The 72089-nt window shown below is 36.9% G+C and overlaps 3 protein-coding genes and 1 long non-coding RNA gene across 4 annotated transcripts; 1 reads left to right on the top strand and 3 right to left on the bottom strand.

Moving 5' to 3' along the window:
* Nucleotides 1-19097: 19097 nt before the first annotated feature.
* On the bottom strand, nucleotides 19098-21183 carry LOC140816963 (uncharacterized). The gene is made up of 2 exons (XM_073176483.1): nucleotides 19721-21183; nucleotides 19098-19472 (listed from the first exon to the last, which is right to left on the bottom strand). Exon 1 carries the CDS (start codon nucleotides 20900-20902, stop codon nucleotides 19733-19735), a length of 1170 nt encoding a protein of 389 aa, XP_073032584.1. The 5' UTR covers nucleotides 20903-21183; the 3' UTR covers nucleotides 19098-19472; nucleotides 19721-19732.
* Nucleotides 21184-26037: 4854 nt separating this feature from the next.
* Nucleotides 26038-27446, bottom strand: LOC140817404 (putative GEM-like protein 8). Its single transcript, XM_073177072.1, has 4 exons — nucleotides 27028-27446; nucleotides 26849-26932; nucleotides 26473-26747; nucleotides 26038-26370 (listed from the first exon to the last, which is right to left on the bottom strand). The coding sequence occupies exons 1-4, from the start codon at nucleotides 27227-27229 to the stop codon at nucleotides 26194-26196; spliced, it is 738 nt and encodes a 245-aa protein (XP_073033173.1). The 5' UTR covers nucleotides 27230-27446; the 3' UTR covers nucleotides 26038-26193.
* Nucleotides 27447-28399: 953 nt separating this feature from the next.
* LOC140816246 (biotin carboxylase 1, chloroplastic) lies at nucleotides 28400-45387 on the bottom strand. Its single transcript, XM_073175370.1, has 17 exons — nucleotides 45140-45387; nucleotides 44911-45002; nucleotides 43580-43905; nucleotides 41953-42094; nucleotides 41599-41697; nucleotides 41431-41487; nucleotides 41122-41193; nucleotides 40646-40735; nucleotides 32137-32196; nucleotides 31616-31801; nucleotides 31425-31517; nucleotides 31263-31344; nucleotides 30858-30964; nucleotides 29787-29862; nucleotides 29338-29384; nucleotides 29173-29235; nucleotides 28400-28740 (listed from the first exon to the last, which is right to left on the bottom strand). Exons 2-17 carry the CDS (start codon nucleotides 44968-44970, stop codon nucleotides 28684-28686), a joined length of 1617 nt encoding a protein of 538 aa, XP_073031471.1. The 5' UTR covers nucleotides 44971-45002; nucleotides 45140-45387; the 3' UTR covers nucleotides 28400-28683.
* On the top strand, nucleotides 38962-39989 carry LOC140816247 (uncharacterized). The gene is made up of 3 exons (XR_012114505.1): nucleotides 38962-39260; nucleotides 39344-39434; nucleotides 39569-39989. It is a non-coding gene; the product is annotated as an uncharacterized lncRNA (long non-coding RNA).
* Nucleotides 45388-72089: the final 26702 nt, after the last annotated feature.

Below are 72089 nucleotides of genomic sequence, written 5' to 3'. Positions count from 1 at the left end.
TTTAAACAATGTGCTGTATGTACCGGACATTCGCAAGAACTTGGTGTCCGGGTCGCTTCTTAACAAGCATGGTTTCCGCATTGTCTTCGAGTCAGATAAGGTGGTTTTGTCAAAGAGTGGAATGTTTGTAGGCAAAAGTTATGTTTGTAATGGTTTGTTCAAACTAAATGTAATGGCTATTAAGCCCGTGATCAATAAAGTTAATACTTCTGCTTACTTGCTTGAGTCTTCTTGTTTATGGCATGGTAGACTTGGACACGTTAATTACGATACAATTCGTAGAATAATTAACATGAAAAGCATTCCTGCATTCCAAATTGATAAACAACACAAATGTGAAACGTGTGTTGAGGCAAAACTAACAAGATCATCTTTTCGAACTATTGAAAGAAATAGTGAACCGCTTGATTTAATTCACAGTGATGTATGTGATTTAAAAGGTGTACAAACTCGCGGTGGAAATAAATACTTCATTACTTTTGTTGACGATAGCACAAAATTTTGTTATGTGTATCTCTTTAAAAGTAAGGATGAAGCTATTGACAAATTTGTCCAATACAAGAGTGAAGTTGAAAATCAACTTAGCAAGAAAATTAAGGTGCTAAGAAGTGATCGTGGAGATGAATATGAATCACCATTTGCTGAGTTTTGTGCTCAACACGGTATCAAACACGAAAGAACTGCACCTTATTCTCCTCAGCAAAATGGCATTGCAGAGAGAAAGAATCTCACTTTGAAAGAAATGATGAATGCGTTGCTATTAAGTTCTGGTTTACCACAGAACTTGTGGGGAAAGCTGTTCTAACAGCAAATTACCTTTTAAATAAGGTGCCCCGAAAGAAGCGAGATAAAAGTCCATATGAGTTATGGAAAGGTAGAAGTCCTTCCTACCAATACTTGCGAGTGTGGGGGTGTCTTGCCAAGGTAGCAGTACCCACTCTAAAGAAAGTAAAGATAGGACCAAAAACTGTGGATTGCATTTTCATTGGATATGCTCAAAACAGTAGTGCGTATCGTTTTCTTGTACATGAATCTCAAATACCTGATATTCACAAGAATACGATAATGGAATCAAGAAATGCTTCGTTCTTTGAACACATGTTTCCATGCAAATCTAAGGAAGAATCAAGTTCATCCAAAAGATTGTATGAAACAATTGATGAAGAACAAGAGCTTGATCAAGACATTGAACCTAGACGTAGCAAGAGAGCTAGAACTGAGAAATCCTTTGGTCCGGATTTCATCACTTTCATGATGGAAAGTGAACCTCAAAGCTTCAAGGAAGCAATTAGTTCATCTGAGGGACCTCTATGGAAAGAGGCTATCAATTCCGAAATAGAATCCATTTTACAAAACCATACGTGGGAATTAGTAAATCTTCCTCCGGGTAGTAAACCACTAGGCTGTAAATGGGTTTTCAAAAGGAAAATGAAATCAGATGGAACCATAGATAAGTATAAAGTCAGATTGGTAATTAAAGGTTACCATCAACGTGAAGGGCTTGATTACTTTGACACATATTCTCCTGTATCGAGAATAACCTCTATTCGTGTGATACTTGCGATTGCCGCCTTGCGGAATCTTGAAGTACACCAAATAGACGTAAAGACTGCTTTTCTAAATGGAGATTTAGAAGAGGAAATTTACATGGAACAACCTGAGGGATTTTCTGCGATTGGGCAAGAAAATAAGGCTTGTAAACTGGTGAAGTCTCTGTATGGCTTAAAACAAGCACCAAAGCAATGGCACGAAAAATTTGATAAGGCCATGATGGAAAGTGGATTTAAATTCAGTGAATGTGACAAATGTGTATACATAAAGAACACTGAATTTGGATATGTCATTTTATGCCTTTACATAGATGACATACTTATCATTGGTAGTAATGATAAGATGATCAAATCCACCAAGAAGTTATTGAACTCAAGATTTGATATGAAAGATTTGGGCTTAGCCGATGTAATCCTTGGAATTAAAATTCATAGAACATCAGAAGGGCTAGTCCTTAGTCAGTCACATTATGTTGACAAAATACTTGAGAAATTCAATAACTATGACTCTGCATTGGCTAAAATCCCGATAGATACCAGTCAGCATCTATCAAAGAATCGAGGGGAGAGTATGTCTCAATTAGAATACTCTCGAGTCATTGGAAGTCTGATGTACTTAATGAGTTGTACAAGACCAGACATAGCCTATGCAGTAAGCAAATTGAGTAGATTCACGAGTAATCAAGGAGTTGAACACTGGAAAGCAATTATCAGATTGCTAAGATACTTAAGGTACACTCGTGATCATGGGCTGCACTATACCAGATATCCTGCTGTTATCGAAGGATACACTGATGCAAATTGGATATCTGATATGAAAGACTCAAAATCTACAAGTGGATTTGTGTTCACTTTAGGAGGTGCAGCAATTACGTGGAAATATTCTAAACAAACTGTATTAGCCAGATCCACGATGGAATCTGAGTTTATAGCTCTTGACAAGTGTGGTGAAGAGGCTAAATGGCTGCGTCACTTTTTAGAAGATGTTCCAGGATGGGAAAAACCAGTGCCGGCTATATGCATACATTGTGACAGCCAATCTGCGATTGGTAGGGCACAAAATAATATGTATAAAGGTAAGTCTAGACATATACGTCGTAGACATAACACCATTAGACAACTACTCTCAACTGGAGTTATCTCTGTTGACTATGTAAAGTCAAAGGATAATATAGCGGATCCGCTAACCAAAGGGTTAAACAGAGAGTTAGTTGCGAAATCGTCAAGGGGAATGGCGCTCAAGCCTATAAAATAAATTGGTGCGAAGGAAAACCCAACCTACGCTGACTGGAGATCCCAAGAACTAGGTTCAATGGGACAACCTAATCGCATTAATTTGAAGAATCACTGTGGGGGTTATCCCTAGTCCATTCCTATTATGAAACAGTGAATGTTGAGGATAAGCTTACGGCTTTTAATGATTTTGATGAGAAGCAATATAGAATCACCTATGTGAGAGAGAAGTGGGGCCGCTTCGAAGGAATTGCAAGGCTCAATTCTAGACCCTCTTGCAGAACCAGGAGTGTGTTCATGGCCAAAACGAACACAATCATGAGAACTGAATAATATTAGGAAGAGTCTTGTGTGAAGTATATCTTAACTCACACAAACGGCTGTACAGTTCAAAGACATCATGTCTACTGTCAACCAGTGAATTATTATGCTTTCACAAGGGAAGGTTCAAGGTAATACCTACCTATCCTATGCAAGATTCAACTGTTGAACTTTATCACAAAAATCGTTGAATATCTTTCAATTTCCATTTATGTGGGGGATTGTTGGACTTATATAGGCACTTATATAGGCCTATTGGGTTTGTTCTTTGAATGAGAAATTGGACAAGGCCTAGTAGATGGCAAGTGGGAAATGTCCCACATTGGAACATGAACATATCATTGGTGAGTTTATATTGTGTTACACTTTATGGAGGTGTAACAATGATTGGTCAAGAGGCTCTCTCTCGCGCGCGGGGGGGGGGGGTGTGGGTTGCAAATCATGGGCCCGATTTGCAGTGAAAAAAGGCTTGAATTGTGTGCAAGCGTACGAGCGCGACCTGGGTACGTCGAATGTCGGACCGATCAAGGCAAAATTTCCCACCACGGTTCACCTAGCTTTTGCTATTTTTATTTTCGAAAAATTACGTTATGGAATGTGACCTTTGGTGTTTCAGTTGGAACAGTTTCAGTAGACCTTTGGTGTTCCAACTGATGACCTTTGGTGCTCCAGCTGATGACTTTTGGTGCTCCAGGTGTTGACCTTTGGCCTTTCAGATGGCCAACCGTAACTGTCCATATTGCCTATATATAGGGGCAGCCTCAAGTCCTTCAAGACACTTAACACACCCTCCTACATTCTTATATTTTCGAAGCTTTGTTTGCTCTATTATCTCGGCTGCTGCTGTTCCGACCAGCTGCTGTTTCTCTGCCGTTTTTCTGCCCCGTGATAAAGTTCAGGTACTTCTTCAGTTCGCCGTCGTGGTGCCTTGTGCTACGGTACTACTGGTTTTCCGTTGTATCCTGAGAAACAGACGTCCACGTTCATCCTCGCAGCACACACCGGAGGGGACGAATCTGTTTTAAGGACACTGTATTTTCATACAGGCCTTGGTTTAATTTATTTTTTGCACTGTCCTGCTGTTTTGTTTATCGTACTGCTTCGCTTGTTTTGCACGTTGCTTTCTACTCTGTACCGTTCCATATATTTTGAGTAACATCAACATGATTGGAACCATCGAAGCGAGATCGGACCTTGTGAAGAGTTCAAAACATCCAAACTTGCAAGACCAACAAGACAACTTATGTGTCAAAGTGCACCGACAAGTAACATTTCAGACCTTCCGAACCCAGGTGGCCAGATAGGTGGCAAATCAAGCGTGACACGTAGCGCATGCATAGTTCGGACCATGGTTCGCCGGAACGGCGGTTATGCGGTCGGAACGGGAACGGTGACCGCCGTTCCAAAGTTCCAGGGCAAATCGGTGATTGTTTTGTAGCGCTGTTCTTCGACGTTTTATCGGCGATTTAACAGCGAAGCGGCGAAACGGTTTGGTGTTTAAAAAATATGGTTACGAGATATTCATGATTCATTACGGTAAGGTATGGTAATGGTTATTGTAGATGTTTATTATTTATGGTTATGTTTATTGGAATGATAATAGAATTGTTATGTTATTGGTATTATATTTCATAGTTGTTGATGATTATGAAAATGAATGTGTATAATAGAAACCTGATCTTGAGTCAAATAGGAAATGGAAGTACAGAAACAGTATGAAAAATGTGGCAGTAGTTGTGGTTTTTAGTATAATGTCTTGTACATTGATCCAATTGTTGTGAGGCCAATTCCATTAGAAAGATAAGATATAAGGCTATAACTTTCATGTTTTGATAAATCATTTCATTTTTCAACATCTGGTACACATGGAATTAGACATCGTGGATTTGATTATGGGTTGTCTCAATATATTGGTGATAGATACAATGAATCTTCATCATCTATATGGCGGGGTATTGGACGTCATGGTCCTGAGTATAGATCTTCAAGTACAGCTGATAGTTCTACTGTGTATCGTGGATTCAGATACTATAATCATCGTGACGAAACACTATTACAAAATCAGTCATCCCATTCTAATGATCTTTCGTCATCTCAATCTAATCAATATCTTTATGGACAATCACATCAATATCCAAATGTTTGAAATCAATTTAATCTACGAGATAGTGATCAAGAATATAACAATGATTTCGCCCATCCGCGTCACTCTTCATGGTATTAGCTTTGTTATGTTACAATTTTTAGTGTGTATTTCTTATTGTACTATTATTGTAAAATAGTTTTGTATTGATATATTAATTTGTAATAACTTCATATATTTTATTTTTTAGTATGATGTAATTTATATTTAAATTTTTTTACCAATTTTTTGAATTTAATAATTTTTTATACAACCGTTCTGCAACCGTTCCACAACATAACATTGGAACTGGAATGGTAGTTGTCGTTCCAAGCACCGAAACCGTTCCGGCGAACCATGGTTTGGACCATCAGAATTGGAGTTCAGACCGTCCGAACTCTGCCTATTAATAGGTTATCCGAAATTCAGAATTCTGCACGATTATGGTTGAGCATTCTCTCGTTTCAAACCATATTTTAGTGTTTCCTAGCCGTATTATCGAGGACCAGCGAGTAGTGAGGCGCTACTGAAGTCGCGACAAAGCTAGGCTGGAGTGGTGGGGATTTTAACATCAAAAGGCTAACAACATAAGCAAGTATAGCTCTATAGCCTTATATAGGGTTGGAGTATGATTAGATCAATATGTTGATTATGTTGTCTAGGACTGAAGCTTAGGATTCATAGACCATTTTTTTAGAGATACGTAAGTCTGTCCGAGATATCCTAACTGAGTATGCATTTCTATATGTTTCATTTTACTTGACATGTTATTCTGTTGCATATCTTAATGTCGCGATTATTATGTTGCATGCATATCACGTTGAGCACATCATATCATTTAGATAGCCATGTTGATGAGGGTCGCCCAGCCCTCTGTCTTCTTGGATGATTGTGCATCGTGAGCCTCATTCGTCGACTACGATGACCAATGACATTTTTGTATACGACGAGAGACGTAGACAGAAAATATTTTGATCATGGGCTAAATACGATAAAAAATATTAAACAACATAAATCAAATATTTAAAAATTAACTATTAATGTTACAGAGTGATACAAACTAGATATAAACTATTGAAGATGTAATGCCCGAGATTTAATTATTGTAATCAGACGTTGATTAATTGACATAATTGAGGTTATAAGAACTCAAATGACGAAGCCGGGCGTCGTTGCATTGTTAGCCAAGAATTTGGACAGAACCTTCGGCGCTCGAGCGGTAGAAAAAGACCGCCCGAGCGCCAATGCATCACAAATTGATCTTCGGACAGAACGTGTAGCGCCCGAGCGGTAGAAAATTACCGCTCGAGCGCCAATGGATAATGAGTTAAGCATCCGGACAGAAAGTGCCGCGCTCGAGCGGTACTTTCTTACCGCCCGAGCGCGAGACGTGGAATAGGTGAGATGAGCCACTCGTCCTTTTGCATGTAAGTGGATATATATATATATATATATATATATATATATATATATATATATATATATATATATATATATATTCACGAATCCTTCAGTTTTAAAGGAAGAGAAACGAGGATAAAGATCGAGAAAAGGGTTCGGGCAAAGGGTTGAAAAATCCTTACGCCTTTTGTGAGAAATCTGTCCGTCCGAATTAGAATATGACTTCAGTATTGTGTTCCTATCGACGCAGGCTTCATCTGGACGTAAGTTTTGTTACGTTTTGAGATGTTGTGAAAATATGATATTGCTAGGATTGAATATGATTCAGATATGATGTTGCTACTACCGTAGACATTGTAGAATTGAAAACAGATTAAAGAACATACCGTTTCTGTAATTGTTATGATTTTCGAAAGATATTGACTGAGATTTTGATATCAGAATTGTGTATTACTGATTTTGAATATATCGATATTTAGATTATGAGTTCCAGTATTATATTTGTGATGTTCAGAATTGACGAGGTTATTCAGACTGTATTGTTATGCCGTCGAAACATCAGTTGATTGAGATTAATCAGATTCAGATATGATTCAGATTGTATTGTGATATTGATGACATGAATTGAATTGTATCTTGTTGAGATATTGATAAGATTTTGTACTGAGTTGAGTATTGATCAGAACAGATTGTGTATTGAGTTATTCACTGATACATTGTATTCGATATTGTCATTTCAGATTGGATATGGGCAGATTTGAATACAGGTCATCGTCTTCGTCAGACATGGAAGACAAAGGTATAATTCATGTGATATTCGGGAAGGCACAACTCAAATAGATCCCATTTGAGTTTCCCAATAAAATCACATACTAGAATTATTGTTGTTTATTTTATGATATGATTATGCTTTGTTTACAGATTGTTATTCATTGCATTTGAGATAGGAAAGTTTGACAGAAACAGTTAACTTCTAGACGTTCGGTGTATCGTTACATAGGAGCAGACACTGTCCTATTGTAGACTATTCGATACAGCTCAGGCCGAAGTCTAGGAATAAGACGTACAGTCACCCCGAGTGGGAGGGTAGGTGACAGCCATTGACGTCTTATTCACACCGGGATCCCTAGAGTTATAGTTGAGTCGAGTCTAGACATGATTTGACTAGAACTGCATGCGTTATAGAGGTGGTTTCATAGACTATGAAACCCATTGTTATTGCTTTCAGTCATGATAGCATCTTTTTATGATTTGATTTGAATAGCATGTTTAGCTGATTTGAGTTGCATGCTTGTTTTGATTTAATTTCATAGATTATGAAATCTCCTGCTTTAATTTTAATTCATGATAGAATATTTCATGATTTGTTTATGTATATGCATGTCTACCATGTTTTATACTGAGATTTATTCTCATCGGAGTATCCGGCTGTTGTCTTGTTTTGTATGTGTGCATGACAACAGGTGGGGCAGGATCAGGGTCAAGAAGATGATGAGAGAAGACGAGTTTAGCGTGGTGATTCCGGACTTGGATAGATTTGGTTTTATTACTAGAACTTTAGTAGTTGAACCTTAGATTAATTGAAAAGACTGTTGTACATTATTGTACCTTTATACTGAAATGTAGTGTTATACAGATATGTATATTATTTAGATTCCATTACCTTCCGCATTTACATTTTAAAAAGAAAAATTTTTAGACCCTGTTTATCAGAACTGATAATTAAATCCCAACGATGATTAAGAAGATGATTAGCGTCCGGGTCCCCACAACAGGTGGTATCAGAGCGATAGATCCTTTAGATTGAGATAGTCAGAATTGATAGATTCTTTAGAATGAGATAGAAGAGAAAGAGCGGGGTAGATTGAATTTTTCTCCTTGCATGTGATTGCTAGCATGAGATTTATGTCAATGTTGACTTGCATGATGTATGCTAGCATGATTTATTGTTTTCCCTATTACATGTGTTTGTTATCTGAGTTGATTGCAGCATGTAATTGTTAAGCCTGAATCAGAACCGAGTCTGGATCAGAGGTATATGATCAGAGGAGGGCTGAGACAGATTGTATAGATTATGTACTAATCTGTTTGATTATCAGATATACCGCCTCGAAGAATTTCAGAAAAGGGCAGTACTTCGTCTGAACAGATAGATGCATCAGAAACTCAGCTAGAAGGAAAGATGAAAGAATTTCAGTTATTGCAGCCGCCGATTCTGAGTGGTATCGAGACATCTGAATATTGTCAGAACTGGTTCGATGACATAGAAATACTGTTCGATTGACTTGATTGTACGGATGAACAGAGAGTTAAAATGGTGTCTAACCAGTTACGAGAAGCCGCCAGAAGTTGGTGGATTACAAGTAAAAGAATGTTAGAACAGAGAGGTACAGTGATTTCATGGGAAATATTCAGAACTGAATTTTATCGAAGATTTTTCTCAGTTTCGTACCAAGAGGACAAGAAAGCAGAGTTTGAGAATTTGAGACAAGGTCAACTGAATATTGAAGGATATGTTGCTAAATTCTCTACTCTACTGCATTTTGCTCCTCATGTAATGGGGAATGATGAAGCTGTAGTGGATCAATTCATCAGAGGATTGAATTCGGAGATAGTTACATTGATGAATATACAGCGACCTCACAATTTTGCTGATGCCTTGAGTAGAGCGAAGAGAGCAGAGCCGAGTCTGATTAGACAACTGAAAAGGGTGTGTGCGATACAACCCCAGACACAGCAATCCCCTCTCCGATTTGATCGCGGCAGCACGAGTGGAAAGCTCGAAAGAAACAGTTTAAGAAGTTAGGGAGTGGACCTAGCGGTTCATCTAGCTCCAGTGGTTCTAGCCCGAGTTATACTGGAGTGTATTGCAGAAGTTGCAAAGGAAGACATTCCATGGAGCAATGCCAGGGAGTTACTGGTAGTTGTCGTATCTGCCGATAGCCGGGACATTTTGCTAGAGTCTGTCCACAGAGAGGTTCCCGTAGATTTCAGGGAGCTGGACCATCTGGTGGTAATGATCGAGGAACAGACCCAAGAGGCACTTGATGATATAGTAGCAGGTACTGTTCTTTTATGATTATTTTTGACTGAGTTGCATTGATATATATGGTACCTGTTGGGTCTGTATTGCTGTAGTATTAATCTTTGTACCTTTTGGGAAAGAAAGATTGATATAAGAGATTTCTGTGACATATTGTATACTACAATAAGATGAGAACGAGATCAAGTTAGATTATGATGTACTTGTGCTTTCTGATTTGATCGCATTATTGATATTAATATGCTGAACAAGTACAGAACTATTATAGATTCCTTTCAAGAGAGTATAAGATTCACACCAGATATGGCTGATGAGTAGAGATTTCACGGTAAGGATTCTAGATTTAGAATTCCTTTGATATTTGTATTGTCTATGACTCGATTGATACAGAAAGGAGCAGATGGTATCCTTATGTATACAGTAGACGTACTGAAATCGAGTCTAACAATGGCAGATTTGCCAGTAATGTACGAGTTGGCTGATGTTTGCCTAGATAAGATTTCAGATTTGCCTTATATCAGAAAGATAAATTTCAGAATTGAATCGATACCAGGTACTGTTTGTTGTTTTATAATTCAGTACAGAAGGATATTGAATGTACAGAATGATACATAATGAATCGAAAGAATTGAAAGATCAGTAGCAGAGTACCGACCAGGAGTTACATCTGAGTAGTGTTTCTCTATTGCATGTTTCAGTATGTTCAGAGATACTCTGTTGATTGCATGCTTGTTGTATCTATGAGATTTTGATATATTTGCAGCATCTGATTGAGTAAATCGAATATCTGAAGATTGTATTGAATACTTTGAGAACTGTGATTATTGTATACAGAATTATTCAGATAAGAATCCTGCTTGAAACAGATTATATTCAGAGTATGTGATATCTGAAGCTAGTATACCGATTGATTTTGACACAGTTGAGATCATAATCAGTGACTGAAAATGATACTGATATCAGAAAGATCAGAAATATCATAAATTTCAGAAATGTCAGAAATGCCAGAAATTTATTTTGCTCTGAGTTGACAGATTGTCTTATACGATTGTTGTTTTGTATCTGCTTGAATATTGTTATTGTTCTAAAACTGTATTTGAGACAGCTTATATTGTTTGGGGGCATATTATACTTGCATATGATATATAGGAGTTGATCTTAGCGACATAGAGATATGATTGATTAGTCAGAATTGACAGTATTGCCAGAAAATTGTAATTTTATGAGTTTACTTAACTCACTAGATCAGTATAGATTATTGATATTTCGAATCTGATTTGATAGTACTTTTATTTTGAGTCAGTATTTGATACAGATTATTGTGAACTGTTGAGATTATATACAGTTCAAACCGAATCAGAGTTGAATTCGAGAATTACAGCAGTCCAGAAATTTGGTCAAAATGTTCAGAACTCGATTTCGATAATCAGAGCAGAGCATCGATCAGAGTGACAGATATGTGATTTTTACTGGATGAGAATGATTATCGTGTGATGTCAAATGTTTCAGAATGGTATAACAGAATTTGATATTGATAATCAGAGCCGAATACCAGGTAGGTATTTCTTCTTTAATTTATGTTATTAACTGATTTGTATATGTCAGTAGTTCGGATCTGAAATCACAGATAGTGTCAGAAACACACAGAAATGGATTCAGTTTTCAGTCTGATGATTGAAGATGTATGATATTCGAACAGATAGTTGTGATATAGACAGATTAAATAAGTTATAGCAGAATTTATGCTGAAATGTTGGCAGAAATTGTACTGATATGTCTGAATTACTAACAGAAAAGACAGAAAGATAGAAATCAGAAGATTTATTACAGAATTTGTATATTTCTGATTAGACATGGGGAGTATATTTCGATAAATTTCGTAATAAGATCATTGCAATACTTTCCAGATGGTGATAGGATATGATTAAGATTGACAGAATGTTCAATCTATATCTATCAGTTTGTACCAGATAACGTACAAATATGACCAAATGACACAGATCGATGTCAGAGAAGTGATCAGAAGGATCAGAATGCCACAGCAGATTATGTCAGATTGTGATTTTGCTTGAGTTTATATTCGTGACAGAATAGATCATAAACTCTCTCGTAGATGGTTTTACAGAGTGACAGACCGTCAGAATGGGTTATCCAGATATTAGAAAACTTTTGTACAGCTTTAGTGCTGGATGTTAGCACTAATTGATATGACTTATTATCACTGCATGACAATACCTATCAGCCTACCAGATTGGTAATGAGATAGTTTCAGTCAGGACAGTATACAGTGAATACTACAGATTTCTAATTCTTTTGAAGAAATACGAAGGAAGATGAAGATAGTTCAGAAAGAACAGATGTCATAAACCAACATCGGATGATGATGATTGGTATTTGAGGTCGAAGATGAAATATGTCCTTGATGGGGATAAGCAGATTAGACAACACCTACTGGTATTGTTTTGCTATGAACGGTAATTGGTTTATACGGATGTTGTATAACCAACATGACAGGATTGATTTTGTCAGAATTAATTTGAGAAGTATTATGATAATATACTTCATGAAGTCTTATTCCAGATTTGAAATCAGAGGTGGATACAAGAAAGAGATTTCAGAATGGATTCAGTAAGATGAGAATTTGATTTAAACTCAGTTATACATTTCTTCTTATATAGTTAAATTGATTGTTTGTGAGTTCGAGGACGAACTCAGATCTAAGAGGGGGAGAAATGTAATGCCCGAGATTTAATTATTGTAATCAGACGTTGATTAATTGACATAATTGAGGTTATAAGAACTCAAATGACGAAGCCGGGCGTCGTTGCATTGTTAGCCAAGAATTTGGACAGAACCTTCGGCGCTCGAGCGGTAGAAAAGGACCGCCCGAGCGCCAATGCATCACAAATTGATCTATGGACAGAATGTGTGGCGCCCGAGCGGTAGAAAATTACAGCTCGAGCGCCAATGGATAATGAGTTAAGCATCCGGACAGAAAGTGCCGCGCTCGATGTATATATATATATATATATACACACGAATCCTTCAGTTTTAAAAGAAGAGAAACGAGGATAAAGATCGAGAAAAGGGTTCGGGCAAAGGGTTGAAAAATCCTTACGCCTTTTGTGAGAAATATGTCCGTCCGAATTAGAATCTGACTTCAGTACTGTGTTCCTATCGACGCAGACTTCATCTGGACGTAAGTTTTGTTACGTTTTGAGATGTTGTGAAAATATGATATTGCCAGGATTGAATATGATTCAGCTATGATGTTGCTACTACTGTAGACATTGTAGAAGTGAAAACAGATTAAAGAACAGACCGTTTCTGTAATTGTTATGATTTTCGAAAGATATTGACTGAGATTTTGATATCAGAATTGTGTATTACTGATTTTGAATATATCGATATTCAGATTATGAGTTCCAGTATTATATTTGTGATGTTCAGAATTGACGAGGTTATTCAGACTGTATTGTTATGCCGTCGAAACATCAGTTGATTGAGATTAATCAGATTCAGATATGATTCAGATTGTATTGTGATATTGATGACATGAATTGAATTGTATCTTGTTCAGATATTGATAAGATTTTGTACTGAGTTGAGTATTGATCAGAACAGATTGTGTATTGAGTTATTCACTGATACATTGTATTCGATATTGTCATTTCAGATTGGATATGGACAGATTTGAATACAGGTCATCGTCTTCGTCAGACAGGGAAGACAAATGTATAATTCATGTGATATTCGGGAAGGCACAACTCAAATAGATCCCATTTGAGTTTCCTAATAAAATCACATACTAGAATTATTGTTGTTTATTTTATGATATGATTATGCTTTGTTTACAGATTGTTATTCATTGCATTTGAGATAGGAAAGTTTGACAGAAACAGTCAGACTTCTAGACGTTCGGTGTATCGTTACATAGGAGCAGACACTGTCCTATTGTAGACTATTCGATACAGCTCAGGCCGAAGTCTAGGAATAAGACGTACAGTCACCCCGAGTGGGAGGGTAGGTGACAGCCATTGACGTCTTATTCACACCGGGATCCCTAGAGTTATAGTTGAGTCGAGTCTAGACATGATTTGACTAGAACTGCATGCGTTATAGAGGTGGTTTCATAGACTATGAAACCCATTGTTATTGCTTTCAGTCATGATAGCATCTTTTTATGATTTGATTTGAATAGCATGTTTAGCTGATTTGAGTTGCATGCTTGTTTTGATTTAATTTCATAGATTATGAAATCTCCTGCTTTAATTTTAATTCATGATAGAATATTTCATGATTTGTTTATGTATATGCATGTCTACCATGTTTTATACTGGGATTTATTCTCACCGGAGTATCCGGCTGTTGTCTTGTTTTGTATGTGTGCATGACAACAGGTGGGGCAGGATCAGGGTCAAGAAGATGATGAGAGAAGACGAGTTTAGCGTGGTGATTCCGGACTTGGATAGATTTGGTTTTATTACTAGAACTTTAGTAGTTGAACCTTAGATTAATTGAAAAGACTGTTGTACATTATTGTACCTTTATACTGAAATGTAGTGTTATACAGATATGTATATTATTTAGATTCTATTACCTTCCTCATTTACATTTTAAAAAGAAAAATTTTTAGACCCTGTTTATCAGAACTGATAATTAAATCCCAACGATGATTAAGAAGATGATTAGCGTCTGGGTCCCCACAGAAGATGTGCCCTGCAGTTTTTCATTGAGTAGAACTCATCAATTATAGTCAAAAAAAAGTACAAATATTCTGAAAGCTTTCATGATGAATTATAACAAACTTATAATGATCCAACTGACTTTTCAGATAATGTAGTTCTTGTTTATTGAAATCATTAGGATATAATTTCTATGTAAGATTGTGAATATCATGAGCATTAAACAACTTAAAGTTGTCTCGAGATTCCAAATAGAGCTAAGTCTAAGAAGTTCTACAGCCCCATCATTAAATATGCTATTGAGTTCTTCCACTTGAAAATCTATTGCATCATTAAATACATCAAAACGGTAATGATGTTCAAATGTAATAGGATCCTTTTGCTGGCAAGAACATCATGTAGCATATCTATACCAAGCATTCATATCTGGTATTTCAATACAATTATTTTCACATACTGATTGTACGATCATTAGGATAATATTATAAACTTCTGCTCTCAAAGTATGAAGAAAATCTTTGGTAGTTGAGAAAAAATCCATTGCATTTAAAATGTCCAAAGACTTCTCTTGCAAAGCTCGACAAAGCAAATATGTGATCCCATAATCTTATGCTTTAAATATAGGATGAATATGAAATCAAATGATCTCAATACAATCAAAAAACATGTAGCTTCCCCTCATATAGAATTTGAAGATGCTTCCTCCATCATGTGCTCAAGCACAATAATCACATAACTGTACATATCTATCATACTGCAACTCGACTCAAAATGAGAACTCCAATGCGTCTTTCCAGCTCGTTGAAAAGTACCAATCCGATGAAGACCAGTACCTGTGTCACAAACAAATGATTAATGAGAAATAAAATGAGAACTTAATTTTATTAATAAGAATTATATGATTAAGTTTAATTCCTATCTCGCGAATACCAGTAGCTACCATAGTTTCAATTTCAATAGCTTGAGCAGATTGCAACTCAGCATGATGTTTTGGAGATGCCTTAATAAGATTACAAATAGAATTCAATTTTGAAAAAAATAGCCAAATAGAACTCTCATTTTCAGCAGCAGCCACTAACGCTAATTGAAGTCTATGTGCAAAACAATGAACATAATATGCTTGAGAAGAATCCCTCAGAAAAAGAGCTTGAAGTCTGTTACATGAGCCACACATATAGCTAGCTACATCGTATCCTTGACCCCGAATATCTTTAATATGCAAATCATGTCGACCAAGCACATTACATATTTCTTTTTTAAGTGTTACCGCAGTGGTGTCAGAAACATGCACAATATCAAAGGATTAAAAGAAAAAATGATAGAGATTAATCCCTTGCTTCTTCTCATTCATGAATGGGTTAATGTACAATGTACAAACGTAAATTAAGGCTAGAGATATGTACAATAATCAAGCTAATTATAAACATAAACTAAGCCTAGAATATTGCTAGAATAATGTACAAGCATGATTTTAGGCTAGAAGAATTGTATTATCTAACACACCCCCGCAGGCTAAGCGGGAGGTAAGTGGACGCTTAGACTGTCCCGAAAATCATCAAACAAAATGCGCGGAAGACCTTTGGTGAAAATATCTGCAATCTGATATCGGGATGGAACATGTAGGACACGTACTTCGCCACGTGCAACTTTCTCACGAACGAAATGAATATCCAATTCAATATGTTTAGTGCGCTGATGTTGTACGGGATTACCAGATAAGTATATCGCACTAACATTATCACAGTAGACAAGTGTAGCTTTTTGGAGAGGACAATGAAGCCCAAGTAGTAAGTTCCTGATCCAGCAGGACTCTGAAACAACATTAGCTACACCTCTGTATTCGGCCTCGACACTAGATTTCAAAAGAGTCGGTTGACGTTTGGATGACCATGAAATGAGGTTGTCGCCGAGAAAAACACAATAAACCGAAGTGGATCGTCGAGTGTCGGGACAACCTCCCCAGTCCGCATCTGTATAAGCTATGTTGCATGGATACGGGTACGAGTATCGTATCGAATACGATACGGATACGGCGATACGTCAATTTTTGAAAATATAAGACACGATACGGCTAGGATATGACAATCATTAGAATATATATAAATATTATATATATTTATACTTTATATAAATTTAGTATTGAAAAGTAAAAATTATAGAGATAGATGTAATATGCGGCGACGGCAGCGGTGGCGGCGGCAGCGGCAGCGGCAGCGGTGGCGGCAGCAGTAGCAGTGGCAGAAATAGAGAAGAAGGGTGACGCGATATCACGTTGAGAGGCTTCAGCATAAAGAGAAAGAAAGAGACGACAAATGTATATTGGAATTTAAAAGCCCATCCCAATATATGTTAAAGTATTTTCCTTTTAGTCCTTAGCAATTTTAATTTTTTCAATTAACCCCTTAAACTTCTAAAAATTTACAATTTTGCCCAAACGTATCTGAAAAACGTATCCACGCCGTGTCCAAAACGTATCCGACTGGTCAACCCTAAACAAAGTCAACGACATGGATTTTGAGGTATCCGACACGCGTATCCGCGTATCGTATCCGTATCCGTGTCGTATCCGTATCTGATACTTCAAAAAAAAATTCAAGGTATCCGTGCTACATAGTGTATAAGAGACCAGTTTGCCAATAGGAGATGTATAAAGATGTAAGCCGAGCATAAGAGTGCCCTGAATTTAGCGCAAAACGCGCTTAAAAGCATGCATATGCGCATTCTGTGGATCATGCATGTGAAGACAAACCTGTTGCACTGCATAAGATATATCAGGACGAGTGAACGTGAGATATTTTAGTGCACCCTCAAGCTGTCTGTATTTTGTTGGATCATCAAAAGGAGCATATGTAATGGCACTAAGTTTGGACTTAGTGCCAACTGGAGTAGGGCACGTGCTGCAGTTGGTCATGCCAGCCCGTTCTAGTATCTCCTCGGCATATCGTTGCTGCGAAAGGAAGAGGCCATTCGTATGTTTGGTAACACTAATCCCCAAAAAATAACTCAATGGACCAAGGTCCTTCATGGCGAACTCCGATGCCAAAAGGGACATGATAGACTTGCGAAGATTATCGGAGGAAGCTGTGAGAATAATGTCATCAACATATAGTAGAATATATGCAACATCAGAACTCTTCCTATAAATGAACAGTGAATGATCAGATTTGCTGTGAGAAAACCCAATGGAGGAGATATAGTCTGCAAAACGCTGATACCAGGCCCGTGGAGCCTGTTTTAGGCCATAGAGAGATTTTTGTAACAAGCAAACATGATCAGGATATTTGGGATCTTTGAATCCCAATGGTTGATACATATACACTGTTTCATGGAGATGGCAATGTAAGAAAGCATTCTTGACGTCAAGCTGGTGAATTGGCCAAGAATGTGATAAGGAAATGGTCAGAACAACCCGAATGGTAGCAGGCTTAACCACATGACTAAAGGTTTCATCACAATCCATACCTTGCTTTTGAGAGCTGCCATCACCTACAATACGGGCTTTATACCGCACAAAATCACCGTTAGATTTCCGTTTATGACGAAAAATCCACATAGACCGAATAATATTCACATTAGGTGGACGAGGCACTAATTTCCATGTTTTATTTTTAATAAGAGCATTATATTCATATATCATTGCATCCTTCCAATTTGAGTCATGGAGAGCATCTACTGGATTTTTTGGTATGGGTGAAATGATTGTAGTGGTCGTGGAGCTCAAATTAGTGTCATATTTGTGGTTGGGTTTAAAAATTCCATGTTTACTTCTGGTCGTCATTCCATGAGACACGGGATGAGTAGTACTCGGCCTGGGTGAAGATGTGTTGGGCTGTGATTGTAACTTTGTCCTTGTAGCGGTGGTAGGTAGCAGAGAACTGCTGACTGGGTTCAGTCGTGCCATGGGTTGAGGGGAATTTATTTGGGTCACATGCTGACTTGTAGAAGTAGGGGGAATAGGTGGAGCTTGAGAGCCAAATGGGGCCGAAACAGATGTGGGGCTGGAGATGTGACAGTGCTAGGCTGATCCGTAGACTGAGAGTGAGAGGATGAATTTTGTGGGCTATGGTTGTGCATTTGGTGAAGTAGAAAATGAGGTATGCCATTGTCTAAGAAATCGTATTCATAAGATGAAACAGTATGAATCTTGGAGAATGGTAATTAATTTTCAATAAAATGCACGTGACGACTCACAAAAATTCTTCCGGTTGACATGTCATAGCACTTATAACCACGATGGTTATGAGGGTAACCTAAGTAAGCACAAGGGGTGGAGCGTTGTTGTAGCTTGTTAATTTTGGAGGAAGAAAAAAGGGGAAAACAAAGGAAACCAAAAACGCGGAGATGAGAAAAGGAAGGATCTTGTTTATAAAGAATATGAGTTAGAGATGAGTAACCTAGAACTTTGGCAGGGAGGACATTGAGAAGGTAGGTAGCCGTCTCAAGTGCATGGTGCCAAAAAGAACCCGGAATAGATGCATGTGCAAGGGAAGTGCGAATTATATTATTGATTGATTGAATATGTCTTTCGGCCTTTCCATTTTGAGGTGAAGTGTAAGGACAAGAGAGACGAATTCAAAGGCCATTATCAATGCATAATCTTTGAAATGAACCATTAACAAACTCTGTACCGTTATCACATTGAAAAGTTTTGATGGTTCAAATTGAGTTTTGATAAGAGCATGAAAAGCTTTGAAGTATGGAAAAACTTGTCATTTTTTAGCAAGAGGATAGGTCCACAAGAATTTACTAAAACCATCAAGAAAAATAATATAATAGCGATGCCCAATTGAACTTACAATAGGTGAAGTCCACAAGTCACTATGAATAATATCAAATGGTAAAGTAGTAACTGACATAGAGTCACTAAAAGGCAACTTTTTAAGTTTACCATGAGGACAAGAGAAGCATGATTGTTTAGAAGCTTTATTACAAGAAATTAAATTGCTTTGACAAAGAGAATGTAAAACATTGTCTCCCGGATGTCCAAGACGATTATGCCACAGGGTAGAGGACAAAGCCGTGAGAGCCGAGGGGGAGAATGATTTCGTGGGTTGATTATTTGAGAAGATAGGATATAGATCACTCATGCTGTCACATCTCATGATTTTGGTCCCTGTCTGTAAATCATTCACAGAAAATCCAAAAGGATCAAATTCAACAGAAACAGAGTTATCGGTGGTAAATTTACGAACCGAGATGAGGTTTTTGATGAGTTTAGGAGCATGTAACATATTGTTTAAGGATAAAAGTGGGTGAGGTTTAGGCAAAAAAGTACTTCCATGACCAATAATTGGAATCAAATGGCCATTGCCAACAACAATATGATGATGATTATTGCTCGAATTAAAATAAGAGGAAAATATACCTTGATCCGTCGTCATGTGAGATGTCGCTTCGGAGTCCATGTAGTAGTTTCCATCTGGCTGAGAGAGCGACATGGTGTGCATGGCTGTGTCGACATCCGTAGGAATGTATTCGGCATTAGACGAAGCATAAGAAGCTGTATAAACCTGCTGAGGCCTTGGGCCAAGAACACCAGATGCCCTATTAGGGTAATTTTTCCTAGGTTGTTGCTGCCATGGACTAGAAGGAAATGGGCACGGTGGAATGGCCCATGGAGCTCCCCATTGTTGATGTGCCCAGTTGCCCCAAGGATTCTGCCACTGCCAGGGACGTGGCTGCTGTGGGTTTGTGGCAAAAACAGAATTTCCAACGCCATTGGCGGCGCCACCGCCGTTATTCCTTCCACGGTTGGATTGGTAGTTACCTCGCCATAATTTTTCTTTTTGTTCTTGCTGTGATTATTATTAGTCCTGCCGGCAGTATTGGGTGAGTGAGCATCATCCAAGGGTTGAGTGCCATTTGCAGTGGCGAGTAAAGAGGTTGCGCCACCACCCTCCTTGGCTGCAGCACTTTTAATTGTTCTTTCCCGCAATTTAATGCGAGACCTGCAATTTTCAAAGGTAGGCAAAGGATCCTGATTCTGAATGTAATCAACAACCCCAGAATAAGCTTCCGGTAACCCTCCCGTGAGTTTAAGAACGAGACGGCTGTTGGTCACATTTGCATCGACGTCGGCTAATCTGTCCGCCAAAGATTTCACATGATTACAATAAGCATCAATGGATGAAAAATTGGCAAAGTCGACAGCGGCCAATTCTTCTTCGAGATGAGTAGCACGAGAGCCCTTATTGTCACGAAATATGCCCTCTAAACGCACCCATGCAGCCTCTGCAGAATCGTCTTTAAACAAGATGGCATGAAGTAAATCAGGAGAGATTGTACTATAAATCCATTGCAAGACAGCGGCATCGAGACGCCGCCAAAGTTCAGGGTCAGCAGCCTTTTTGGCTTCATATATCTCCTTTTCTTTAGCCTCCGTTGGGGGATGAATGTGTTCAAGGAGATTATGAACCCTAAGTTGAACTTTGAAAAGTGCAGCCCATGAATGGTATTGCCCTGTCTCATTATCCAATGTGATGGGAATGACTGATTTCACATTGGTTATGGAGAGGGCAGGGTCAAATTTTTCTTTGATTTCAGACATGATGAGGATGAATGGAAAGAAAGGAAGTTAGAAAAAAAGAGGTTCGAGGGCTGCGTGAGTAGGGAGAATCCTAGGAATAGAAAATCCTAGAGCTCTGATACCATGATAGAGTTAATCCCTTGCTTCTTCTCATTCATGAATGGGGTTAATATACAATGTACAAACGTAAATTAAGGATAGAGATATGTACAATAATCAAGCTAATTATAAACATAAACTAAGCCTAGAATATTGCTAGAATATTGTACAAGCATGATTTTAGGCTAGAAGAATTGTATTATCTAACATGCGGCGTGGGTTACTTCAGCGCCGTAGCTCCTGGCTCCATTAAGAACCCTTCACGATCAAAAAATCTCAAAACAATTATCATATGTTCTTTGTCTGATATGTCTTTAGCCTTATCAATCAAAATAAAAAATTTTGCACTCCCAACCTCTTCACATATTTTCTCTCACTCTCTCATCAAGAATATGCAAAAAAACTTTTGAATATCTGATGATGTATAATTTGCATTTTTTGGTGTTTTTTTTCTAAAACAACATTATTAATGTTAACATCCATTTTTCCTATAAGCTATATCATTTCTATAAGATTACCTTGATTTTTGGAATATAAAAATTCTTCATTTTCTCTCAATGCACATCCTTGCAAACAAAGCCAACGAATGCTTTCAATTGTGGTTGTAAGCCTCAAACGATTTTTCTTCACTTCTTATAATGTTTGTGGATTCATCACTTTATCAATGTAACCACTTACATTCATCAAAGGACTCATAGATTTCACGACATTGTTATGTGGTGAAGTGGGACTTCCTGTATGCATCAATAAAGCACATATTTTCCCATCATTAACTCTTTTCCAACCTCTAAAACCATCAATTATAAATGCAGCATAACGAGCCTCTTTTCCTTGGAAAAAGAAACATGAGCAGCAAAATGCTGCATCTTCATTAGGAGAGTACTCCAACCAAGGAAATTACTCAAACCAACCTTTTTGAAATCGTTGGTATTGTTCTCCTAATTTGGTTCACGGATACTCCATAATAGGTTGATATGCCCCCATTAAGATATAAGCTTGTCTGATTTCATCTCTTTCATTGACAGGACATTGCCAAATGGGAGTACTTTGGCCGGATCTAGTTGACAATAACCGCTAACATCACTATCAACTCTTTGATACTTGACCGGATGTTGTCCATCATGGTTTGAGATCTCATCATTAGTTGGAGAATGCTCATATCTAGTCAATGTACTAGCTTTATATAAAAGCTACAAATGAGAAAGGACCAATATAAAAGCTACAAATTGATAGCAAATGGATTAACAACTCAAAATTGATATAAAGTGAATACACGACACTGATAATGGGAACTTCAAATCCAGTTTCTTTCAAGGAAAAGAAAATGAAAGATCTAATAATCATCACATTAAATTAACCTAAAATAAATAGATCATGAAACCGCAGAGGTATAGATGAATAATCACTAAGTTAGGTTTATGTTATTAAACGTGGCTTCCACATCAAATATAAGGATCCAATCCAGTTGTCCCATTTAATTGTCTTATGGTTTTTGGCATTGCGGTCTTGCTTTTGTCATCCCAAAAAGAAGCGAAAAGTAAATAACAACGCTTTATCCATTTTATATGAACTCACAACCTCATAACCCAAATTATTGTCTGAACAACGAATCATGTACTTCAATTCTAAAACTGAACTATACCTAAAACCTACACCATCACCACCAAACCGAACAAGCCACTTACACTGCCAAGCCACCCCAGTAAAAAAATTAATTTCTCCAAATACTAAAAATATACATAAAAAGAGAAGAAATTGAAATTTGAAGCTTTTTGTGCAAAGAGAAGTGAAAAAAGACCGATGACAAAAACTCTTCCCTTGGCCGACAGCTATGAAAAACCCTCAAAGAAATGGGCTACAAAAACGGGCTCAAAAAATTTAGTAAGTTAAAAAGATAAGGCTAAAACTTAATAAAAGAAAACTCAATCCATACTACTACTTTGGCCCAAAAATATAGCCTGGGCTGGAGCCTACCCCATCCTTTGGAGTGGCTCTGTCCCGATCCACGAGTGATTTGGTGTAGGAGCCACCTCCTGAGACTGCGACACAAAGTGCCACAGGCCATGACGTCTTTAGACTGAGTATGTTGATCTTGTTTGATTTCTAGTATCCAGTACATGTTGCATACATACATCATATAGAACTGTATATTTATACTTTAGTTGCATGGTTGTTTTGAATGGTAAATAACCTGGTACGAGTCACTACATCACACCTAGCACCACTGCACAAAAATTCGCGACAAACACATACATTTTATTGGTGGCTTCCATATAAAAGTACTCGTGATATTTATGTAAACATTTAACTCTATATATTTACACAAGTTAAATGTTTACATAAATATCATGAGTACTTTTACAGTTATACTACTACAAATCCAGAACCTAAAGAATCAAGTTTTGATTCTAATCATCTAAAAAAGTTGCCAATATTATCCAGAATATTCTTTGTAGATACCTAGGTGAATGATACAAGCATGTATAACCAAAAAATAAAAATTTCCCAAAAAAATTCATCCACATTATATATGCCTATATATACTATATATTAAGTCACCCTATTGAAATGATGAAATTACACCAAAATACTATTATTATTATTATTATTATTATTATTATATCCCTCGTCAAATTAAAATTTTACAACTATTTCACCTTTCTTTGATAATAGAAATCAAACGAATTACATTTTTTTAAAACTAAAGTCCAAATAATTTTTTTAAAAAAATAAGGATTGTACAAGCACGTAACGTGCAACAGAACACTAATATAACATTAATTTGAAGCCCAGTTTCTTCCTAACAATGTTGGAACGCCCTTGGCTGCACCCAATATTGCACACTTGGTACGACTCAAAGCAATAACGCTGCTATTTGAAAATCATCGGAGTTTTAATATTGATTTCTTTCCCATACATTTCATCCATTCTACAATTCATCGATGCAAACATTTCTTCTATTCAAGTTTTAATCAGCATAAAATCACTTACAAATGAGGAAAGTATGCTTGAGTTTTTTTAACGCTCTTATGTCGTATTTGTAAATGCGTATTTGCAAATGCTTAAAAAATGACCATTGATTTTTGTTTTACAAAAGTTTGCAAATTTGTAAAGAAAAGTTCATAATCATTTTTTAAAGCATTTATAAACACTGCCTTAATTTTACAACTTGAGCTGGTACAGAATTCTAGATACCTCTCAATTGTTATGTGATTTCCTTGATTTAATTTTTCTTTCTTTTGTTTTGAGGAGATATAATATCTTGTTGTAAATATATTACAGGTTCTTCAATTTTTGTTTGTTTCTTTCAATTCTCAAAGCATGTATAAATACTTCGTTGAATTATTTATGATGTGTGTATGATAATTTTTTGCCATGTAAAAAAACCTATATTCTTCACTTCATATGTTACAATAATAGAATCAAACTCGATTTCGTTGATTCTAAGAGTTGTTGCACGGTAATCTAGTCTTTGATCGCTAAGCTTCGTGTTGTTTCTTATTAAACTTAGATCGCTGGTATTGTTATCTTAATCTAGTCCAATTTTTTTTAAAAAAAACACTGACACAGGGGCGTTCAAAGAATTGAACTCCCCACACCAACGCCCACTCACAATGGAGGGGGGGTAAATCTGGAGATCTCGTGCGGACAAATATTCCGGTATCAAAAGGTAAATCTTGTGTTTGAAAAATCAAACACTGAAGGTGCTGGATATAAATCCGGTTTCGGTTGGTGTCCTATAAATCTTTAACAGCCTACAGAAACCTTTTTTATACAATTGTGCCACTGTTTGAAGTTCAAACAAAAATATTAAAGATGAATACAAAATGCCGATAGAAAAGGTAGATTTACAAATTTTACCGAACAATGAAAACACCCTGCACATCTTGGAAATTTTGCATTTTGTTGTTTGATCTCAATTTATCTACAGTATGGATACAAAATCACTTCCATAAGAGCACCCACAATGGGGTAACACCCATTTAACAACCTCTATATATATATATATTTATATTTGTATGACCAACAAAAAAAATTCCCAAAAAAATTCATCCACATTGATATATATATGCCTATATATACTATATATTAAGTCACCCTATTTAAATGTTGAAATTACACCAAAATAGTATTAATATTATATCCCTCGTCAAATTAAAATTATACAACTCTATCACCTTTCTTTAATAATAGAAATCAAACGAATTACAATTTTTTTTAATTAAAGTCCAAATAACTTTTTTTTTAAAAAAAAAAGGATTGTACAAACACGTAACACGTGCAACAGAACGGTAATATAAAATTAATTTGAAACCCAGTTGCTTCCTAAAAATGTTGGAGCGCCCTTGGTTGCACCCATTATTACACACTTTGTACGGCTCAAAGCGTTGCTTTTTGAAAATCATCCGAGTTTTAATATTGATTTCTTTCCCATACATTTCATCCATTCTACAATTCATCGATGCAAACATTTCTTCTATTCAAGTTTTAATCAGCATAAAATCACTTACAAATGAGGAAAGTATGCTTGAGTTTTTTTAACGCTCTTATGTCGTATTTGTAAATGCGTATTTGCAAATGCTTAAAAAATGACCATTGATTTTTGTTTTACAAAAGTTTGCAAATTTGTAAAAGAAAAGTTCATAATCATTTTTTAAAGCATTTATAAACACTGCCTTAATCTTACAACTTGAGCTGGTACAGAATTCTAGATACCTCTCAATTGTTATGTGATTTCCTTGATTTAATTTTTCTTTCTTTTGTTTTGAGGAGATATAATATCTTGTTGTAAATGTATTACAGGTTCTTCAATTTTTGTTTGTTGCTTTCAATTCTCAAAGCAGGTATAATACTTTGTTAAATTATTTTATGATGTGTGTATGATAATTTTTTGCCATGTAAAAATACCTATATTCTTCACTTCATATGTTACAATAATAGAATCAAACTCGATTTCGTTGATTCTAAGAGTTGTTGCACGGTAATCTAGTCTTTGATCGTGAAGCTTCGTGTTGCTTCTTATTAAACTTAGATGCATCTGGTTTTCTCCAAAAGTGTGAAACAAGAGAATGAACTGGTTATGTACTTTTACTAAAATGTGAACTCATCTTTGCAACAAAACAAGCATGAGCATTTTTACAGTTTTCTGGAGAGGATTGTTTACTAAACATATTTATGTGCCATGTTTCATGAATATTTTTTCGCCCGTCAACTCATCTAGCTTGATGGATTGCCTGTCGAAGATACTTCAATGTCTTTTGATGACCCAAAAATCCCATGAACCAGAAATCAAAGTTGTCCTCAGTAACTAGCTGCAGATATTTCTGGGTTGGCGATTTCGCATTTTCGATTTCCTCAGCTCCTGTTATTTTTCTCAGGGGGATCATGACCTGCATATAAAGAAGTTGAAAAGAAAAATAGAATTTATTCAGTTTTCATCGACATAGAACAATTTGATCCAAGAAAATAAGCTGATCAAGCTGTTATTGTACCTTGTAGTAGAGTTTACATTTATTTCCAGTTGGAGAAGAGATTTTGATGGATCTGTCACTGCAGAAGGCAACTCTATTATTGGAAATGAAGAGGACTCCGGCTAATGGCCCGGCTGTCGTTGATAGGTAGCATTGGGAAGCCTTCAACAATTTCTCGTCGTCTCTAACGTTGAAAATCTGTTTGAAAACTTTCTCCACTCCACCTACTTGAAGGATTCTTGTCCCCAGCCTCAACTTTCCCTTCACGGCTTCACTTATCTTTGGTGCTAACCTCACTGTGGGAAAAAAAGATCAGATTTCTTAAGTTCAAAACGTTGATTCTACGATTATTACTTATGTATATATCTTGTGTGTTGAACTTCTTATTAGTAATTACCGTGCTCCCGGATTCGTTGAGCAAAAGTATCCATGCTTTGTCCGAGTTGGATCATCTTAGCAACTACTGAATCTACTCTTCCACCTGCATTTTTTGTCACAAAAACAGATGACTTAGGAACTTATTGAACCATGAATCTGTGAGTTCTTGATCAGGAATAATTAAGAACAGTCACGTACTGTGTCTGAATTTGTGAAAATGATGGTTGGAAGGAGAAGGCAGAAGCTGGTACTGTGCAGCAGAGTCAGGTAAAAATGCTTTTCCTGAGCTTTTCATAGAGAGTGCGTATTCTGCAGCTGAAGTAACTGGAATCCCCATAACATGTTCATTATACCCATTTTTCCTAACAAATCTTGATTTGCTGTGTTTCAGTTGTTCCATTTTACTTACTCCGTCCCGTTGTATGCTTTGAATCTAAAGACCAGTATCCTTCAACCTCAATCTTGCCCTGGTCGAAATATGATTATTTCTTGCTCTATTTATACAAAGAAAAAGAAGTTATCTGTTACTGACTTTTGCTTTGTATGTGTCAGCTTTGGATCATCGAACACCAAATGTTGCAGATATGAGCTTCTGAGTAACCTTTTCGACGAAAAAAGCATCAGAAAGAGAAAATTTGCCTTTTCCTTTTTTCATTTTCGTGAAAGGTTGGCACATGTTATGCAGATAAGATTTAATATTCATTACAATTCTTTGATTTTGTGGACCATCGACTCATGTTTCTCAGGACAAAAGCTAGCTGTGGGATCACCCTTTTTTTATGGTAAATAATGTCATGTTAGGGTCAGCTGTTCAAATACTTTGCATTGTTTGTGGATTCTGACCATGTTCATAGGTGTTATCCATGCCTTTTGAGTTGGCATTCTTGCTTTGTGATGTAACCAACACCTTCAAAATCTCAATATGAAGAAAGCATCTTATTTACAACTGGATGCTTTCTGTGAGGATAAGAATAACCATCGGATCCCGTGTCAATCGCTTGACAGTCGATTCACCTCCATGTGGCTGACCGCGGTTGCTGGCACAGGTATCAGTCATTTCTAGTAGCCAAGGCCATAGATGCTGACTTAGACACAAATTATATTTTTGTTCAACTATGTTTTTAAATTATCTCACATTCTATTTAATATTCTTTTTGACGAATTATTATTATTTTTTAATATAATGTTGGTCACATTTTCACTTATGAACAAGACCTAATTTATGCCATCTCGTTAAACCAATCTCATACAATGACAAATTGTTCATTACTTACTAAAAATTCAATCAGTGTATTAAAAAACATATCAAATGTAGTGAAAAATTTACACGTGAATGAAACATTAGGGTATTGCCTAACCAGGAAAATAAGATGGCATAAATCTTTCCATAAGGCACCACTTGTCTGGATGAAATAAAATTTATAATACGAGGATAATAAATTAAATATATAAATAATTTAATTATCTTTAACTCCAATTTGAGTAAATATTGTAAGGGCGTTGCAGTGCCTTAAAAGTACGAGACAGAATATGCATACACAAACATATATTGAATAAAATTTTGTAAAAATGAACATAACAAGCTTAAAAAGATTGGGTCATGAACTTCATACACCTCAAGGATAAAGTAGCGATTTCACACTTTTGCTAAGGTTTATGTCGGTGGTATGCATGAGCCTCAGAAGCACATTGGACAAAGTAAATAGGATCAACACTTCAATCTACTCGTGTACATTTAAACACACCTGACCATAAGCGCGAGAAGGCGGCAAAATCGACCCATTCCCAGATCTAAAAAACTACTTAGAAATAGATTGGTTTCGGTAAAACGAAACGGGACGTGCCTCCTCTACATTAAGCAGAAGCATTAACCAGCTCTTTCTGTTTGGTGGCGGGTTCAGTTGGCAGTGGCTGCAACGACAAAGTATCAAAATCAATTGCTATCCATCTTTAGGGGAAAAAATGGAGGCAAAAGTCTATGACTTCTTTTAAAGAATTAGATGGCATCAGAGACAAGAGTAGGACGGCTTAGAATGGAAAAGAACGAAAACTGTGGTAATGAAGATTATAAAAACTTCCCTGATTCATTATTTTAAGCATATTTTCCCGTTATACGATAATCTCTTAAGCAGCATACAGAGACATTGTTAATCATGATCAGTAATTAATTTTGTATAAAAAACTGGGCTTGTTTTCCAGCAATGGATAACTAAAAAATGGGTTTGTTCTCGTGCAAAATGATCACAGTTTCATGTGATAATGATAATTGTTGACTGTCTGGTTCCATACGATTAAAGAGAACAAAGTTCTTGTTATCATATCAGTGTCAATACAGGTTCTTACCGCAGCGAGCTCCTGTTCGTGTTTCGGAATAAAAGCGGTGTCCACCTTTCCATTTTTGAAGTCCTGTGGCATAGAATGACATGGAAAATTAAGTTTCGCAAATGCCCCTCAAATATGAATTCATAAATGAATAATAGGGATTAGAGGATTATAATAAGTGCCTACCTCAACTTCAAGGATAAGCTTATGGTAGTCAATTGTTGTTGGAACCCCTGGCGATTAATCATATTATTTTAATACAGATCCAACCACAAAAAAGGTTAGTATCAAATCAATCCACAGTAATATAACAGTTAAAGGTGGATATTTATGGATGTCACATGAAATGCATGCAAAAGACAAAACTGTTCGCTCAAGTTTCAATCAGTTGATGCTCAAAAAAAGAAAAAGTTACAATCAATTGAACATGGCGAATTAAGAGCTATCTTTCCAGCTGAATTCAAATTAATCATCCTCATTTTGAATTCAGACAGATGCTGCAACTGAAGAGTCAGAGCACACTAGATATTCTCTACAGATTTTGAAAAGCCATTTGAAGCATCTTATGGTGAATCTTGACACAATGTCCAGCACAAAAAGAAAATTCGAGACAGCTGACCTACTTCATTCTTTACCTGTAATAATGGTGTCGTTAAGGGCCCTTTTCATACGTTGGATTGCCCTTTCTCTTGTTGGAGCCCAGACAATAAGCTAAAATAGCAAGTTTATGTACGTTAGAGCAAGGGTAAGCCAATTCTTCAGATATAATAAGAAAACCAAGAATAAAATGACATCTAGTATCCTACTCTATTGATGGATATTTTAACATAACAACATTTTTATTAAATAATTACTTCAGCTCAATGCATGATCAAAGGCAGCGGGAGATGCTTAGGCAGCTGATGAAAAATATATAGCAAGCAAATTAACAAATTTCTAAACACAATGAATTTAATGTCTTGACACAAAGCTGCTACATTAAGATAACATGGATTTCAGTTTCATGATTTATTTGGACAGCTGCAATCAAACCATTCTGGTTCGAGACAGTAAAAAGTGCCATGTTCGAGTGTCGACTGCCAAGAAAATATCAATCCAGTTTTATAATGTCAGCGCATATTTCCAAAAAGATGAATAGTAGAATTGTCCTCTATTGCATTAGATAAGAGCAGGTTTCAATTTCCTTGCAGCTGCCTACACTACTCTGGCTTCCATAAAAATAGCATTCCAAAACGATATATACATTAGAAAAGTGCAATATCTGAGTATCATCGACTGCCAAGAAAATATTAATTCAGTTTTTAAATGAGCATATATGCCCAAACGATGAGTAGCAGAAGTGTATGGTGCATTAGATAACAGCAGTTTCAATTTATTTGCAGCCACCTAAGATTACTGTGGGTTCCATAAAAATAGCATTCCACAACGATGCACTAAATAACATTTGATCCATCAAAATGCATCTACCACTTATAAAATATAGTATTCGTGCCAGAGACAAGGGGGCTTGAGTTGATTAATCTAAGCTGAACTCAAGAGAAAATGTTCCTAACTATCCCCTCATATGTTATTTTACATATTTATCATGAATCATGTAGGCAATAAAAATGCATTCATTTGAATGAGCGGGTTTCTCACTAACTTTTGTTTTGTTAATTGGGGAAATATGAAATTATTTAAGCACATAATGAACACAACATCCAAACCTTTCCAAGCAGGGAATCATAGCTTGGAGGAACAACGTAATCTGGATAAACATGGCTATCCATTCGGACAAATGGACCTCCGGGTGGCAGGTAAGCAGTTATTCTCCCTATTCAAGTACATGAGGGGGATTAGCGTATGAAAGAAGACACCATATTAGTTGATTGTGCCAGCTTTCAGGATAAATAAGACTCCATATGAATCATTAGTTTTTGTTTGACTATAATAAATTAACAATTCCCCATCCCATAGTTTTTGCTAAGCTTGTCATTTTGAGGAACCAGAAAAAGAACTTCAATTGAAAATATTTGATTCCGTAACTCAGCAGGAAAACACCCACACAAAAAAACAAAAAACGAAAAAAACTTTACAGGTAGCAGTATCCCAATCACGCAATTCCAACATACCTGGTCCAGGTCTGAAGTTTTTGAAAGCATCTTCTGCATTAATACGGCATTCTATTGAATGTCCACTAAGAACAATATCTTCCTATAGATAAAAAATAGTTCATATAAATCAAAGGTTGCAGCTTATACCCCACGTTTTGAAATACCCTTCGGGCAAACTACCTGTGCGTAACGAAGTTTCTCTCCCCTAGCCACACGAATCTGTTCTTCGATTAGGTCGACCGAGGATATCATTTCTGTAACAGGATGCTCCACCTGAAATTACAGTCGATTAAATCAGTTACTTGTCCGTATCAAGGATGGAAATTCGGATGAGTAGTTCAAGTATATTATCTAAGCCTCCATCCTTTCACCTGGATCCTAGTATTCATCTCCATGAAGTAAAAGGAACCTCTTTCATCCAAAAGGAACTCAACAGTTCCGACGCCTATGTAGCCTATGGATGCTGCGGCTGCTACTGCTGCATCACCCATGGCTTTTCGCAACTCTGGTGTCAATGCAGGGGAAGGTGCTTCCTCTAGCAGCTTCTGATTTCTTCTCTGAAAATAAGCATTTTCAATTAATTACTACCACAGAAAGCTACCACCCTGAACTAATTCAACAGTTCTCAACTCAGAAAAACCACATCCTAAACTTATTCAGTAATATATGTTGGTAACTATTTGGGGGGAAAACTGTCTTTATTATAAATTGAAATAATATTGATTACTAGGTGCTCAGATACGAACACTGACTAAAAAGTTTCAATTATGTCCATGTACAAGGAAGAAATCTAAAGGTCGGTTTACATTTTTTTGGACAGAAAGAGCTGCGACATTGAGGCATATACCAAGAAATAGAGGCAAAATTTGATAAGTACTAGGTGATGTTTTACCTGAATACTGCAGTCACGCTCCCCAAAGTGAATAACATTACCAAATTTGTCAGCCAAAACCTGAGAAGTTGCACAAGGTGTCAGCATAAATGTAAATACAATGATAGCACCAATAATGCTAATAAACAACACAGAATCATGGTTACTCAAATTTGAACAAATACAACACAACCACCAAGCTTTTATCCCACTAAATGAGGTCAGTTACATGGAGATGCCATTGTGCTTTATCCCATATAATATACTCATCCGTGTCTAAATGAATTTTATTCAAATTTAAACAAATATCAAAGTTAAATAATTGCTCGAGATTAAATTTCATAAAACTTGAGGGTATGTATGGTTTTATTTCCTGAGGTTCGTTTCAGAAAATGAGTTCTTAAAAAATATAACAGGGAATGAAATTAATGTTTAGCTTTGTTTATAGAAAATTACTACAGTGGCCAAATCATGTAGGTTATTGTTTGGTAATTATTTTTTAAATTATGTGAGCAGTTAAAAATTGTGGAGTTCACGAATCCAGCTCAGCAAAACGGGAAGAATCGATCAAGATTGAATCTAAAATCTTCACGATGAGGTTAGGGAATGACGGTCGGTCTATTTGGTGGGCTGAAAGAAATAGGAAATCGACTTATTTGATGGATTTCGAGAGTGAGGAGGCGCACTGGTTTAATCTTCGAATCAAGGAACTCATTGGATCGATAAACACAGGATCGGTATCTCGACATTTTAGAGGAAGAAATGCAGTCTTCACTTTAAACAGTCTTGCTAACAAACGCGGAAGATATCTAGAGCTGTCTAAATTTCGCAACAATGGCAGAAAACAGATTACCATTGTACCTAGTGGATTAAGAGCTGAAGGATGGATAAATATTTCAAGATCGCTGGATCAGTTGATGACGAGTGGGTACCGGAGGAGTTCAAGCATCTTTCATCATGGTGTTGGCCAGCTGAAGCAAAAAATAGTCACTCAAGATAACACACTATTGACAAGGAATTTCACTGGTGGAATGCCAACAAATGAGGAAGTCTTGGTTAAGCAGCGGATTCATAAAAATTGAAATGATGCAATTGTAGTCACCCGAGATAAAGTTAATGTTTCATGGCAGTGTATTGAAGGGGTGCTAGGGAAATCAACAAACAGAAAGGTCGAACTCTTTCCGTTCCAGGCTAATAAAGCTCTATGGTGGCCTTACAACGCGGAAGAAGCTTCTTTCTACGTTAATCTGAAAAGGGGTTTTTTTGAATTTGGTGTGACATTAATATTTGAAGGTTGGTCCAAAGACATTGATACTCTGGACCCGGTGGAAGCATGTTGTAACAGTTGGATTTCAATCAATGGTTTACCGTGGGAGTTATGGTCCCCTGCAACATTCAATATCATCGGCGAACAATGCGGGGGTCTGCTGGCTATTAGTGTCGACACTCTACATTTCAAGGTACTGGGAGTAGCGAAAATCAAGGTAAAAGGTACTGAAGCAGGATTTATTCACTCAAAGATGAGTATTCCAGTGGCAGGGAGAAGCGTCGACATCAGAATTAGGGTAGAAACATTTGATCCTATTAAATATGACCAGTACGCACGGCAAACCTATGCCCAAGTTCTTGTGAATGGAAAGAAGATTATGGCGGATGGGGAAACAACAATCTTTACAGGTCATTATCGGCGCAGGAGGCATCAATGTGCAAATCCAAAAAAGGAACGATGGAGATCGAGGAACCAAGAATAAGTAATACAAGAGTCGCAGAAGGAAGAGCTGAAGTTGACTCAGGGTATCTGGGGGAAAAGTTGAATGAGATGCAGGGGTCCAAAGTATCAAACGACAAAGCACAAGACCCGGAAGTGAAGAGGGCGAAAACAACTCATCCGAATGAGAGAAAGGTCCTGAAGATTTTGGGGAAAATTGATCCGAAACAAACAGAAGATTTCAGAAACTCTCCGGTGGGATCCTTGAACAATGAGAACGCTGATGCGCGTGAAACAATGGTGGGCATCGAAAGTACTAATGGAAGCGCAACAAAATGTGATAAATGGTACTACAGAAGATTAAAAAAAATTCCTGATCAAGATAAAACTGGACATATCAATAACAGTGACTCAAAAGGCAGAAATCGCACCAACGAGGGTGGAAGGAGCTCGGGGGATGTGGGTTCGGTTGATCTCGAAGATATGGAATTTGAGGATTCTCAAGATGAATTGCTAGAAGTGGGTTTCGAGACTTCGGATTCGGATAGCTTCGATTTTCAAAGCTCCGATAACTCGGATAAATCAGTCGAAGAAGACGAAGGCTTGAACGATTTGTTCTCAACAGACAAAGGAAAGATTATAATTGCTGGTGTCACTCCATCGGTTAATACGGAACCTTTTGTGGGACAAGTATTTAACGGTATTCCTTCTTCCTTTCTAAATCATTCTTTTAAGTTCAATTGCATTCTTCCGTCATCCTTTTCAACACTGGGTATGTCTAGGGGTTTTTGTCTGTCTACGGGATTTTTAGGGAGTCAGGCAAGTGTGGTTGATGAAAAGCAGGGTACCGACGGAGGTATTCGGACAGGGATTGCGGCGGAAGACAAGATTCTTGTGGAAAAAACGGTTGAGGTTACTGTTACAGTGGGGAAATGGGGTGAAGGAAATAAAAACTCGAATTATAGTTTGAAGCGGGAATTGAATAGATTGAAAAGCGGAATCAATTACGACAGAGGTTCTTCTTCGAAGGGTCCCAAAATGTCCTTATGAAGATTTGTTCTTGGAATATAAGAGGCGGAGGGAACGTGAGGAAAAGACAATTGGTTAGGGCCGTCATTCAAAAAGAAAAACCAGATGGTGTCGCTCTTTTGGAAACTAAACGAGAAAAGGTGTATAGGAAATTCGTGGCAAGCGTCTGGAAGTCAAAATTTGTCGAGTGGGTAAGTCTACCATCGGTTGGGAGTTCTGGGGGGATCCTTGTGATGTGGGATCCCCGAGTGGTGTTAGTCAAGAATAATTTGGTTGGGGAATTCTCGGTGTCAATTGAGATTACCTGGAAAGATGAGACAACTTGGTGGTTTTCGGCAGTTTACGGACCGGTGAAAGCAAATTGCGATACTTACTGTGGGATGAATTAGCGGGCTTGAGAGTGATTTGTGGGGATAAATGGTGCCTTGGAGGAGATTTCAATGTGGTTAGGTCTACGGGAGAGAAATTGAACAGCCAGCCTTTAACTACAAGTATGTTGTGTTTTGATTCCTTGATTCAAGAGCTGGAACTACTCGACCCCCCATTATTGAACGCCAAATTCACTTGGTCTAACTTCAGAGCTGTGCCAATTTGTAGTCGTTTGGACAGATTTTTATTCACGGAAGGATGGAGGAATTTGTTCCACAATTTTAGACAAAAGGTTCTTCCGAGAATAACGTCGGACCACTTCCCTATTTTGCTTGATACCGTAAAAATGAAATGGGGGCCTACTCCTTTCAGATTCGAGAACGCTTGGTTGACTCACAGAAACTTCAAAGAGTTGGTAAAGGGATGGTGGAATAAGGGAGGAATACGGGGGTGGGAGGGATACAAATTTATGCGGAATCTGAAATTGATTAAAAAGGATTTGATCGTATGGAACAGAGAGGTGTTTGGAGACGTGGGAGTCAAAATCAAAGAGCTGAGTAACAAGATTCAGATGCTAGACGAAATGGAATCAAGTGGTAATTGGTCGGATGAGCTTATTTCCGAAAGAAAAGAATTAAAATGTGAGTTGCAGAATGAGTCATTTAAGAATTTCCAAATTCAAAGTCAAAAGGCAAAAGTTAAATGGCTCAAACAAGGGGATCAAAATTCAAAATATTTCCATTCTTTGCTCACCAATAGAAAGAACAGGGCGTTGATAGAAGTGGTGGAGATGGAAGATGGCCGAGTGGTTGATGAGGAAAAACAGATAGAAGACGAGATTGTACAATTTTACGTTAATTTGTTCAGGAAAAATGAGGTGCAAGGTGGGAGTTTAGATGAATTGGAGAGGAGTTTTACTGGAATAGATTGGAGTCCTATACAGAGAGTTGAGGCGGAGGAATTGGAGAGACCATTCGATGAGGATGAAATTAAAAAGGCGGTGTTCGATTGTGATGGATCAAAAGTGCCGGGGCCGGATGGTTTCACTATGGCTTTCTTTCAAAATAATTGGGATACATTGAGAGTTGATTTGGTTAAGGTGTTTGCTGAATTTTTCAATGATGGGATCGTAAATGGAATTACGAATGAAACTTACATATGTCTCATTCCTAAGAAAACGATGCGAGGAGAGTTAAGGATTTTAGACCAATCAGTTTGATCACGAGCTTGTATAAGATATTGGCTAAAGTCTTGACATCTAGACTGAAGAGAGTGCTGAGTTCAACTATTGCGGAGAACCAGTGTGCTTTTATCCAAGGTAGACAGATTCTTGATTGCTGTCTCATTGCAAATGAGGTCGTGGAAGAATACAGACGTAAGAAAAAATTGGGTTGGGTGCTAAAATCGACTTCGAAAAAGCCTATGACAATGTGGATTGGAGATTTCTTGATTTTGTGTTACGTGGCAAAGGATTTGGTGATAGGTGGAGAAGGTGGATCAAGGGATACGTCTCAACTGTGTCTTTTTCGGTTTTTGTAAATGGAAGACCGTGCGGGAAGATTAAAGGGGAAAAAGGACTAAGACAAGGAGATCCATTATCACCGTTCCTATTTAATCTCGTGGTTGATGTCTTGGGAAGGATGGTGGATAAATCAAGGGCTGATAATGAGGTTCAAGGGCTTGAGGTTGGGAGAGATAAAATTGTTGTATCTCATTTACAATTCGCTGATGACATTCTATTCTTCGTCAAATCGGAACAAGCTGTGTTGGCCATCGTGAATATACTAGGTGTGTTTGATAAGAATTCGGGGTTGAAAATAAATTTGTGTAAATCTGTACTGTTGGGGTTAAATAGATCGGAAGAGGAGGTTGATGAGATGGCATACAAAATTGGATGCATAAAAGAGAGTTGGCCTATTAAATATTTGGGAGTACCACTGGGAGACAACCCTACAAGAAATGGTTTCTGGGAACCGGTGTTGTCGAAGATGTCCAAGAAACTTGCAAGTTGGAAAAAATCTTTCTTATCTAGAGGGGGTCGGCTTACGTTGATTAAGGCTGTCCTTTGTGCGTTGCCATCTTATTACTTGTCCCTGTTTAAAGTGCCATTAAAGGTGGCTGCGAGAATGGAAAAAACAATGAGGAACTTCTTGTGGGATGGACACGAAGGGGAGAAACATTGCCACGTGGTCGGTTGGAAACAGGTTTGCAAACCAAAGGAATTAGGAGGTCTGGGGTTGGGGAATATAAGCCTAAGGAACAGGCTCTTCTTGGTAAATGGTGGTGGAGATGTTCGGTGGAGAAGGGATCGTTGTGGCGAAAGATCATTCAAAGTGTCTATGGGCTTCAGGAAAATGGGTGGGACTTGGGTTTAGCGGAAACAACAACTTATAGAAGTCCATGGAAGTTTATCTCTCGATCGTATCATGCTTTTCATCAACTTATTAGAGTGGTGCCTAGAGAGGGTAACTTAATTCGATTTTGGGAAGACATTTGGGAGGGAGACATTGCTTTTAATTTTAGATTCCCTTCATTGTATCGTTTGAGCAATTCAAAGAATAAGCCGATTCGTTTTTTCTTAGAGGTCGTCATTAGGGGGGGCAACTCGACTTACGTATGGGATGTGAGGTTCAGGAGAGATCTTAACGAGTGCGAGTCTAGTGAGTTTGCTGTTTTGATAGGTGTTTTACATAACGTAAGAATTCAATTGGGCATCGAGGACTTTAGAGTTTGGTTGGGTGATTCATCGGGCATTTTCTCTGTAAACTCTTTTTACAACTCTTTCTTTCAAAATTCAAGTTTTCCTACTTTCAATTACTCCAATTTCATCTGGAAAATACAAGTCCCACAAAAGATCAAGATTTTCGCTTGGATTGTGGCATTGGGGAAGCTACCAACTTGTGAATTTATTCAAAGACGGTGGAAAGATTGCGCTTTAAGGCCTCAATGGTGTTGCTTATGTCGAAATAATGAGGAGACTCAAGATCATATTCTTCTGCATTGCGAATTTTCCAGACGTATTTGGTCTAATGTCCTCAGAGAGTTGGGTTTTCATTGGGTATTCCCTAGAGAGGCAAGAGATATGTTTCGATCAGACTCTTTGTGCCCCATAGGGAAAAAATTCAAAGATTTCTGGTATTTGACGGTTCATTGCGTTTTCTGGTCATTATGGTTGGAAAGAAATAGAAGGATTTTTGAAGACGGATCGGAGTCAATTGATCTAGTCTGGGATAAGATCAAATTTACAGTGGCCACTTGGACTATCAACTTGAAGGATTACAGACACTTGAGCATTACAGATATGGTTAGGGATTGGAAATTTGTTGGGTTTTGATACGATTGTTTCGATGACCATCTCTAGTTTCTTTTAATCTTCTTTTAATTTTGGTGTTTGTAATTTCAGGCGGATTACTCATCCGCGTTTTGCTGTAATCTCTTATTATTATAATAAAGTTAGTTTTCTATCCAAAAAAAAAAAGAGATGTGAAAATGAGTTTTTAAAACATGAAATGAAAATGAGATAGTAATGTTGTTTTTTATTTTTTAAAGACCGGAAAATGTTTTGTTTCAACAAAAACAAATATAGCCTTAGGTACTTTTGAAGATATTTCTAGTTTGTAATTTGGCATTCGATTCAATTACATTCACCGCAATTTGATACAATCATCTGATGTAACTCAAACAAAATCTATTTTTCCTTCTACAAAAAATGCCATATTTAAAGCACAAGTGCTTTGTGAGGCCCAATAACTTAAATTAGGCCCAGCCCATTTCATTTTATTAAATACCCAAACCCATTTTGAGAAATCAGAAAATAGAAGCGTTAATCCAGAAAGCTCTTCTCCCAGACTTGCAACCCGTCGCTCCTCTCTTCTTCTGCAGCAAGCGTTCAGCGTCTCCAGCGGCCAGATTTTGTGCAACAGCTTAGCAAATCTTCTTCCTCCAACCTATTAGCTACTTTCCTGTCATGAATCGGTAAGTTTCGAGCTCGATCGTTTCGATTTCCAGCAACTGTGCGTGAGCTTTGATTTGGTTCTAGGTAAGGTTTTTGGCTTCAATTCATAGTTGTGTTTTGGTGGATTAGTTTGTAGAGTGAAGTATTAACTTTTCCCTAAATTCCAGCTAGGTTTCCGGCGTGAACAGTGTTTCCGGCGACATTTCCGGCGAACCATCTTCGCGAGATTACCGTTGTGTTTTAGCCTCGATTCTTGAGGTATTAAGTTCGAAATTTCAGATTCTTCATGGGTTTAGGTGCTGCCGGAATTTGAGTTTTTATCCGAGGCGATTTAAATTGTTTTGTCAGTTAGAATGCAATATATTGATGTATATAGTGAATTTATACTGTAGGTTGTATCATTGGACGATTTTATCCTATAGTCCTTAAGAATCTGTGGTATTGTAAGTTGAAGTTGAGGTACGCTCAAACCTATATCATTATGACGCTTATATTGGCGTGTAAGAATATTTGGTGAATGTTATTTGCTATTATGTGCATTAAATGTTTATTCTGTTGCATTCATGCATAAATTGTATTGGCATAACATGTTGAGCCTTGACTCCTTTGACGGCTATTTATGTTGATCCTGTTGAGATATATTGAGTCATCAGAGGGACGAGTGGGTTAGGATTAGCCACATTCCCAGATGACAGCTAGGGACGAGCGACTTAGCTACTCGCATTCCCGATGCTACGTGCATGGACGAGCGGCGATTTGATGCTGCATTCCTGGCACGGGTGGCCACTGTTACTATTGATGATGCTATTCGTTTGGACTTTGGTATCCATTATTCCGTTACCATTCATGCATCACATAGCATTGCATTTACTTGATATTATTACATGTCTTTTATTTACGTCATGATTTTACTGGTTTGTCGTACTGGGGTCCGACCCCTGTTTTCTTTTGATGTTGTGGTTGTTTTTGATGCCATAGCAGGTCATTCCAGGGGTTTTGACGCGTCTGGTGGAGCGTCAGCGAGTGGAACCCAGTAGTCAGTCGGTTTGTGTCAGAGTTCCCAGATATTTATATATTATACTGGTTTGATACATTTGCCAGGGAGATGCCCTGTGTAGCTGTATGGTGATGTCTTTTTGTGGTTTGGATTTTATTTGTGGTTTGTTGTGTCTAGTCCTGGCCAGTGCGGCTGTAGGATATTTGTTTGGTTTGGTTGGTTGTGAACTTGACGTTATTTTCGAGCGTATATTATTGTTGTTATGTTTTGAGATTTTTGGGATGTCCTACTTACGGGGAGGTCGTGCCGAAATTTCTGTAGGCCCAAATTAACGTTTTAAACTCGTTTTCGCTGTTTACACCATTAAATCATTGTTGTTTGGTAATTAAATATTAACTAAGTGCACGGGCCCTGACATGCTTAAGGTTAAATCAAAAAAAAAATTTAATATGTAAACTTTTGTTAGTAATACCTGAAATTCAATATGCCTTGGATTCTGGATATACTTCTCCAGGTAAACACCGTCGTTACCAAATGCAGCTGCAGCCTCAGTCTTTGCTTGCTGACACCCCCAAAATTTAGTTAGAATGATAGTAAGCTAAAGAACTAATGCAAAATTTAGTTAGATAGCTGCGGTATGCACGGATTTTGTTTTGAAACCATTGAACTGATTATTTGACATCAAGAGATAAATAAATGTTTGAAGAACACATTTGTCACAACTTCGCATTATTGGATATACATCTAGATTGAGAATAAAATCCATAAAGACCTCAAAGGGAAGGTTGTTGCTCGGTATTCTCACAAAATAAATAGGTCAAACCAAAAGATAGTTTCTATACATATTTGAGTAGATACTAACCCTAATAAAATAGAAAGTAATTAATCTCCCAAGGACGTAACAGGCAACATATAACTACAAGGTAAATTTACGGAAACATGGACTACCTGCAAAAATTTCACAAATTCATCAGGCTTTTTTGCAAGGCGCATTCCACGTCCTCCACCACCAGCTGTTGCCTTTAGAAGAATTAGTTATAATTCAGATGGAGAAGCTTGTGATAACTTCTTGGAATTTAGTCCATGCAAAATATGACTGTAGTGAAAACACTTCTATATCTATCTTGAGAATATAACATGGAATGAGAACAACGTAGAATGGATATACAAGAAGAAATATATAGAAAATAATTCTGTAGATTCCGTGTCTGTCTATGTGTGCATGTATGAGAATATGCATATTAATGCGAAACTTACCTTGATCATAACAGGATAACCAATCTCGTCTGCTAGTTTAATAGCTTCTTCAGTGGTCTGCATGGAAAAGAAGTTCACATACAAAGACAAGAAGTTGTTCACAGATTTTGATAGCGAATTCCCAAGATAAGGTGGCCATACAGAAACAATTCTGCCAAAGGGAAGTACCTTTAACAATCCATCACTTCCAGGCACAGTTGGAACTCCAGCATTCTTCATTGTATCCCTAGCAGTGGACTTGTCACCCATAACCCTAATGCTTTCCGGCTGCAAAAGCCTCAATTTGAATATTCAAATATTTGTTGTATTCTAGCCATTACAAATAGAAGAGGCTAGCTGCTGAACTGGAATCTTTCGTCAAGTTACTTTTCCCCCCCATTCTAATTGAGAACAACTCACTGGTTTAAACTTTTAATCATACAGCCATTACATTGTTCATACCTAACACTACCCCTGCTAAGCCTAAAAAAACTTGTGACTTTAAACGACTTTGCGCGAACATTTTTAATCTTGAGAACTTACATTTGGTCCAATAAAATTGATCCCATGTTCTCTGCACATCTCAACGAAAACAGCATTTTCAGAAAGGAAACCATATCCAGGATGCAGCATGGTACATCCACGGCTGATGGCAGCAGATAACACATTTGGAATCACCAAATATCTGTAAGAAAACCAAAACAAGAAAATATTGTTTACGACTAGATGTGAAATGAGTATGAAAGTTGTCTTCAAAGTTCATAGGAAAAGTCAGAAAAGATGAAAAAAATTATTCGTTGCCATAGTTCTTTTTCAATCTCTAAAAAGAAGCTTTTGGGTGTCTTAACGATCATCCTTATGTATTTTGTTCATATACATAACCTACAACCAGTGTTAAACAAAAGAAAAAGAAACATCGAAATACTTGAAGACTGCTTAATAACATAGTATTCTTTTCCCTTTTTCGTTTTGAGAGATTGGCAAGCAATAGAAGGGAAAACATATGATACCGATCGACTTTCCAAATATCTAGATAGAACCAGTTTATTTATAAATTACACCAAGGCAATCATATTTTTCGTATAATCATAAATGTCTCCACATGTATATTTCTGTAGTAAAACATCAAACCGTAAATGAATAATAACTGGGGTGGTGTCAATTTTTCAATGTCACAATCACATATATGTATTTTTTCTAAACTCAGCAAACCAAAAGAAAAAATTTGTTCAAATGATGAACAAAGGAATGTCTGGCTCTCTTTAACAGGGAAGGCAGCATGGGACTGAACTGTCAAAAATGCTAGAGGATCATCAAAAGCAGGCATAGCACGACCTTTTTCTATTTGCTAATCCCTATTCCTGCTGAGATGACTATTACAATGTGAATAATAAGACTCGCAGATTAACAACAAAAGATACAAGGGGGAGAGTCGAGAGCATTATGTGACGAATGAACACCGTGAGAAAAATACTTTAACGCCCTCTCCTCCCTCCATTCTACCGCATATAGTTTCTATCATTTTTATGTAGAACTGTCTCTACAGTTAGAGGCAACACAGAGGTCAAAGAATCTTACTGAAAATCTATCTGTTTGGACCTATTACAATTCTCTGACAACTTTATTATCAGATGCCCCTGGATTACATAAAAAATTTCTTCTTACAACCCATCGACATTCCTAATCTCAGCTATCTCCAAGTGTGCCCAAATTGAGAAGGATTTTCAGAAGTTCTGTTAGTTATATGGTTCTTAGAGGAAGAGGTCAAAGGCTTCAAATTTTATTTCTTCCCAGTACAAACCATAGCTTTAAACAGAGATAGACCTGTTCTATTTTTCCTAATCATTCCGAAACAAGGTATTCATTAGTGTACCTTAAGTATTATGCCAACCACAAGGAGCTCAAGCCGTACATATTTCCATGACGTGGAAAAGAAAATATTGAGCAGCTTGTGCTTATTGATTCTTGAGCAAGGAAGAGATCCATATAAATTAGTCTTTGTTTAAAGATGAAATATTAATGGAACAACAAGCACTAAAATTACTGTTTTCTAATAAAAAGGTGTAGGACAGATTGGATACAATTTAACTTTTGTAACCCTGGTTCCAGACATAACATGAGGGGAAGGTATGAATCTTTACAAAAGAAATAAAAAGTCATGATGGCTTACGATTGACTGCTGGGTGCTTCTCCTATGCAAACAGATTCATCAGCTAGTTTTACATGAAGAGCGTCCTTATCGATTGTTGAGTAAACAGCAACACAAGGGATCCCCATCTCATGGGCAGTCCGAATCACACGAACAGCAATCTCTCCTCTGTTTGCAACCAAAATTTTATCATCCCGACATGTAGCAGCAAGAGCCCCCCCACGTTGACCAGATTTACTAGCAACTCGAGAAGCTTGAGTCCTCTGTCTAGGAAAGGCGACCCTACTTCCTGCCACAAAGCTGCACTGTGAGCTCCTGATAACTGTTGTCCTCCCAAGGAACAAACCCTTCAAGAAGTAATCAAATAGAAATTAGAATCCCCGGAAAAATATAGGAATATAGGAACTAAAAATAAATAACATAGCTAGGCTGCATTGCAGAAATATTAAGATTACAAATATAAATAGCATGTCAATTTGCAGAGTATGAAAATAGATAGCTGATAGCACGAATTCAACTAAAAAACATGAAGCTCCTATGACATCACAATGTAATAGGAAAAACATTCCGATTCCAAAAATAAACATAACAAAAAGCAAATCAACAATATACTAACATGCCACATCTATAATCGTGAAGTCAGACTGGTTGCAAATAATAGGTATCTACAACGTAACTGGAGTAATTCCGAAAAAGAACTTTGTACACTTGGACTAACAAAGTCCATTCATAATTTTTAATTAGCAACAAAAATTATTTCTGAAAATATACCCTTGTAACATCATGATAGACCACGGGGTGGAATAACGTGTAGTAGAAATCCTGACTAATACCACTAGCGCGTTCATGATTCTGGTTATCTGCTCAATTTTAGGATATTTTCTAGTTTGTTATTATTAGAAATTTTTCTCCTTTGCTTTTCAGTTAGTGTCCTGATATTGTGGATGAATAATCAGGGTCCATCTATTAAGTTGATTGATGATAATGATCTTGTTTTCATTCCAAAATTCTACACTTGAAGGTTTTCCAAGAAACAGACAAACCCAGCGCTTCTACAAGAAACCATCAGAAGAGAGCTTGAAGCCCTTGAAAATGGCCCGATAATACAGTAAATAAGATAGAAAAGCAGCTCACATTTCATGGTTTTACAATCGAGGCTGCGTTTATAATTTAAGAAAACACCATCAAAATTCAATCCAGAGCACATGCAAAAGCATACATAAATTTCCCTGATCATACATCGCATAGACACATCATGATCGACGGCACACACCAACGATTGTATGTAGAAATGATAAAAGAACGAGGTAAACACGATTTTGACGGACAGAAACAAGTAGATAATTACTCACAGGAGGTGAGCAAGGAGAGCAGACTGATTTAGTGCAAAATGACATGGCTGCAGTGTCCATTGCAGATCAAACAATCAATCTAATCAACCACCCTGGAAGAACAAATCAAAACCAGAAGATAACCCATCATAGAATCTTCACAAACGAGTCATAAAAACGGGACAATGCAGGATAAATCATCTCTTCGCTGGTTCACACATGATAGATCTGTTAACACAGCAATTCGTACCTTTGAAATGCGAGCGAAAAAACCCAATCACGGTGATCAAGATTCAGCCTTTTTTCTCTTCCCTGTACGCAGATGGAGAGCGGGTAAGAAGGGGGGGTGGCGAAGAATTTGAAGAAGTGGGTGTCGATAAAAACTAAGTAGAGCTGCAACTAGCTTGAAGTATTATCGAATTCTCCGCCAGAACTATTTGCATTGAGCCCTAAGAAATTTCGAAAGTAAATATCTCGATTTTTTTATGTGATTCTATCCTTCCAACTTCGCATTATTATGTAGCGAAGAAGAAATTTTGATACACTCGCATTTTCAAGGATGTCATTTTCTTAAAAATAAATAGTTGATTCTTTAATTGAGATTGTATTTATGCAGTTCAATTATTATTAGTATTTATGCAGTTCAATTATTATGTTATTGTATCACTAACAACGACGCACAACGACTACGCAACAATATCCATAAACATGAATTTTGACACCAAAATACGTTCTACGAATTCTAATACAACCAAGTGCCTATCGACCCGAGACGAAGCACCAAACATCAATCCCACATCATACTCACCATGCTTAAAGACAGCAGCAGTCACCCAACGTCCCCAACGAAACCTGCAACAAATAGTCCTCAAGAATACATCAATAACATAATTTTCAAAAAAATACAATTTGAGCAGTACCACGAAAAACACCATAACTCACTCAATTTTTACCCAAGAACACTAGGTTTTCCTTAAGTTAGCTATTTACACTAGGATGTCATTTTCCACGATTTTATATTTGGGATATACTTGTAAATAGCTAAATTACGTAAGTTTGGTGTCGTAAGATAAAGATTCGATTCAAGGATCGTAGGTCAATATTATTATGGGGTTAAGATAAGGCTTAACTTTTGAGTGTAGTACCAATGATAGAAGTTGATCAGTAACTTTTGGTGCTAAGATTTTTAGGTTGAACTGCATAAATGCTAATGTAATAGATCGATGAACATTACAGGTATAGTGATACGATAAGTTTGAACCTCCATTTCTAATATTGGTAATTGTGAGAAAAGTAAAAATTCGAGGTCATAGTAAAGTAAAACTAAGAGCCTTTAGAACCAGGTATGGGCATTACAAGTTCTTGGTGATGCCGTTTGGACTGACGAATGCTCCAGCTATTTTCATGGACCTCGTGAACCGAGTATTTCAGCCTTGTCTTGATCAATTCGTTATAATATTCATTGACGATATTCTTTTTTACTCGAAGAACCATGAGGAGCACAACCAGCATTTGAGGACGGTTTTATAGACCCTGCAGAGTCGCAAGTTATTTGCGAAGTTCAGTAAGTGTGAATTTTGGTTGGAGAATGTAGCCTTTTTGGGTCATAAGTATCTAGCAGTGGCATCGAGGTGGATCCGACTAAGGTAGCAACAGTCGAAGAATGAGTTTAGCCCAAGAATGTATCAGAAATCCGCAGTTTCTTAGGCTTGGCAGGTTACTACAGAAAGGTTATTAAGGGATTTTCGTCGATAGCAGTGCCACTCAATTCATTGACTAAGAAGAATGCTAAATTCATCTAGAGTGGTGAATGTCAGAAGAGCTTCGATAATTTGAATCAACCTCTTATTTCAGTGCCGGTGTTAGCCATGCCATCAGGACAAGGAGATTTTGTGTTATACACCGATGCATCTAAGCTCGGGTTAGGCGCAGTGTTGTTGCAGCATGGTCGGGTGATAACTTATGCTTCCAGACAGTTGAAGGTGCATGAGAAGAACTACTCGACTCACGATTTTGAGTTAGCTGCCGTTGTCTTTGCGTTGAAGATATGGAGACACTACTTGTAAGACGAAAAATGTCAGATATTTACTGATCACAAAAGTCTCAAGTATTTCTTCACGCAGAAAGAACTAAATATGAGACAAAGATGATGGTTGGAATTGGTAAAAGACTACGATTGCGAAATTAGCTAACACCCGGGAAATGCTAATGTTGTCGCAGACGTCTTGAGCAGGAAAGTGGCAGTTGTAGCACAGTTGTCAGTACAGAGACCTCTTCAGTTTGAGATTCAAAGGTTTGGGTTAGAAGTTTATCCCAAGGGCAGAGCTCCCAGACTGTCTAATATGACAGTCAATTACGATTTGCTAGACCGAATCCGTAGAGGACAACCTTCAGATGAGCAGTTGCAGAAATGGAGGCTGAAAGATGAAGCTAAGGACAATGCACTCTACACAGTGTCAGATGGTATTGTGAGATACATAGGTAAAATGTTTGTGCCTAATGTTGATTCAATCAGAGAAGATATTCTAAAAGAGGCACATGCATCTCCGTATTCCATTCACCTAGGAGGTACCAAAATGTACAAGGATCTGCAGATTTTGTATTGGTGGCCAGGGATGAAGAGAAATATCCATCGATTTGTGTCTGAATGTCTCACTTGTCAGCAGGTGAAGGCAGAGCATCAGAGGCCAGCATGGATGCTTAAGTCACTCCCTATTCCCGAGTGGAAATGAGATAATATCACCATGAATTTCGTTGTTGGTTTACCGAGGTCAGTCAAAGGATTCAATGCTATTGGGTTATAGTGGATCGACTTACCAAGTCAGCGCACTTCTTGCCAGTGAAGACGACTTTATCCATGACACAGTATGCGTAACTCTATATCAGGGAGATCGTCCGATTGCACGGAATCCCAGTTTCTATTGTGTCCGACAAGGACCCAAGTTTTACATCGTCCATTTGGAAGAGTTTGCATGCAACCATGGGGACAAAGTTGCTTTTCAGGACAGCTTTTCACCCGCAAACAGATGGCCAGTCTGAGCGAGTGATTCAAATTTTGGAGGATCTATTGCGAGCCTGTATGATCGATTTCCAGGAGACTTGGGAATCGAAGCTACCTCTAGTGGAGTTTACCTACAATAACAGTTTCCAAGCATCTACAGGTATGGCTCCCTACGAGACATTGTATGGAAGGAAGTGTAGATCGCCGATTCATTGATGAAGTCGGTGAAAGAGCAGAACTTGGTCCAGATATTATTCAGCAGACTGCAGATGTGGTGCTCAAGATTCGAGACAGAATGAATGCCGCCCAGAGTCGTCAAAAGAGTTATGCTGATAAGGGGAGAAGAGATCTCGAGTTCGCCGTAGGTCATCACGTTTTTATAAAGATATTACCCATGAAAGGTGTTATGAGATTTGGGAAGAGAGGCAAGCTGAGTCCGAGGTTCATTGGACCATTTGAGATTCTTGATAGAGTTGGGACACTAGCTTATCGTGTTGCCCTTCCGTCGAATCTGGCCGGGGTACACAATGTGTTCCATGTCTCGATGCTGAGAAAGTACCTAGCGAACCCTTCGCATGTGTTGAGCTATGAACCGTTACAGTTGGCTCCAGACCTGTCCTATGAGGAAAGACCCGTCCAAATCCTAGACAGACAGGAGCGGAGACTTCGGAACAAGGTGACCAAGCTGGTCAAAGTCCGGTGGCTAAATCAATCAGTGGAAGAGGCCATTTGGGAGACAGAAGCAGATATGAGAAACCACTACCCAGAAATGTTTGGTAAAATTTAATTTCGAGGACGAAATTTATATAAGTGGGGGAGGAACTGTAGTACACAAATTCAGTACACGTATAACTCATGCAATTATTTAATTATTAAAGCATTTATTTAAATTTAAAATGAGTTTTAGACTGCATGATTTATTTAAATGCATTATTTTAAATTATTTATGTTTATGTGATGCACGTTAAAATGTGTTTCGAGTTTCATGTTTCAGGCGATTATTCGAGGCGGGATCGAGGAATAGAGATCGGTGACGAGTTTGGCAATTTTAAATTTGGTATCTTATTTTAAGTTGAGGTTGGGGCATTTTAAATAATTTATTTAATTTTAGCATTTTAAAGTCTAATTTAATTATTAAGTGATTTTAAGATTTTTCTTAAAAGTTAGTAATAGTGTGTTTTATTTTAAATTTGAGGATTTTAGTAAATTGGGTATTAGTTTATCATTTTTATTAGCTTGTTAATTGGGTTAACATTTTAAATAGCTTGATTAATTATTTTATTAAGCAATTTTTCCCCTAATTACTCACTCACACACGATACACACACTCACATACACATGCATGTTTTTATACACACCAAAACACACAACACACACCTACACATTTTATTTCAGATTTTTTTAAAAAAAGAGAAAACCTAGGGTTCTTGAGAAACTCAGCAGCCGCCCCTCCCTTAAAAGAATTTCAGCAGTTTTCGTGAGTTTCCTTCAAGGAAAATCGCGCCACGTTCGTCCCGGTTCAACCTCGCATCTTTCCCCACGTCGGTATCGTCGCTTCGGTATTTTAATCATCAAAAGGCATGTTAATATGTTGTTTCTGCATCGATCTCGTTATATTATGTTTTGTGGTTTTGATTATGTATGAAAACATGTGTATGTTATGTGGAAGTTTGAGCAGAAACTTGTCGAATCGATTTTTGAACGTTTTTAGATCTAAAATTTCGTTTTTCACTGTATTTTGAATTAATGTGATTTTTCGGTCGAGATTTTGGGAAAACTTTCAACATATGAAACATATATCTTTTTGATATCTTCGATTTGATATAAGATTCGAAATATTTGGGTAAACATAGAGTGAGTTATGGTGTTTTTCGTGGTACTGCTCAAATTGCATTTTTTTTGAAAATTATGTTATTGATGTATTCTTGAGGGCTATTTGTTGCAGGCTTCGTTGGGGACGTTGGGTGACTGCTGCTGCCTTTAAGCATGGTGAGTATGATGCGAGGTTGATGTTTGGTGCTTCGTCTCGGGTCGATAGGCACTTGGTTGTCTTAGAAGTCGTAGAAAGTATTTTGGTGTCAAAATTCATGTTTATGGATATTGTTGCGTAGTTGTCGTGCGTCGTTGTTTTGGGGACATTTGTTTGAGTTGAATCTTTTCATAGCGTCCTAAGATGAGTCTCGTTGCATCGGTTCGAGTCGTTTGAGCATGATTTTTAAAATTACATCAAAATGTGTTATTTTGGGTTGGTTGTGCACAGGATTAGCGTCGCAGTGCTCGCCAGGGAGTGCCGCAGCGCCCGTTCTGCGCAAGCCAGGCGCCGCGGCGCTTGGCCTGCGGCATTGCTAGCGCCGCAGCGCTAGGCAGTGCCGCAGCGCAGCACTGTCCAGCGCCTAGGCACTCGTCCATGACTTTTTAAAACACTATCCACCCCGTTAAATCATGAACGGGTTTAGATCAGGATTGGAAAGCGTTAAAGCATGAACGAGGGCCAATCCACCCGTTAAAGCATGAACAGGGATCTCATGCATGTGGCAGTGGATCTTCTCTGTCAGCCCAGTACTGTGGTTTAGTTTGATCAGGCGTATTTATGTATGAGTCACTTGCTTTGAAACATGCCTCTATGCAAAATGATGAAGTTATGTATGTACAAGTATGCAAGCAGGTTTATGAAAAATTTTCATGTTATGGCACGTCTATATTATGTATGCATGCTCAAGTTTAATTGTAAGTTCAAGTTCATGTATGTACGCTCTATTTTAAAGTTGCATGTGGTTTTATTACGTATTACTCGTTACTTCCAGTTTATACGTGTTGAGTATTTAAACTCACTAGACTTGATCGATGCAGGTGAGGATGACTTGGAGGAGACTAGGGATGTGGACCAAGGAGCAGGCTTGGACTGAGTGGGAGGCTAAACCCGAGGACCGCCATGTTTTAAGTTTTATGAAATGATCAAAATACTCTGATTTATGTTACTGGTTATGAGATTTTAATCAAATGATTTTGGAAAACTTTATTTATTTATTTTAGATCTTTTGTTGAAACAACTTTTGAGACGTACAGTTTATTTTAAATCGCAATTGAGAGTTATTTTATAATTTAGAAAATTTTAAATTTTTCCGCAAATTTTAAGTAGTAAAAAGTACGGTACGTTGCGTAATCTATGCTACTCGTGTACCAATCATTCATGATAATTACGGATCACTGAATTCATGGTTAGCAGTAGAAAATTATATTCGAATTAAATTATCAGATTAACCGAGATACAATATTCATATAATTAAATCATAAATAGACAAATACTTGGAATAAAAAGAATATTGAATTTAAGAACGAATACCTCACAGTGATAAATTAAATAGTAAAAACAACCCTTAAATCAGACTAGGAAATTAGTTTAAGTTGTGGGATGAGAAATATTTTCGCTTTCTTCTTATTCTTCACTTTTCCTGCCTCTTTTCCTTCTACTATACGTGAATTGTTGGAGAAGAGATTGGAGAATTCTTTCTTGTGTAATTTGTTGCCTCCTTATTCACGTGAGTTTTGTAGGCAAAAAAGGGAAAATTGGGTCCAAAAAAATATCAAAGTCCAATAATCTAATAATTATAACATAATCACTAAAATTAAAAGATACTTAGAAAATATCTTCCAAGAATATAGAGTTTTTTTTATGGAAAAAACTCTATCTAGTATTCTTCCTTGATATAAAATTCCTTAATTTTCTCTAGGCAGCTGAAGAGTAGTCACAAGACGTGATCACGCCTTGTCCAGAAACCACTTATGAATTTTTCTGTTTCAAGTCTTCCACTAAGATCATATCGGCAACTTTAATTGTGATATAAAATCACCTTTTTAGCCCAGATTTATTGCAAGAGTAGAAAATTTCATCATACAATAAAATCACACAAAATATGTCAATTAAGTACGTTGACAGTAGTAACAATGAGAGATATGACAACAAAAATGTAAACTATTATGAGCCTATCAGATATTATCAATGAGATTTTGATTTTCTAGATTATAAAATCTTGCTTGATATATTTATAGATGATAAGATCTTGCTTGATTTATCTCTAGATATTATATAATTTGTTTTTAACATGATTTTTATCTCTAAGATATTTTATCCTTGTTTAAAAGAGTATTATTTTAAATGAAAATCTTGTTTTCATATTTTCTAAGACTCTCTTATGGAATTGATTTTAGGTCAAGCACTGAGTATAAATACAGAGTGTCTTACAGCCGTGGAAGGGCTTTTCGACGTGAGTCTTTTCGTATGAGTTTTTTGTGAGACGGCTTGAGGGAAGTCGGCAGAGGAGTTCTTTCATAGAAAAAATTACGAGAGCCGAGCCTATTTCGATGAGAAGCTTTTGTGTGATTGGTTGATCACTTTGTGCAGCTGATGAATTTTTCGTGTAATCTCTTAATCACTTTTCACAGCTGCTGAAGTTTTTTCTGAACATGCACAAGTTCAGTATTAGAGATTTTCATGTGAAGAATTGGGTTATTGATTCACATATTTACCGTGTTGCTGATTGGTGTTGACGACACTCAAGAACAACACTGCGTGAAGTTTTGGGTGAAAAGTGCTTTCGTTTGGTTTTAAGCAATACGATTTTTTGTTTCATTCATCTAGTATTTAGTTTGAGTTTTTTATGCATTTCAATTCCTTAGATGTTGAAAGAATTTGATTTTGTTATTTTCACTAATATTGTTTTGTGTAAACGATTTACATATTTTTCGAGTGAATTTATGCTATGAGGCGTTGTACAAGTATTTATAATACTTGTACATAATTTAAATATGGTATCTATTTATTTATGTTATACTAGTGTGTCAATAATTAATTTTCACTGCATGTTGTGCGTTTGTATTGATAACACTATAGCACAACACTAACTTCTGATACACACAATATGTCACACTTAAAATGCCGCTTGAAGACTATATATTTCTTCATCGTATGATTCTCAAGAAGTACAAAATGACGCTATTTTTACGATAATATGAGAGGACCTATTTCGTTAATAACCCAACAGAGTGTTCAAAAGAGTTTCTAGGAAGCTCTTTCTAGATTATAGTTTTGTGGAAATATTTTTGGGTGTTTGTTAGTTAACGCTGATACTTCAACTTCTGTAATTTTTAACCATAAATTAGAAATTGAATCAATGTTTTAAATTATAACTATATATATATATATATATATATATATATATATATATATATCCTTAAAAAACTTATCATATTCCATAATTTCCCCCGGTTATTTTTACCGCATGTTTGTCTCTGTCTTAGATTCACGTCCTTTTTATAAATATTTTTGGAGATTTTTAAAAATTTAAGTTTTATTTATATTTGAGTTTTTAAGAATTTATAATGGAATTCATAAATTTACAATCATATTTTATAATGAACATTTATTTTTAAAAACAATATTTTGCATTTTTTTTATAATTTTCATTTCTAGAAATTTTTTTTTTTGTTTACATATTTTGTCTCTTTGTTCTCTTAATTTTTATTAATATTATATAAATTTTCAAAAAACAAGATAAATTAATTTTAATAAAATATATTCAAAATGTAATAATAAACCAATATTTAGATTAATTAAAGTACATCAACGTTATATAAGTCATAGATATTGTTGTCATTTTATTAAAATTAAGTTTATAAGCAATTTTTTTTTCAAAACACTCAAACTTTAGCTTGTATGAGCTTTAAATTTTTTATTTTTAAAACCTCTCTACTTTTACTTCTCACCTACTTTTTATAATCTCTAAAATATTTATTTCAAATTAAGTTGAAGCTCTCACAAACACTTCTTAAATATGTTCAATCACCAGCTCTACCCGTGATCACACATTTTACTTGATCTGAGATAATTCCATAGTTTTATGTAAAATATGGATTTTGTAGACCAAAAGAATAACTGATTATTTGCGTGGAAAAGACAAAAGAATCAGATTTTTAACTGATATTAGGCGTGGACAAGACAAAGAAAAGAAATGGAGAAAATACTTTAAAGAAATAGAAGAAAAGAAAGGTATGGAGAAAGTAACGTTTATCACATGACTGAAAGCGGAGATTGACATCATGTCGGAACGGTTTTGGATATGGTGTTATGCACAACACCACCGTTGGATCAACTGAACCTCATGTGATTTTCACATAATTCAATGGGTCTGCACCACGTCGGGCATTGTGGAAGATCCTTCCTATATCGAAACGACGTCGTTGTGCCTAAACACCACCACATATCGTTCTTCTTCCATTGTATATGATCTGTATCCATATTCACATGACTGAGTTGCTTTAACACTTCTTGTTCCACTTCCATATACCTTGAATTAGAATAATGGATTTTTAAATCCTACATGTTTCAGTTTTCACTTTTTACCCCTTGAAATTTGGTTACTTTGGTTATAGAAAAAAATAACTGATTTTTAATTCGGTTCACTTTTTTTGATAAAATATTCGCTCGATTTGGTTTGATAAAAAAAAACTTTGGTTAATTTAGTTTTTAAATTTATGTTCCGGTTGGTCATCTAACCGATCGAATGCTTACCCTAACGGATACAACTTTTAAATTGGTTGAGCATCTCGTATTTACAATTAATCTCAGATAATATTGAGCAATTAAGGATAAAAATATGGAAAAACCAACTCATGATCATTCGTCAAATGTCCATTTATTCCACCAGTTTGGACACCCATCAAGGCCATTCACGAGTTCGATTTCCGTATTTTTATCCTATTGCTCATTATTTCATAGATTAATTGTAAATATTCGTCAACCACTCACCTACTCCACCAATTCGAACACCGGGACATCATGTTATATTATTATTATTATTATTATTATTATTATTATTTGAAAATCATTCATGATATGTTATTGATCTCGTGCATATAAGTGGTGTTAGCCCAGTGACGGAGCCAGAACATGTCAATTAAATTCATAACAATTAAATCTTAATTTTACCGGGATCTGTCTTTAATTTTTTTTACTTGGACTACCTGAATTATATAAAAAAAAAAATTAATTTTTTCGTCTTAAATCTTTATTTTTCTATTCGAGCTACCAAGACTCAATACAAATTTATACTAAAATCTCAATATAAAAAATTTAAAATAAAAAATCCTGTGTTCTCCACCCTTGGTTGTCGCATGCAGAACATGTTCGCACGCAAATATACCCATATTGTCGCGGAATCAAAATGTAAAATAAAATCGGGACGTGCGTAGGAATATAGTAATATTACATTCAGATATTCTTTGGAGGATAGTTCTTAAGACATAATATTGAAAATTTTAAAACTATATATCTTTTTTTTAAAATCGTTTATTTTAAGTATAATGTTATGTAAGAATTTAATGAACCAATGATGTTATATAATAATATATAATGTACAGAATATTCAGAGAACACAAAAAATTAAACTAAACTTAGTGATTATATAAAAAAAAAATAGAAAATGAGAAAATATCTTAAACAAAACGTGGATGGATGAAACAAAATGTGCTTGCCATAGTCAACGAAGATCCATGGCTGAACGGAATATTTGGACAGCAGGGGTACATTTAAAATTTCACACAGACACTAATTGTGGGTAGTGTTCATCGTGCAATCATTATTGATGGAAGACAATGAAATATTCGATTTTCTTTTAATTTTTTTAATGGGCTTAATTTAAATTTTGGATCTTATCCAAAATAAAAGATTTGTTTTAAAAACTTGTCTCATCATAAATTTTAAAACTTGTGACATGTTTGTTTGTATGTTTGCCAGATTCATGAAACTCTTGTTATTATGTTAATAATAAGGTGCATACTGATTATTTATAATATATCAAATGTATTATAAATAACAATATTATAAATAACAAAGGATGATTGATAATCGAGATTTAAATTATACATATGAGCAATATATGGATCCATGTCCAAACCTAGGTAAATGTATGGATGCAAATGCAATATTACATAAGTTTTCAATATTTTATATGTTTTCGATCTTCAAAACTCCTTTTGAGATTCTGGGACCATAATCTTCAAATCTTAATCTCGCACTAAATCTAATATTTACATTAAATTTCAATTTCACATTGAGACCATAGTCTTTCAGTTGCCCGGGACTATCTCAGGCAGCCTGCCCGAACAGTTCGGGCATCATTTGCGGCGGGCAAGGCTACACATAGCCTTGCTCACCCCCTTTAAAAAAATCTGGGCAGGCACGCGCTCTTGTGCTAGAAAAAGTTTTTTTTTTTTTTTTGGTTTTGAAAATTTAAATTTCAAAGGCAGTTATTTTTCTGAATAAAAATGCTCAACATGATTTGAATAAAACATATGATCGGGAAAAACTGGCTCTGATACCATTGTTGGAGTATCGTTTTCTCGCACTCAAGGTGTAGCGGAAGTTCTAAAATTTTTGTTTTGATATTCGAAAAACTTCTTGGGCATCGTATGAATTTAAACATCCATAGGGTGTTTAAAGCCAAAATTTTCTTTGCCAAAATAGTTTCATTTCATATGACACTAAATGAAATTTTTATAGAGCTTGATTCATGATCACATCAGCAGTCTTTCTCCTATTAGGATTCATTATCCTACTCCCATCAATATTTTTTTCATTAATTAAAATTCTCATGTTTATTATATCATATATTAATATATAAATCTATACATGCACGTATACTATATGTATAGACATATTATTTATAAAATAAATAATCATTATTTAATTTTCTTGATTAACTTATTAATTAATTAATTTTATATTCCTCAAAAATTATTTTATGAGGATTTTTTACATATTAGTAGTCACAACTACTAATGCAATTATTTAATTAGTAAATTTCAATTTTACTAAATAAATAATTGTGAACTCGTTATAACATCGATCGACGATCTGACAGCGCCGATATATCTAGGGTACAAATCTTATTCACAAATGAAAATGAAAATTTCAAAGATCAAAATTTCATCGATCCATTTTTTACAGCTGCCAGTTTTGTGAACTTTTCACCAAAACAGACAGTTCTACTCTCCTCACTTAATTAGTCGTTAATTTCCACTTGTTCCATCATATGAAATCAGCTTATAAACTTTTTTTATAAGCATTTTGTTTGATGTATATCAAATTACAATCGTCAAATTAAACTCTTTGAACTTTGATTATCTCAACGAGAACACACAATTCAATACTTGTGTGACTCTCAATAGTTCAAGGATATATTTAGCAGTGGGTTCACATCTCCATGTGATTCAAAATAACATTTATTCTTATTTGGCCTTACCTTAATTAACATAATTCTTTTCATCAACACATTGATCAAAAAATGTCAGAATCATTTCTGATTGCACCCATCAGATCATGGTAAGAGCGTCTAGTAGCATCGTCCCATGATCCCTTAGGTATCGCTGAAAGTGTCTGCAAGAACCTTAAGTTATGGTTAGCGTACAATACAGTCTTTTCAACTCATATATCCTGATCAAATTTGCTACCATTGGTATATTGAGAGTTGCATATGAATTCGATAAAAATGTGTTGTATTTTTGAGTAATAATAGTGACATGATATGTGCAATTGAGAAAACACATTTCCAAAATACACGTCTTACTCTGGACAGAAATTCTTGCATTATTAACTCATCATATCACATATGATGTCTTCATCCGTAGGCAAACGGTGAATCCCCGACCAAAATATATTTGCTCATACGTATTACAAATTTACACCCAACCTCACCACCTAATGACCTTCAATGGAGTCGGTAAATGAATCAAAGTGCATGATAGTATGTAGAGACTCTACGTTATCCCGAGTAAAAGTACTAGAGGTGTACAACCATAACCACATACTATTACACTCGATAAGTGTAGAGCCCAAAATCAGTACACATAAAACTCATGCATTTATTTAAATTGTTAAATTATTTATTTATATTTTTAAATGATTTTTGCGTTGCATGATTTATGATCTTTGCATTATTTTAAATTATTATATGTTTAATTGATGTACGTTAAAATGTAGTCTTGATTTGTATGTTTCAGGCGAATATTCGATGCAGGATCGAAAAAAAGAGGCCGGCGACGATTTAGGCGATTTTGAGAAAATGTGGTATTTTATTTCAAGTCAAGAAATTTGGTATTGTAAAATATTTATGGAATTTTAAGCATTTTAAAGCTTAATTTAATTTATTAGGTGATTTTAAGATTTTAAAATTTTAAAGTTTATCACATGTGTATTTCATTTTTTAATTAGAGGATTTTAGTAAAGTTAGTATTGGGTTAGTATTTTAATTAGCATGTTAATTAATTTATTAAGCAATATTTCCCTAATTAACTACACACACGTTACACACACCTACATACACTAGGCGGCTACACATGCTCACACACACAATTCTCTTCATTTCATTTTGAGAGAAAATGGTAGGGTTCTTAGAGTTTCCAGCAGCCAATCCCTCCCCTTCGAATTATTTCAGCAATCACACGTCGATTTTTTAGCATCAAATTGTGCCTCAAGTCGCCCCGATCGCTTCTCGCACCGCCTCGTTTTGGTATTTGCCGTATCGTGAGTTTTAAAGATTAAAGACATGTATATTCTTTCATTTTTGCATCGATCTTGTCGTAGTAAGTGTTTTGATGCGTTTTGTATGCAAAATCCGTGTATGTTGTGCAAAAAAGTTTGAAACGATTTTTGGATCAAAATTTTAGATCTCAAAACCGAGTCTGTTGTCATTTCGAGTACTGTGAATTTTTGGTCAATTTTCTTGAAAACTTTCCACATATAAAACATATTACTTTTTGATACCTTCGATTTCACAGTAAATTCGTAATTTTTGGACAAGAAACAAGTGTGTTATGATCATTCTCGTGTGACTGCTCAAATTGGGACGTTTTAAAAATATGTTCTTCATGTTCCTTGAGTTTATCTGATTGCATGCTTCTTTGGGAATAGCCGAGTGGTCATTGCTACGTAGGTTGTGTCATGTGTTGGGATCAGTCATCTTTCGGTGTTTCGTTTCGAGTCGGGATGTGTTTGCTTGTATTAGAAGGCATAGGGAAGTGAATGGGTAGAAGATGACATTTTGAGGTTTGGTTCGCATAGGGTTAGCGCCGTAGCGCTGCAGCTTCGCACTTTGCAGCACAGCAGCGCTGTAGGGTAGCGCCCAGGCGCTGCAGTGCTACTCCTCAGCGCCTAGGCACTGGTTCAGGGACCTTCAAGCTTCAAGTTTAGATGCTATTGCTTCATTTGGGTATTAATACATTGTTATGTCCAAACTTGATGAGAGTTAGACTAGGTGTTACGAGTCTTGAATGAGAATCTTCGAGTCAAAGCTTAAACAGGGTTCGGGTTTTCCATTGCTTGGGAAATGTTCATACTTCACATCAGGATTTGGTTCAGGGTTCGATGTCATAGTTTAGTATGATGTTTAACATGGTCAAGTCCCAAGTGGTCTAGAAATTCATAAGTTATTATTTACTTCGGTGGTGAGTTGATTGGTATGATTAAGTTATGAAATTTGAGTTGCTTGAAATACGTGTTAGCATGTGCAGCAGTAGCCCAGGCGAGATCCAACGAATCCCTCAACTCTATGTAAGTATGTTCAACATGCAAAAGAAAATATTTATGTTTTTGAGGTATGCTAATTGTCTTGTGACCAAATATGAATGTGTTTGGAAGCCGGAAAACGTGTTTGGGGACCTCTCCGCCCCGGTCAAGTATGACGAGTTTTGATCAGGATTGGAAAGAAGTAAAGTATGACCAGAGACCAATCCACCCGGTAAAGTATGACCAGTGATCTTATGTATGTGGTAGTGGACATCCCTGCCAGCCCAGTATTGTGGTTTAGTCTGATCAGGCACACTATGTGACCTCTGTCACTTGTTTTGAAACATATCTCTACCCAAAATGATGATGATGATGCATGTTTAAGTATGTATGATGCAAGTACGTTTATGAAATGATGATATATCTATGTTATGCAAGTATGTTCAAAGTTAAGTTATGTATGCGTTACTTTTAATGCATGTAGATTTTATTACATATTATTCGTTATTCTCAGTTTATACATGCTGAGTCTTTGTACTCACTAGACTTGATCGATGCAGGTGAGGACGAGGTTGAAGAGACGAGAGGAGGAGACCAGTGAGATGGCTCGGACTGGGCGGAGGATTAACCCGAGGACCGCTTAAGTTTCAAGAAAATTTTTATTCATGATGAACTCATACTCTGATTTTAACGAATTACTTTACAATATTTTAAATAAGTACTTGTTGCAAGTTGTTTACAGTTTCAAATATTTGTTCAAACATTTTAATTATTTGGCATTTTGTATGAGAATTTCTTATTTACGAAAATTTTTTTATTTTCCGCAAATATTAAGTATGTTTAAAAGTACGGTACATTATAATAAGTGATAACTACTTGGACAGTCCGAGGGATGGTTGTTCAGTGAATCATCAAATGAGCATTCATCTGTATGAATGAACATCTTCATACTCTTACCAATAAAACATGACATTTTAGATCACATATGCTAGTTTTAAGCTCAAGCGATTTTTATCCTAATTTTAGGCTGCTGATTTGACTAAGAACATGTTTATAATATATGGTACGCTTCCTAATGAGTTTCATGACCTTACGTTGAGAGGCAGATCTCATGATACCTATTATATATTCAAGAATTTTATTTATACAGCTTGCATTGGTATATAGATAAAGTAAATTATATAATTTGATAAAACCATAAAATATTATTAAAATAAATATTGTTTTTATATAAGACTCAATAAAACCAAAGTCACGAGTTAGTTCGCTGAACACTTATTATAACAACACAATTTCTATTTGAGTATCCAGTTGGTACCCGAGACCGTAGGGGCTGACCGAAGATTTCGGTTGGGATTAATTCTAGCAAGCGGACTAGGTCAAGTTATAGTAATTGGACAGACGTCCAAGTATCGATCCCACAGACACTTTTATTTAATTACTAAGATTCAATTATTTTATTTAATCTAGGCAAATAATAATGAGTGATTTTTATTTCAACTACGTGGATTTTAAACTAAGTTATGCTAATTTAATGACTAAATCAAATATCAGAGAAGCTTGGAACTTGGGATTTTCAAATTTAAATAGAATGATCGGGAACACACAATGGTAACAAACTTTGATTATTATCATGCACTGGAATTATTTAACCACAAATTATTCGATATCACGATGCAAGTCCCTAATTTAATCATAAATCTATTTCTAGAATTTATAATCCTATTTTTATTTAACAGTCCAATTATTTCTAATTGAATTTAATTAAACAAAAACGCATTTATCAATGAAGGAATTACAGCTGTCGTCTAAAATCGCACACTGAAACCGAATACTATTTCTAGTCGGTTTAACCGTGTGTTGATTAATATTTTCGAAGCTAATTTCAATCTATTCCCTTTCGAGTCAAGATTGAACGACAAGCATGCAAATAATTGGCCAGATCAAAAGCACGAAATTTATACAAATATTAATCAATAACATAGAACGATTTTATAAATCAAACACTTCAAGAATAAACAAAAATCAATCGTTTGTTCCTATCGTGGTCCCGATCACAAAAGAAAACTACTCCATAAATTCAAAACTAAAATCAAATTTAATAATTGAATTCATGTGTGAAAAATAAGAAAATAAAAGAGAAGATGAAATCTCAATGACGGTGTGCGGATCTTGCGTGTAGATTGCGCTGTTTTCGCCCAAGTCGTCGCCGTCTTTTTCGGTGCTCAAAGCTTGCGCCTTTTTCTCTCCAAAGTCGGCTGCCTCCTCTGATATTCAACAACCCATCGTGTTAGGTTTTTTTTTCTTTTTATATCTCCAAACTCACGAACAAAATCTTTGCCAAATTCTCGATCTGATATTGCGTACACGGACCCCGTGCTTGCATCCGGGAAAGGGTCCGTGTAGACTCTGCCTCAAAATTCTTCCGGAACACTGGGCACGGACCCCGTGTAGGGGTCCGTCTTTGGGTCCGTGTACCTACTGGATTTTTCTTCCTTCGGATGCAAGTGGACACGGACCCCGTGCATGGGTCCGTCGAGGGGTCAGTTGAGCTTCTGTAAATTGTGTCTCGGAAAATGGCTGGCACGGACCTATCTCCGGGGTCCGTTCCTGGGTCCGTCAACATACTGTAATTTGGATTCTGGGATGGTGAGGTACACGGACCCCGTGTAAGGGTCCGTATACAGGTCCGTGGAGACTCGGCTTTTCTCTTCTTTGGGGGTTTCTGTGCACGGACCCTTAGACGAGGTCTGTCTTTGGGTCCGGGTGCTCTCTTGAGAAACTTTCCTATTTTTCCGGGTATTTCGTGACATGGCACTGCGAGCTTGACTTTTCTTTCATTCCTTTGGCTTTCACCATCTTTTGGTCAAATCTGCATATAACCATAATGAGACGAATTAAGCGCGAAACTCGGAATAAAAATGTCAGATAAGCACGAATACGACAAAATAAGATCTCTAAAATGCTATACAATTCGTGCTTATCAACTCCCCCACACTTAAACCTTGTTCGTCCTCGAACAAATCAGACAAAAAATAAAGATGAAAATATTTCAGATTCAGAACTCAAGTACCACAATCAAAACTTCTCAATTTGTCAAACTCTTTCACCCCCAGTCAAAAGATCACGCTTCGCATATCACAAGATTTGTTTTCGTTGCAATTCAAGATTCAAACATTTACCCAGTAAGGATCAACAGAACAAGATGTGTGTAGTGTGTAGGTCTGACTCGTACTCATCTCCAACTACTTGGTTTCATGATCACTTATTTTTTTATTTGTTATCGAAACGCCCCATATGCTTGACTTTCATACCCCTCTCTACTAAATGTTGAACGAAAATGACCTGGTTAATAAGTCTTTTCAAGCTTATAACGTAAGGCCAAGGCTCACGGCTACAATAAAAGATAGGGGAATCAAAAGTGAGATACAATAAAAATTATTCCTGTAGCACATTCATTCAACTTTCGACTCGTCAACAGTTACTGTCTTTTCATCATTTTCAGAGCTCTAGCGTCTCCTTTTCTTTATCATTGTCCACCAACTTTCACCCACAGAATTTTGTTTCGGGTGCTTTCAACACTATACATTTTCCTCCTTTTTCCTTTTCTTTTCACTTTTTTTTTTTCATGAATAAAAATTCATCGACTCCTTCATACATATTTCTTCAATCTACTGGAGTAATTCAAACATTTCAATGTGCACAGGAGTTTTATTTCTCTCACATGTAGGTAGGAAGAAGTGTATAGGCTAAGATTCAGGTAGTTGATGTGGGACATTGAAAACTGACGAATGGGGGCTAACTGTGTGTCATTGACACACACCATTCGATTTTTTTTTCAGGCTCAAAAGGGGTTACTAGGGACAATGAATGATGTGTCGGTCAGGCTTGAAAGGCTCAAACGGTCCAAAGATCGCCTAAATCATCCCTAAGTCACCATCGTTCGTATTTTCGCTTCGAGGGCTAATCAGACAAGTTCTAGGGATCGTTGTTCGATTTTTTTTTTTTTTCACAATTCACCAATTCACTATCAATGAGTAAAAGTTTGACCACGTGCATTGAACAAAATGTTGATACATAACTGGTTCATGTTAGACTCTCTCCTTGAAACTACGACTCCTCTCACTCAATACTAGGCATGAAGCAATTTTCCGGGTGATCCCAAAGTCTAACAAATTAATCCGATTATCAAGTGAAACACGAGTTCTTAGTCTAAAGATAGTTCCATCTTATGTGAAAAGTGTGTTAAGTGTGTGTGCAACGATGTGAAACTTAACTGACCTACCCCCACACTTTGACAACGACACTGCCCTCAGTGTAAAGCAATATAAAAAGAACTATCGAGAATGTGAAAGCAAAAACACTTCCCTGGTTAGATGTCGAGTACGTGGTGGACAGAGCTAAAGATCAGCAACTCCTGAAAGAAAGACATCGAATGCACCAAACCCACAAACGTAAAATGGAAAAGATAAAGCACCCAAACCCAAATGTTATACCATGCATGTACAATTCTATAAATCTAGAACTCAAATTTTAAACTCAATCAAGCACACAAGATGCAAGAATTGTACAGAAACTTCCCTGGTCTGTTCGAGATTTTGAAAATCGATCGCCTTGAAAAATTCTCCCACACCTGATAAATTCCACCGCCAGTAGATAAATTACCTGCACCACCATTCACTGAGATTAGCTCTCGAGTAATGCTGGAAAAACAAAAAGAAAGTAAACTAGAACAGATAAAATAAACTAAAACAAGAAAGAAAAAATAAGATTAAACACTGGGTTGCCTCCCAGTAAGCGCTAAATTTAGAGTCGATAGCCTGACTGTACTCCCTTGATTCAGTTTGGATCCTGCAGATCCACTGCGGTCGGCTCATCGGGTATGGCACCACCATGGTAAACCTTCAGCCTATGCCCATTCACTTTAAATGCTCCAGTCGCTTCGCTAGTGATCTCCACTGTCCCATAAGGGAAAACTTGCGTGATAGTGTAAGGACCGGACAACCGTGAACGCAACTTACCTGGCATCAACTTCAGTCGAGAATTGTATAATAGTACATGTTGTCCCACCACAAATTCTCGACCGACAATGTTCTGATCATGCCAGCGTTTGGTTTTCTCTTTGTAAAGCTTGGCATTCTCATAAGCCTCCAACCGAAACTCATCCAATTCATTCAACTGCAGCACTCTATCATCACCTGTGGCTGTGCGCTGACAATTTGAACATTTTGTGACATATTCATGTGCGTCCTTAAAAAGAGTAGGCCAATAAAAACATGACTGGAGGACTTTGGATGCAGTTCTAGTTGCCCCAAAGTGGCCTCCAGCCGGACTGGCATGACAATGAAACAAAATTTCGCTGACCTCTTCTTGGGGAACACATCTACGGATTATACCGTCTGCACATATTCTAAACAAATAAGGATCCTCCCACAAATAATACTTCAAATCTGAGAAGAATTTCTTCTTTTGCTGGTATGTAAAATGGGGAGGAATGAACTTACTTGATAGATAATTAACAAAATCGGCATACCATGGTAGACTGTTGATCGCAAACAGTTGCTCGTCTGGGAAATCATCGCGAATAATTTCATTACCTGTACTCGGATTCTCCAATCGCGAGAGATGGTCTGCAACTTGGTTCTCTGTCCCCTTCCTATCGATTATCTTCAAGTCAAATTCCTGCAACAGAAGAACTTAACGAATTAGTCTTGGCTTTGCATCCTTTTTAGCCATCAAATATTTTAAGGCTGAATGATCAGTATGCACGACAACTTTGCTCCCTATCAGATACGATCTAAACTTATCAAGAGCAAAAACCACGGCAAGAAGCTCCTTCTCTGTAGTGGCATAGTTCAGTTGGGCAGCTGACAGTGTCATACTAGCATAGTAGATGACATGAATGCATTTATCCCGCTTTTGTCCCAACACTGCCCCTAGAGCGGTGTCGCTTGCATCACACATCACCTCAAATGGCGACCCCCAATCAGGTGCTATCATCACTGGTGCGGTGATCAACTTCTCCTTCAGGACCTGAAATGCCTGCACACACTCAGCAGAAAAATCAAATTTCACATCTTTTATCAGTAAATTGGTCAGTGGCTTAGAAATGCAGGAAAAATCTTTGATAAATCGTCTATAAAACCCTGCATGTCCTAAAAAACTACGCACTCCTCGGATGTTTGTTGGGGCAGGGAGTTTCTCTATCACTTCAATCTTAGCCTTATCGACCTCAATCCCCTTTTCAGAAATTTTGTGCCCCAACACTATCCCCTCTCTGACCATAAAGTGGCATTTTTCCCAGTTCAGCACCAAATTTGACTCCTCACATCTCTCCAAAGCTTTAGACAAATTAATCAAACAAGTATCGAATGAAGAGCCAAATACAGAAAAATCGTCCATAAATATTTCAATGAAATCCTCAATCATATCATGGAAAATTGCCGTTATGCATCGTTGGAAGGTTGCTGGTGCATTACATAGACCGAATGGCATTCGTTTATATGCAAATGTCCCATAAGGACAAGTAAAAGTGGTTTTCTCCTGATCTTCAGGGTCAATAGGAATTTGCATATAACCTGAATAACCATCCAGGAAACAGTAAAAAGGATGTCCAGCTAACCTTTCCAACATTTGATCAATAAAAGGGAGGGGGAAGTGGTCTTTACGGGTGGCGTCATTAAGTTTTCTATAATCAATGCAAACACGCCACCCTGTAACAGTTCTAGTAGGGATTAATTCATTATTTTCATTCTTGACAACAGTGATCCCACCCTTTTTCGGAACTACTTGCACTGGACTAACCCACCTACTATCAGAAATCGGGTAAATAATACCTGCGTCCAGTAGCTTAATCACCTCTTTCTTTACCACCTCTTGCATAGCTGGGTTCAGTCGTCTTTGAGGTTGGGTAGAAGTCTTGTGGTCAGCCTCCATCAGAATTTTGTGCATGCACATGGATGAACTGATCCCCTTGATGTCTGCAATGCTCCAACCTATTGCTTTGATATTATCCCTCAGAACTCGCAGCAGCTTTTCTTCCTCCAAACCTGTCAAAATAGATGAGACAATTACTGGCAGTTTATCATTGTCAAGCAAAAATAAATATTTCAAATGAGAAGGAAGAGGTTTCATCTCTAAGATTGGGGCTTCTTCAATGGATGACCTTAAAGGTCTTGGGACATGCCCAAGCTCCCCAATCCTAGAGTTTACCGTTCTCGAAATCGGTCTGCCTGCTTCCAGATAAAGCATGTATTCCTTAATATCCTCATTCTCCAACTCTCCTGAACATGAATCAGTCAAACAAACCTCCAAAGGATCTTCACCTATCAGTACCTGCAAACTACACTCAACAAGCTCGTTAGTAGCATCAATTCTAAAACAATCAGAGGTATCATTAGGAAATTTGATGGACTGAAAAACATTAAACACCACACTCTCATCATTCAGTCTCAACACCAACTCACCCTTTTGTACATCTATCAGAGCTTTCCCAGTGGCTAAAAATGGTCTTCCTAAAATTAGAGAAATCTCACGATCCTCTTCCATGTCTAACACAACAAAATCCACTGGAAAAATAAACTTGTCAACTTTCACCAACACATCCTCTACAACTCCCCTAGGAAATTTAATTGATCTATCAGCTAACTGTAGAGAAATTGTAGTTGGTTTCACTTCACCTATCCCTAGCTTCTCAAAACATGAATAAGGCATCAAGTTAATGCTTGCACCTAAGTCACACAAAGCTTTAGCAAAAAATGAAGTTCCTACGGTACAGGGAATAGAGAAACTACCTGGATCCTTAAGCTTTGGAGGTAATTTATTTTGTAAAATAGCAAAACATTCCTCCGAAAGCTTAACTGTCTCAAAGTCAACCAATTTCCTCTTGTTTGATAAGATTTCTTTAAGAAATTTTGCATATGAGGGCATTTGAGCTAAAGCTTCTGCAAATGGGATATTTATGTGCAGCTTTTTGAAAATCTCAAGGAATTTTGAAAATTGAGTATCCAATTGCAGTTGCTTAGCTCTTTGGGGAAAGGGGAGCGAATTAATATCAACATTGGAGTTCAAGTTTAGGGACTTACCTTTCTCCTTCGTGTCATTGGATCCTTGCTTTGATGACTCCTTCTCCTTCGCATACTTATCGACATCAACCACCTCTTGCTTTATGGGAGACGTCACCGTGACTGCATTGACACCTTTAGGATTCTTTTCCGTGTCACTAGGTAGTGAACCCGGAGCTCGTGTAGCCATCTGTGTCGCTAACTGCCCTAGTTGAGTCTCCACTCTTTGCATCATGGCATCATGATTTTGCCATCTCATCTCATTCCCTGCTATGTACTTTGCAAGCATGTCCTCAAGGTTTGACTTGCCATCTTGTGGCTTAAAACCGGGTGGCATAGAGGGTCCAACACCTTGTGGAGGCTTAGGTGGTTGTTGAGGAGGCTTTTGCTGTGTAGGATGTTGTGGAGGATTAAACTGTAGTTGCTCAACTGGAGTTTCAGGTTGCTTCCATCCAAAATTCGGATGATTTCTCCAGCCCGGGTTATATGAAAAACTGTATGGATTGTACTGTTGTCGGCCTTGATTTCCTACATAATTCACCGAGTCCCCTCCAAAGCACTGTATCCCTTCACAAGACACATCTGGTATGAATGGCATGTCACTAGATGAACCTCCAACCATTTCAGCGCTTCCCTGAATATGATGCACCGGTTTGACTGATGTAGACTTCTGTGCTTGTAATTGTGCCATCTGATGCGTCAATCCATCAAGTTTTGCTGTAATTGCTGTCAGAGCATCCATCTCAAGGAATCCTACTTTCTTCTCCCTGCGGTTGTCTTGCCAACCCACATTGCTCTCGGCCATATTAGATATGATTTCGAGCGCTGCGGTTGGCGTTTTCCTGTACAAACATCCGTTTGCTGCTGCATCGAGCATAGATCTCACAGAAGGATCTTCCCCATAATAGAATGTCTCAACCTGTTGGCCTATTGAAAAGCCATGTCTCGGGCACATCCTCAACATCTTTTTGAATCTCGCCCATGCTGAATTCAGTGATTCCCCATCTCTCTGCCTAAATGATGTGATTTCATTTCTTAACTGTGTAATCTTAGTTGGGGGAAAATACCTGTGCATAAAGAACTCGACTAATCCTTCCCATGTCGTGATAGAACCAGCTGGAAGGTCTCGAAGCCACTCCATAGCCTCTCCTTGTAGGGAAAATGGAAATAATCTGAGTCGTATGGCATCAGTACTCACCCCATTGCACTTGATTGTGTCACAGATTGACAGAAAGTTCTCCAGATGTGCATTAGGGTCTTCAGACGGTGATCCTCCAAATTTGACTTGGAGTTGAATCATCTGGATGATTCCCGGCTTGAGTTCGAATGTATTCGCCTGAATCGTAGGGCGGATGATACTAGACCCATAACCTTCAAATGCTGGTCGATGAAGCTCCATCAATGTACGGTTATCCTCTTCTCCGGCCATTTCCTCAACTTCTGGTTTACGGTCTATTTCAGATTCTGCTTCAGATTCAAATTCCAGAGTTAAGTTGTTGTTCCTTCGGGCTCTGCGGATAATGCGGAGAGTGCTTTCAATCTCAAGATCAAGTGGCACTAGATTCCTGATGTCTTGAGCACGGCTCATATAACACGAGCTAACCCCTGAAATCAAAAAATTTAAGTGCACGATTTAAGCTCCAAGCGAGAATAAGTAGAATAAACAAAGGTAATTAAAATGCTAAAGAAAGAATAAAAAATTTTAAACTAAGAGTAAAAGCCTAGTCTCAAACAAATAATTTATCCTAATATCAAATAAATAGTCCCCGGCAACGGCGCCAAAAACTTGACCGAAGATTTTGGTTGGGATTAATTCTAGCAAGCGGACTAGGTCAAGTTATAGTAATTGGACAGACGTCCAAGTATCGATCCCAAAGAGACTATTATTTAATTACTAAGATTCAATTATTTTATTTAATCTAGGCAAATAATAATGAGTGATTTGATTTTTATTTCAACTACGTGGATTTTAAACTAAGTTATGCTAATTTAATGACTAAATCAAATATCAGAGAAGCTTGGAACTTGGGATTTTCAAATTTAAATAGAATGATCGGGAACACACAATGGTAACAAACTTTGATTATTATCATGCACTGGAATTATTTAACCACAAATTATTCGATATCACGATGCAATTCCCTAATTTAATCATAAATCTATTTCTAGAATTTATAATCCTATTTTTATTTAACAGTCCAATTATTTCTAATTGAATTTAATTAAACAAAAACGCATTTATCAATGAAGGAATTACAGCTGTCGCCTAAAATCGCACACTGAAACCGAATACTATTTCTAGTCGGTTTAACGGTGTGTTGATTAATATTTGCGAAGCTAATTTCAATCTATTCCCTTTCGAGTCAAGATTGAACGACAAGCATGCAAATAATTGGCCAGATCAAAAGCACGAAATTTATACAAATATTAATCAATAACATAGAACGATTTTATAAATCAAACACTTCAATGAATAAACAAAAATCAATCGTTTGTTCCTATCGTGGTCCCGATCACAAAAGAAAACTACTTCATAAATTCAAAACTAAAATCAAATTTAATAATTGAATTCATGTCTGAAAAATAATAAAATAAAAGAGAAGATGAAATCTCAATGACGGTGTGCGGATCTTGCGTGTAGATTACGCTGTTTTCGCCCAAGTCGTCGCCGTCTTTTTCGGTGCTCAAAGCTTGCGCCTTTTTCTCTCCAAAGTCGGCTGCCTCCTCTGATATTCAACAACCCATCGTGTTAGGTTTTTTTTTCTTTTTATATCTCCAAACTCACGAACAAAATCTTTGCCAAATTCTCGATCTGATATTGCGTACACGGACCCCGTGCTTGCATCCGGGAAAGGGTCCGTGTAGACTCTGCCTCAAAATTCTTCCGGAACACTGGGCACGGACCCCGTGTAGGGGTCCGTCTCTGGGTCCGTGTACCTACTGGATTTTTCTTCCTTCAGATGCAAGTGGACACGGACCCCGTGCATGGGTCCGTCGAGGGGTCCGTTGAGCTTCTGTAAATTGTGTCTCGGAAAATGGCTGGCACGGACCTGTCTCCGGGGTCCGTTCCTGGGTCCGTCAACATACTGTAATTTGGATTCTGGGATGGTGAGGTACACGGACCCCGTGTAAGGGTCCGTATACAGGTCCGTGGAGACTCGGCTTTTCTCTTCTTTGGGGGTTTCTGTGCACGGACCCTTAGACGGGGTCCGTCTTTGGGTCCGGGTGCTCTCTTGAGAAACTTTCCTATTTTTCCGGGTATTTCGTGACATGGCACTGCGAGCTTGACTTTTCTTTCATTCCTTTGGCTTTCACCATCTTTTGGTCAAATCTGCATATAACCATAATGAGGCGAATTAAGCGCGAAACTCGGAATAAAAATGCCAGATAAGCACGAATACGACAAAATAAGATCTCTAAAATGCTATACAATTCGTGCTTATCAGGGGCCAACATGAAATTTTGCAATACGGCAAAAACTTGTGTGAGACGGCCTCACGGGTCGTATTCGTGAGACGGATATCTTATTTGGGTTATCCATGAAAAAGTATTATTTTTTATGCTAAGAGTATCACTTTTTATTGTGAATATGGGTAGGATTGACCCGTCTCACAGATTAAAATCCGTGAGACGGTCTCACGTGAGACCCACTATTGCAATACATGACGTTTGCACAATATTCGTTGCGGGTGTTTCAGACACCAGTACATGCCCGAACTTGAAAATTTTGTAGAAATATAACATTTAATCTAAAAGTGTCTGAGCCTCGATTTTTCCAATTATAAACTTCTTGATTAGGCTTTGAAACTAGGAAACTAATTATTAAATGCAATGAAATATGGAATGAAAACTTAAGAAATGATAAAAGAATTAACTTTTCCATTGTTTTTACAACTACGATGAGATAAAAGCTTGAAATCTTGGAAAAATCTAATCTGAATTTTATAATGAAAATATAAAATTAAATTAAGATTTAGAACTAAGAAAATTGTAGAAATGACATAAAGTTGTTGTTTGATGATAATTGTTGTGCGTAGTTGTTTCTGTCTTGATTATGCTTTTTTTTTTTTGGTTCATTACACTATTTCTCAATCACTTTCTTACTAACAACAGTTTTCTCACTTTTATTGCAACCGCTTTGAGGTGGTCATATATTTTCTTTGAGTAGGTTTATTGTAGAACGATCTCACGAATCTTTATCTGTGAGACAGATCAACCCCATCGATATTTACAATAAAAAGTAATACTCTTAGCATAAAAAGTAATACTTTTTCATGGATGACCCAAATAAGATATATGTATCACAAAATACAACCCGTGAAACTGTCTTACACAAATTTTTGCCTTTTTTTCAACTTGGTTCCTCGACGGCCTCCACGGCTCCGATACTTGCGATGTGGGTCTTGGAAGTTATTAACCTATTTTTTGCAGTTCTTGCAACCTACCCGAACTTTAGTTCATCCAAGTCCGTATAGTAAACGATAGTCTCTATGTGTCATGTCTTCGTATATTTTTCAATCTAAGATCCAATGAATAATTCTATCAACAGTCTTGGCTATATTTAAAAAAAAAAGGT

This window comes from Primulina eburnea, chromosome 16 (genome assembly GCF_022965805.1).
Source record: "Primulina eburnea isolate SZY01 chromosome 16, ASM2296580v1, whole genome shotgun sequence".
Classification (NCBI taxonomy): Eukaryota; Viridiplantae; Streptophyta; class Magnoliopsida; order Lamiales; family Gesneriaceae; genus Primulina; species Primulina eburnea.
This window is presented reverse-complemented; position numbering and strand designations above follow the sequence as displayed.

Bases quoted from the DNA above. Each gene is read 5' to 3' on its own strand.
- LOC140816963 (XM_073176483.1), bottom strand. From the start codon at position 20,902: ATGTCTGAAATCAAAGAAAAATTTGACCCTGCCCTCTCCATAACCAAT.
- LOC140817404 (XM_073177072.1), bottom strand. From the start codon at position 27,229: ATGGAACAACTGAAACACAGCAAATCAAGATTTGTTAGGAAAAATGGG. The intron at 26,933-27,027 runs GTACGTGACTGT...CAAAAAATGCAG, and splicing joins TTTTCACAAATTCAGACACA to GTGGAAGAGTAGATTCAGTA. The intron at 26,371-26,472 runs GTACAATAACAG...CTTTATATGCAG, and splicing joins AATGTAAACTCTACTACAAG to GTCATGATCCCCCTGAGAAA.
- LOC140816246 (XM_073175370.1), bottom strand. From the start codon at position 44,970: ATGGACACTGCAGCCATGTCATTTTGCACTAAATCAGTCTGCTCTCCT. The intron at 41,698-41,952 runs GTAAGTTCTCAA...AGGCTTTTGCAG, and splicing joins TCAATTTTATTGGACCAAAT to CCGGAAAGCATTAGGGTTAT. The intron at 31,518-31,615 runs GTGAAAGGATGG...CTGTAATTTCAG, and splicing joins AGATGAATACTAGGATCCAG to GTGGAGCATCCTGTTACAGA.